At 39.5% G+C, this 72,089-nt stretch overlaps 4 protein-coding genes across 4 annotated transcripts; 3 read left to right on the top strand and 1 right to left on the bottom strand.

The window, feature by feature from the left end:
• Window positions 1–15,807: 15,807 nt before the first annotated feature.
• Window positions 15,808–23,313, bottom strand: LOC115623499 (DE-cadherin). The gene is made up of 2 exons (XM_030517880.1): window positions 21,812–23,313; window positions 15,808–20,190 (listed from the first exon to the last, which is right to left on the bottom strand). Exons 1-2 carry the CDS (start codon window positions 22,457–22,459, stop codon window positions 16,294–16,296), a joined length of 4,545 nt encoding a protein of 1,514 aa, XP_030373740.1. The 5' UTR covers window positions 22,460–23,313; the 3' UTR covers window positions 15,808–16,293.
• Window positions 23,314–23,968: 655 nt separating this feature from the next.
• On the top strand, window positions 23,969–25,618 carry LOC115633655 (selenocysteine-specific elongation factor). Its single transcript, XM_030531100.1, has 2 exons — window positions 23,969–24,263; window positions 24,320–25,618. The coding sequence occupies exons 1-2, from the start codon at window positions 23,993–23,995 to the stop codon at window positions 25,612–25,614; spliced, it is 1,566 nt and encodes a 521-aa protein (XP_030386960.1). The 5' UTR covers window positions 23,969–23,992; the 3' UTR covers window positions 25,615–25,618.
• A 232-nt stretch (window positions 25,619–25,850) lies between these two features.
• Window positions 25,851–26,865, top strand: LOC115633898 (TM2 domain-containing protein CG10795). Its single transcript, XM_030531402.1, has 2 exons — window positions 25,851–26,292; window positions 26,364–26,865. The coding sequence occupies exons 1-2, from the start codon at window positions 26,036–26,038 to the stop codon at window positions 26,638–26,640; spliced, it is 534 nt and encodes a 177-aa protein (XP_030387262.1). The 5' UTR covers window positions 25,851–26,035; the 3' UTR covers window positions 26,641–26,865.
• Window positions 26,866–35,160: 8,295 nt separating this feature from the next.
• LOC115628232 (BMP-binding endothelial regulator protein) lies at window positions 35,161–69,732 on the top strand. Its single transcript, XM_030524240.1, has 7 exons — window positions 35,161–36,528; window positions 55,602–56,084; window positions 60,485–60,570; window positions 65,789–65,885; window positions 65,977–66,159; window positions 66,721–66,933; window positions 67,016–69,732. The coding sequence occupies exons 2-7, from the start codon at window positions 55,733–55,735 to the stop codon at window positions 68,449–68,451; spliced, it is 2,367 nt and encodes a 788-aa protein (XP_030380100.1). The 5' UTR covers window positions 35,161–36,528; window positions 55,602–55,732; the 3' UTR covers window positions 68,452–69,732.
• Window positions 69,733–72,089: the final 2,357 nt, after the last annotated feature.

The following is a 72,089-nucleotide window of genomic DNA, read 5'->3' as shown; positions in this document are numbered from 1 at the left end:
ATATTTTAAAAATATTTCAATACAATTTTAAAACTATTTTCCATAATTAATAATAATAATTAATTGATTTACCATATATTTTTATTTTCCATACACTGCCGTATCCAACTGAAAACTGCATATTGAAAGGTTATCTTAAATCATAAGACATTTACTTGAATTTGTTGCATTTGCAGCAATTATATTTTAATTTTTCTCAGTTTAGTCAATAATCATATTAATAAACAAATATATAATACATGGAGTAAAGCATTTGTATTTTATAATTTTTAAATTTATCTGATTAAAAATATAAAGCTGAGATCGGAAAAGTTTGATAGCTATAAGTATACAATTTTAGTAATTGTTTGTGCGCACATATATTTGTATTTAAAATTGAGAAAATATTTTTGAATTTTCTAAAGACATTAATTAACATGTATTACCAATGATTGGTTAATCGAAATATTGTTAAATTTTTGATGAAAAGATTTGTATCAAAAATAAGATCACAGAAATGGAGGCTTTTTCAATAAATAAAATTAATATAACTAACACAAAAACAAATAGAAAAAAACAGGATAATGGAAAAATACTAATTTTTCGTAAGAGCTTAGTGATATGAGGTAAATAAATTATACAAATTTTACGAATAGCGAGAGAAAATTTAAAAAATCTGTTTTTAAACATCGCCACTAAAACCAACTGAAGAACTTGGTGGAGCCAGGAAGTCATTGGAGTCAGTGTTCCCCAAAGAGTTCAAATGCAATTCGGAGCTTGCCACTAAGTTGACGCACTGCGTCGTTTGTCGCTTGTTGCTTGGCTCAAATGGTGCGCTGTTTAAATTGCGTAAAATCCAATTAATAATACTCACCGGTGTGCCGGAGAAACGCATGACATAAAACAATTTAGTGCATAGGAGGGCGACGTCTGGGGGCTACGCGGCAGACGAAAGAGTAGCTTACAGAAAGCGCGCTGTAAAAACAATTTATGTTTCTGCTGCCGTCCCTTCAAGCATGTGGAAAGTGGCAGCGGGGCTAGGTGGTAAGCACTTTTGAGGCAAAGTTGGCGGCGCACTTCTGAGGCCTAGCCACACGGTTGCACGCATCATGGACACCACACACACACACACACACACACACATTGCATTGCATTGTCGACCCTCTCTCTCTATCTCTTGGGCTAAGTGCCTCTTACTAGAGTTACTGATGCTGCTGGCGTAAGGTTCTCAGGTAACCCGACAAAAACAAATTCCCAAATGGCTATCTAATTTGTCAAATGTTTCGCTTGCATCTCGCATTGTGGTTTATTACACAATAATGCCAAGATGCTTTCCGCCTCGCCGCTATTAAAACACCCATACTCGTACATGTGAGTGTGACTTAGTCTCTTAGAATCTCCCATGGGAATGAAATATTGGACACGAGGTAAGCACGCTGTGTGGCCAGCACTAGTGATAAGTGGCCCATAATGGCAGCTGCACTAATTGAAAGGGTCGAGTCTGAGTAAACCGCATCCACATTAACACTATAATGCTCTATAATATAAAACCCTAATACTTACTATGTAGACCACACGAAGAGTAAATCGTGTCTCTTAAGAATGCGTATTACTTATAATTTTGAAATGGAGAAATAAGCTCCACAACGTCTAACCAAAACGATGATGTTTTGGTTTTGATCGATATATAGTAAGTATATCTGGCATATCTTTTAAACAAGAGAGAACGCTACAGTCGAGCAAGCCCGACAGTGTAATACCCTGTACCCAGGTAAACTTCCGTCACTGAGTTATATGCGCCCATAGCAGCAGCAAAAAGAGGAAGAAGAAGAGCGAACTTGTTGCTGCAGTTTGTGGGGGTTGTATTGGCGAGAATTTGTTTCGCTAATAACTCAGAATTGACCGAATTGGATAAAATTTTAAACAACAGTAGACAATTATATAAAAATTATGTGTGCAAAATTTGGTTGAGGTAGCATTTGAAATGTGGACGCTATTGACGAAATTCTGTAGCGGGGGAAGGGGGGGGGAAATTTAAAAAAAATAAATAAACTCGTCCTTACTCGGATCTAGGAGAATCTGGATGCCAACTTTGGTTATTCTAGCTTTTATAGTTTCTGAGATCTTCGCGTTCATCCAGACGGATTGACGGACGGACAGACGGACGGACATGTCTAGATCGATTTCTCTCGTCATGCTGATCAAAAATATATATACTTTATGGGGTCGGAGATGCTTCCTTCTGTATGTTACATACTTTGCACAAACCTAATATACCCTTTTTACCCTACGGGTACAGGGTATAAAAATAGCAAGCCTGTTACAAATGAAGGCCTTATCTATCTATCTTTTGATCGCACTAAGTATTTAGAAAGACAGAAATTGAAAAAAGTGGCGTAAGCAGGATGAGTAATCGGAACCAAAATTAATTAATTTCAAGCACTTGTTCCCATACGATCGAAGCAAAAACATATTGTACACCAAAACCTTTAAAGTCACACTAAAATGATTCACAGACTTGTTTTGAATACGAGCCATGGCCATACAAGTATCTATAAAGAACTGTACGAATACCTGGTACTAACTTCTAAAATTTGTACGAAAGCTCAATTCAAATTATAAGAGAATATTTTAAATTTAATTGAAAATTGTAATAATCAAAACTTTTCAAAATTGTTGCTGTATAGTAAATCAGTATAACCAGTTGCAATCCAGTTCTCTGCGCATCTGGGTTTATTTAAATTTAGTAACTGTTTTTATAATTGGTTTACCCAATCAAGAACACCTTTCTTATTCTAGTTTCTGTTTCGTGTTAAAAGTGAAAATCGTATCTGATAAGCAGCGTTCCATTTCGCTTCTTTCTGGCTTTTATGCGCCTGAGCTGATTTTTATTCTATTTTGAAAAGCCTCTGTGCTCACCTTTCCAATTAGCGCTAAGCTGTCCACGAGCTCAGATCGAATTACGAGCAGAAAAGTTGTTTGAGTGTTTTTCCTTTTAATGGATTTATTTTGTTTTCCCGCCATTTATTAAAAATATTGAGAACAAGAGTTCTTTTGCCTCCACCAAATACATACTATACAAGTATATACATGTGTATATCGAATTGCAAGAGCTTTATTTATTATGTCAAGCTAGACGGTTATCGGGTAGGTTGTCGACAGACCCTTCTGGGCATGGGACGCCTTAGAAGCGTTCACCTTTGGCCACCTTATGCGATGAAAAATGAAACATTTGTGTCAATGCCTTTTTTGTTTGTTTGCTGGTATCATTTGTTGGAATTGTGTCTGTTTGAGTGGTCAGTCCACGATGTGTTGGTGCTTATGCTGGAGGGGGATGGGTTTGGGGAGAGGCGAGAGGCCAGAGGCCAGGTATTAGTTGAAGAGCGAAGGCTATATGACTGGCGTTCGCTTTTTGTGGGGCACATCGAAATGCTCCCAATGAACGTTTCTATTTGCTGACTAGTTTTGTTTTTTTTTTTTTTGTCTCACTTGGCTCAATTGTTTTTTGTTTGATTTTCGCTTTGGCCGAACGTGTGCGGTATTTGGTTTTCTTTTATTTCAATTATGCTGCAATGCTGCTGTTGTTAGCCAGAAAAACCTTCACTCAGTCATTTCTCTTGTCATTGCAATTTGAATTTTTGCCGCGTTTGCGAAACACTGAGCCCTCTATGTTGAGGTAAGAAACATTTTTTTCTTCTTTTTTTTAAATTACATATGTGGGCATATCCGCTGATGGACGAGAAGTTGTGAGTGCCGCCTGCATTTTCCAAGAAGATAAATGATTATTGGTTTTAAAATCAGCCGAAAAAGACCCAAAGTTCAATGCGCTGCTGCCTTCAATTTTAAAATACGTTTTAAAACTGGCGGGGAAAGAACAACAAACAAGAAGACAAGAGAAATGCATGTTGATGTCTTCATTAGAGAAACGCGGGCGTTTCGAGTCTGCGACTGCGTGGCCCGACAAAAACAACTTTCTAACTCGTGCCAGACATCGATCTATCCAATTCGGCTGCTACTTCATTTTCCTTCTAAATTTTATAGTTCTAGCCGGTGTTCAAGCTCTTTGCGTGCGTTCCCTCTCCTGCAATTATATTTTGTTTATTTTGCTTTTTATACCCTGTACCCAAAGGGTACAAGGGTATATTAGTTTTGTGCGAGTGCACATGGAACACACAGAAGGAGGCTTGGTAGACCCCACAAAGTATATATATTCTTGATCAGCATGACAAGCCGAGTCGATATAGCCATGTCCGTCTGTCCGTCTGTCCGTCTGTCCGTCTGTCTGTCTGTCTGTCTGTCTGTATGAACGCAAGGATCTCCGAAAGTATAAGAGCTAGAATAACCAAACTTGGTATACAGATTCTCCTGAGACCGAGAAAGGACGAGTTTGTTCATTTTTTCTGATCCACCCCCCCACTCCCCCCCTATTACCGATTTTCTATAACTCCCCGTAATTCTTGGAATTTTGAACTAAAATTTAATAGTTACATTAGATTAGTAATTATATATCCGTATACCAAGTTTCATTATGATAGAATGATCGGAAAGAAAGTTATAGCCATATAACCAGGCCCAATGCACACATACATACATATGTACTTGTACAAGTACACAAACACGCATAAGGCACGATTCTGATGTAAATGTAAATGTATGTATGTATGCATGGAATATTTTATATTTAATTAATTAATATTTAGTTAATTAATTAAATTAATGTAGTTAATTAATTTAATTAAATTAATTAATTAATTTAATTACTTTTTTGTGGGGTGGTACAGGGTATTTAAGAGTTGAGCCTGCTCGACTTTAGCATTCCTTTCTTGTTTGTTCTGAACAGCAACAACAATCCCGTATAACTGCCGATCTCATAGCATATCATTGTGCAAAAAGTTTGGCACATTTTCGTGAGAATGGGAGATATTGTATTAACCGTTGTTTAACCATAGTCACGTACATACGAGTATATAGTACTGTGCACGTAAAGCCGGCCACATGGCGGCATTTATCAAACAGATGACAAACATTTATACACATCCATGCATCATGCACTCGGGCGTCAAAATACAAATACAGACAGAGATATCTAGATAAGGGCACTCGCTTGGAATTTCAATGCGAGTATCTCCTGCTCTGCATTATTGTCAGGCACAGATAGGGCGACAATGGACATGCCTCGATATATGTATAATGCCACAAATCAACCCCCCAGCAGCAACAACAATAGGCTCTTCCTCCTATCTATATACAAGTATGATATGAACATTTCATATCACAACACACATGAAGTATTATCAGAAAATGAATAGTGAATAGCAAGCATTGCCGCGACTAGTGGGTATTAATTGGAGTTTACCTTTGGGCCAACCCTTAGGGTTGAGGTCTTTGTGCATTCAACTGCAGACAATGCTCAGCGCTTCCGTATTTCGGGTCCAGCAAACAGAGCAAGTGCCGTAACGGTGGAACAGGCAAGCAGAAGGGCAGGAGGGCAGGACAAGAGTCTGGTTGCGCATGCGCAGAGCCCAAGCGTCGGTCGATGGATGAATGTAATCCCCGCTGCCTTCGATCTGTACTCTAGTTTCATACATATATAAAAGTAGAGTATGTAGCCCCAGTGTATTGAATTGGAAATTCCTTTCCTCCACTTTCATTGTTGTTCATAAATTTTGTTCTGTTTGGCATTTTGTCGTGAAACATGCGCCGGCTGCGCTTTAACTCGCTCTCCTTTGGCGAGGGTTGCTGACTCTGTGAGTATGTACTCGTACATACATATATATATACATAAATACATACATATGTATATACAAACCTATGTATGTACGTCCGAGTCTGTGCAGCTGTGTGGGTGCGTGTGTGGGGGCGCACAAATTTGTATTAGGGTCATATTTCACTTGTAGGGTTTCCAGTGAAGTTTCATTTTAGTTTTATTATTGTCGTTGCTGTCATTGTTTCTGTTATGCTTTTCCACGATTTTTGTTGTTGCATAATTCCACCCTGCGGTTGCTATTTGTGTCCTGCCCTAAGGGTTCATAAATATTGCAAAGGCTTTACTTTATCGTCTCAACTTCCAGCATATTATTTGTTGCAAATTTTTATTACCAATAAATGCCAATATGCCAATGTGTGCCTTATAAATACTGGCAGCTGTCGTATGTGTCTGAACATTTGGAGTCATATCAGTTACCTTGTCATAGTTAATTAAAAGGAAACACTTTGATAGTGTAGATTGAGACGGTAAGATAAAAAAGAACTGGCAGTGACTTACTTTTTTAATTTAAACTATGACTAATGAATGTTTTTTCCGTTGTGTTCTAATCAACTTTTGTATTGCTGAAAAGTTTCCACCATTAGTTCGGGGACACCCCTAATTCATAGCCTATCCGTTTATTTCCGATATTAAATCAATTAGTATTGCCAAAAGGTGGGTGAGGTTTTTTATGTGAGCAAATATGTATGCTATGTTTAATAAACCTTTCATTTTTATTTTAAAATTAGTCTGCTTTTTATTACAGCCACATACAAAGGATGTTTAATATCTTAGAATTTAATTTGAAACCCATGTTATTTTCTAATTAGTTGTTAAATAGAATTAATTGTTCACCTTTATCTACTTTTTGTGTAGTTTTTTAGGTCATTAATGTCTCTGACCACATATGGCTGTGAATCGGGGCGTAGCTGGCCAATTGGCAAATAAAATTCCCCCAACGTGTCGGAGGCATTAATAGACGTCATTGTACAGCTTTGTGTTAGGCTTTCTTATCTTTTATTTTGTTTAGTTTAATTTGTTATATTAAGTTTTATAATATAATCGACAGTAGTATTGTTGATATTATGAAAAAAATAACATAAAAATAAAATAAGCAATTAAAATTTCCATAATTTTATTTCCCAATAAGAAGTAAGGGGTATTGAAAATTCTGCCACCAGCAAATATTAATTTTTAACATTCGCAAACATTCGGAGCTCAGCTCCGGAAATAGCCGCTATTACCAGTTACTGCTGCGCATCGTATTGGCCCAACAGATGACTGTTGAAAAAGGTTGAGAGAGTTTGGTGTTGGCCGAAACCGAAAAGCAATTCTAGGAATGCAAAATTCCATGTAAGTCGACATTAAAAGCGCAAGGCACAAAACAAGGTGAAAAAATTCACACTCAGCGAATGCAGCTGTGGCAGAAACACAACAGCAACAACAACGACAGCAATGGCAACACAACCAGCAACAACTGAAAGCTGAAACACTTTGAAAAATTGCAATTAAAGCAGAAAATATGGTTTTAAACTAGTTTTGCTGCCGAGCTGTTATTTTCTTTTGTTGCAAGGCGAAACGCGAAACTAACAGTTGACAAACAAAGCGCGATTGCAGACTAAACAAAAACAACTACAGCAACAACAACATCTACAGCAACATCTACAACAACAACAACTACAGCAGCAGTAGCTAAAACAATTTTCAAGCAATGTGTCGCTTGGTTTTTGCTTTCAAATGTGCAGACGCCCTTAAAAATGAAAGCAAACAAAATTTTTATAATTTGCAGAAAACTCAATGAACGATTCAGAGAAAATTAGCAAAATAGGCATAACTTTGTTTTAAGAAAATTCTGCAATTGAAGTGCCAAAAAAACAAGGTCAGTCTCTGAGAATGCCGGCCATTCTCAGAAGACCACTTATATCTCTATTGTGGATTGATTGGTATCAATATTTTGGACAGCACTGTGCCGCATACCAGTCGCGATCACCTGTACGTGAGACGCATTATTGAACAGCGTTGTAGAATCTCTTGACGGAGCACGTTCCGAGCCCACATTGTCAACAACGTCGTCCTCATCATCAACGCTTTTAAGGTAAAATGCCAAATACTCCGATTTGTTGTCCACCGTGTTTTCTTTTATTTTCTTTCTTATTCCACCATTGCAGTTAATAATTTATTAAAATTTCCCTTATGAGTGCCCGGCATTATGCATTCTGGACAGCTACTGTGGGGCTACCAACTGATGGCATGCAACAAACTAATAAAGGCCTTAATATAACAGCCACGTTTACTTCTTCATAGAGTTATTAGTGTCGCTATACAAGGCGGCTCTACACATGGAAAGACGGTCATATACTTATGTATGTATGTGTACACTGCTGCTTATTTAAAACAAATGAATATATAGTATGTACATCCAGAGTACATGGATATTAAAGTGAAAATGAAATTTAATTAATAAAGTTGGCTGGACTGGCTATAATCTTCTCCTAGATCTTTTCTCCTTCCCTTTTTATAAATTTTTGTTTGTTCATCAAAAAGGATGGGTCTTATAAAAAAGTTTAAAAAATAGTTTTTTTAGTTTTAATTTTTGCACAATTTATTATATTTTTTGGTCGACAATATTCATACAAGTATTATGAAATAACACCTAAAAAAATTATTTTTATGACAAGTTATCATAAATTAGATGATAATGATTATTAATTTAGATATAAATATTGACCGAGGCTTCACATGACAATTGGCACATGATGTTTGATCGACAGACCACCAAAATAAAGATAAAGTTAAAAAAATGACATTGCATACATACATATATATATATATATATATATATATATATATATATATATATATATATATATATATATTATTGGTATATACATATATACCAAATATATAAAGAAATTATATAAAGTGCCACCATGGAGCTTTAGGTCTCAATCGGGAATCCTGCAACAGTTTGAATTAAATCAAACTCATATATCATGATGTCAGAATACTAATGGTCTATTATAATACAATTGCATTGAATTACAATTCCTAAATAAAAATGATTATTGTTAAAAAGAATAAGGAGTATGAAAAATTTCCAATAATTCGATTTGTCTTCAGAATATTGGCGGCTATAAAGCACTTGAACCCTAAAAATCGGTTTCAAAGTCATTGCAAAGGTGGCTTCTTCAGCATGTTTTGCTCAAAGTTGTTAAAAAAAAACGATGAAAAATAATAAATTTGACATCATAACCCAGGATGCTAAAACATTTCGTGGCCTAAACATCTATTTCCCTGGAAGAAAAATGCGATTATGTATTGTGGAGATTTGTTGATCATACTTGTAGTACGTTATAAATAATCTTTACACACCCATGATTACTAAGCTTTTAATCAGTAGCCTCAATGGTTATGTCCCTAATCCAATTTGATCGACACTGCCAATTCGTATGCCAAAGCTAAAGTGTCGATCGGCCTTCCCTCGACACTTTGGCTAATGTCAGTTATTTTCAAATTCGCTCCCTTTATATGAGGCAGGGAAACTGAAAGGTGTCCGAAGGCGCTCAGGAGAGCGGTCGGTGAGCTGAAAACTATTTTTTCCCATGGCGCGTGCATTGAAGCGATAAAATAATGGTGTTTGGAGCTTTGCAACAAGCAACAAGCACTGCCATCGGCAAAACAATATTTTGTGGTACTTTGCATACAAAATACTGGAAATAAGGTAAACACCCACAAAATGGAACGGAAGAGGGCCCAACCAGCGACGATCACTTAAATAATGTGAGGGGGTAACAGCTGCACTTTTAATACTGGATCGTTTGTATGAGTATGGGTATAAAAAATTATATAGCTCGAGGTCCGCAACCAGAAGAAGTGAAAAGAAAGGCAAGCGAATGGCTTGGCTTCTTGCATAGAATTTAGCACAATGCCGAGCCATTGTTTGATACCATATGAGTACACATATAATCACACACATGTACATAGGTACATATATATGGATGTACTTACTACATTTATATACATACGTGTATGTATATGAGAGCGCGTAATTGAATCTGTGATGAATAGTCTGAACTGTGAGTGTTAATGAGCAGTTTGGAGAGGCGTAGTTAGCGTTTTCCTGGCCGCCACCATGCACGACATTCTTCAAGGGTCATTTCTTGGCAATTAATCAAGAGCGGAGGAGCTGGCCAAACAAGGGCCAACAAACAACAACTAGCTTAAGGTGTGGGTAGGCAGTAAGGCTGGAACAAAATTGCAATGGGACCAGAGAGTGCATATTGCAGTGCCTTCTTCTTCGCCTGCCTTGTCATGATCAGTCAGCATCGACAGAATCGACAGCAGCAACAACAGCAGCAGTCGCTGCAACAGCATCCTCATCAACAGGTAGTAAAACGCCAAAACGTGCTCAATGCATCAATTTACACGGCATGCGTGCGTGACATGTTCAGCTTCAAGCTGCTCAGCTCAGCAGTTGGAACGAACGCCAAGAGGCCGAAAATAAACGCTGTCCGTAGACGCAAGCTGAGGCCAAACAAAGCAAAAGCAGCAAATACACACAAATAAAACCAAAAAACTTCAAAAAAAACTTAAAGAAAATGAAAGACAAAGCCACTCAAAGTATGGCAAACTTCACTCAAGAACCCAAAAGATACGACACACACACACACACAGAGACGCATTCAACAGATACACACCGCAAAAGCGAGCGATACAAAATACTGGTTTTCTGCCATGAGGCCAAGTTCGTTACTTTTTGTTGAGCGGCAACAGCGGAGCGCGCACAACAAAGATTTGCTTTCATTTTTCAGTTAACAGCCAGAGAGACCAAGCCACGCTTCAGCGGTGTGTGAGTGTACCTGTGAGATACTTTTAACACACACACACACAGACTCGTAGAAGTGCAGCAGCTGGCGTTGGTTTCTCAAGGTGAGGCTCTGAGGCTCACCTTTGTATGGCTACAATATACAATGAGTATGTGTGTGTGTGTGAGTTCCAGGTAGCCAAGGTTTCTTTCTTAAGCTGCTTTCTTCTTACTCGACTACTCTGTTACTAGCATGTTAGACGCTCTCAGCCCACGTAGACAGACACTTATGCATATTTTTTTCAAACTTTTTTAAGGCAATTTGTTGCTGTATGAAGAACTATTATTTAGAAACATAAAGTCCTACAAGCCTCAACTTTTTAGCTCCCTCACTTTCAAGCTCCCACTCTCTGATTTATTTAAAGCATTCCATAATTCTGTTTCCTACTTGTATCTAGTATTTGAATTCTACATGTCTGCAGATATTCCCAAAAATACTATTTTTAAAATATAAGTATACTTATGACTTTATTCACATTGCGGCTGAATGACACATTCTGTCATTTGCAGAGAGAGAAGGCACATATACATACATACATACGAGTACATACATACCTACATACATAGACGGGCACACCTGAGCGAGAAGTGCCGGCAGCTGCAGCTGCGCAGAACAGAGCTGAGTTGAGCCGAGCTGAGCAAAGCAGACAGGTAGCAAAAGGTTATTTGATTATTCAACAGCCATTTTTTTCTTTTGGGTTTTCGTCTACTCTTGCTGCTGCTTCCTCTAGAGTCTAGAGCACACATCGACGACCGTTGCAAGCCCTTCAACTGACAGCATACCTGCGCCATATTCTGCCTTGTGTTTTTCCTTTTTTTTTCTTCTTTTTGTGCACTTACCTGAGGACCCGTGTGGCTGCTTGAAAGGTTCGCCTGTGGCACGTCCGGCTGTTACTCTGGCGGTTTTTCGCCTTTGCCTTTGCAGAAACGCATCTGCCGACAGATTTTATAGCCAACCTCGATTTAGGTATTTCCGCCAAGTATGCGAACATAATTCGGCTCCATACTCGTAAATTACATAATGTGCACAAAGCAATAGAACATGTAGATACTTGATATAGTTGTGGGTAAAACTTTTTACTTTTTCTCAAGCAATTTTTCTATGAATCTTTAAAATACTTGAAGAATTTTCTTTGGCAGTTTCAAGCATTTGAAAAATATTCAACACTTGACACAAAAACATAGCTTACGTATTTGTATTCATGAATAACAATTTCTACTTCAAACTGTGGCATTTATTTGTGGTTCCTTTTGAAAATATCACTTGAATTGCGGTTTGGGGTGCCAGTGAAAGCCACTTTCCATGTTGCTACAGATCTTCAGAAATGAAACATCCATGGCGAGCTTTGCTTCTGCTTTTTACTTGACGGGAACGCACAAAAAAAAACAAAAAAAAAACATACGAACATGTATGCAGCTACGTACTTAAAAGTCAATTGAAAATCAATTTCCGGAAAATTTATGACCATCTGGTCACTGCAATGCGGCGCCTGAAAACAAAAACCAGTTGAGGCTGTTGGCTGCATTATTCGATCCGACCACAAAAAAAGTGAAAAAGAAAAAATTAAACTGCCTTCTGAAAAAGAAGCGTGCTCGAGTTACAAAATGCCGGCAATCGAAGTAAAAAATAAAAATACGATATGGTATCAACAAATAAAACAAAAAGGAAACCTGCGAATTCAATTTAAAAAGGAAGTCAAACGGAAAGCTGCCGTTTGCCTTTTTCTTATAAAACGGCAGCTGCAAACGAGCATCTAATGGCAGTTCAAGGGGAACAGCAGTCGCTGTACAAGCATGTATGTATGTATATGTATGTATATCAGCCATGCGAATCTTAATTAAGTGAACAGTCAGCTGCAATTCATACATATACATACATACATACATATATAATAAGTATATACATATGCAGATGAACGATATTCAATTGAAATGCAGCCATTTGACATGCACCTGCCTACTCGCAGTTGAATACATTTGTATTTTTATGGACATTTGTAATTTTTATGTATGTACATATATACTACTTGTATGTATGTATGTATGCACTCTTATGCTGCTCACTCATTGAACTGCTCCAATTTTCATCGAGCTTTTTAATCCATAGGCACGCTCGTGCCGCAATCGATTTGTTCACACAATTCCAGCAGAGGGACGGCCTAGTTTTCGTCCAACAAGCTGATAAGATAATGACGCTTTTCCTCCAACGCGGCACAAACTACAACATAGATCCGTGGAAACAGTAGCGGGTCAGTCATTGACTCTACAAAATTCGTGAGTGGGCCCCCCTTTCTTGGATCGCTCCCGCTGGCTCGCTGTAGACGTTCCATGCCATATTTGTTTAGAATTCGTTATGCGTCTGGCAGTCCCATACATACAAGTATGTGCTTAATGAATGGATTGCCTTAGATTGCCTACACATACATATGTATATACTTGTAGACACTTGGTTATGTCTAGCTCGGGAACCTCCAAACTCTGCTTTTTGATTTTTAAAAAACATCATCTTTCATGCTGATTCTGAATTAATGACTTTTTACGGAGCTTACTATACCAGTTATGGCCACTTATCTGGAAAAATTATATAGAAACTCACATGTTCAGAGCAAAGGTGCTCAGATCTGTAATCTAAAGGTCAAACCTTGTTACTAGAAGTTCAACACACCTTGAACCGATGTTTCCTGCGCTGATGAGATGCCTATCACGAGAACGAACGAGTTTCTACGCCTATTTATGTTTAATTTTCGTGCGGAACAGATAAGGTATGTCGTATGTCTATATGTATATGAATACTGTACCTTCTTATCTCGCTACACATTTTCGTGCTCATCTAAATACTTACATAGATTCTGTGGGGTTACATTTATGGCTATGTACAAGTATATACACTGGTCGGCACAATTATTTTGACGAACTGTACTCACGACTATCGGTGCTGGTTGCTTTTAGTTTCAAGGAATAACGGTACAATTTTCATACGGGATATTGAGTTCATAGCAACAACAATATGTAGGCAAAATATTTTGTCTATTACTCTTCACACCTTTTTTCTACAAATGACAATGTGAGTTGACTGCGGATTCAGGCACGGCATAAGTATTTTGACCAAACCTTGTCGCCGTTTTCGCGTACGTTTTATCAAGTGATACTAAAATAACTTTGGTGTAACAATTTTTGTTGACCTTTTTACATTATTTTCATTAAAATTTGATTCAAAAGTAATCGATACAATGGTAAAAAAGACAGAATTAAGTTATGTTGTTAGAGCCTCAATAGTGGCGAAGTTTAATGCCGGCGTAGCACCAAAAGACATTGCAAATGAATATAATTTGTCGCGGCAAACAGTCCACTATCAAATTAACAAATATAAGACCCACAATGACGTCAAAAACTTGCCTAGATCAGGTGCTAACCGCAAAACAACACCCATTGAAGATCGAGTCCTATTGCGGGAATTTAAAAAAAATATTCATTTAAAGCCGCAAGCTGCTGCAGATCAATGGAATAAGTCGACCAAGACTCCAATCAGTGAGCGTACTGTTCGGCGACGCCTAAAAGAAGAAGATTTTAAGACATACAAAGCGAAGGACATACCTTACATATCAAAGGTGAACAAGCTCAAAAGATTGGCTTTTGCAAAGGAGCATCTGCATAAGCCAAAAGAGTTTTGGAGAAGCGTTCTATGGACAGATGAAAGCTCCTTTGAATATAATTCATCAAAAACAAAGATTTTTGTAAGGCTCCCACAGTTTCAAAGACAAAAAAATATCCCCGTATGTCAAAAAGTGAGCCATGGCGGAGGCTCAGTCATGTTCTGGGGATGCATTGCGTACAATGGGTTAGGTGATTTCGTTCCCATCACCGGCTCAATGAACCAGCAACAATATTTGAGTACCCTTAACGAAAACGCATTCCCTTCCGGTGACAGGCTGATTGGAGAATCATTTATCCTGCAACAGGATAACGCCCCATGCCACAAAAGCAAAATGATAAGAGCATTTTTAAGCGATGTTGGTGTTACTACTCTGGATTGGCCACCACAAAGTCCGGACTTAAACGTTATTGAGAATGTGTGGTCTCTTGTAAAACGTAAAAGAAATGCGTCTTTGCATAAAACCGAAGAAGAAACTATTTCCGAGGTCACTTCTCTTTGGAAAGAGATACCATTAGAGGTCCTTCAAAATTTAGTGGACTCAGTTCCAAGACGTCTTCAAAAAGTTATCGAAGCCAAAGGCGGGTATACATTTTATTAATCTACCATCAATTTCTTATGTTTTGTTTAGTATTAAGCTTTGTTTTTTTTGTTAATATCCATTGTCAAAATACTTATGCCAACCCATGAAAATTACCTTGATTTATAATTTTAAAAGTTCTTATAAAAATATATCCTTTGAATTATTTTTAAGTTTGTAATACCAATATGGAATTGAGAAAAAAAGTTTCCTTTGATATCTTAAACCAATAACCAGTTATTGACAAAAATGTATGATTTTCTTCTCGTCAAAATAATTGTGCCGACCAGTGTAATAAAAGCAATTTTCATTAAAATTTTATTATTTTTTATTCTCGCACAATTATTGTGTCACGTTTTGTTGTTTCTTTTATGTTTTGAAAATTTATTTAAACATAAATATTTGTAATCCTTCGTCGCGTTGGCATGTAAAAACTACTCTTACTATGAAAAAGACTTACAAAAATACATGTCGCATTTATTTATTAAACCTTTTCATTAATGTTGTTTCTATTGATCGACTTATAAAATGCACATATGTATGTATGTATGTATATATAGTTAGAGTTCAGCTTATTTTAATTAATTACATCGCTTAACTAAACCGTTCGATACCATTCGGTTGATCTGATGTATACGCATTCTATGTATATGACATTTACAGAGCGATAATCTAAGCACTTAGCATAATGTTTTGCATATAAATTAAGTGATTCGAGCTTGTTTATTATTTTAATTCGGAAATTTTAACGAATATCTTAGCCGCCCTAATGGAGTTAGCTTTCCCCAGCTCATCTGCTTATGTGAAAATTATAAATAAATGTTGCTCTGCGGGAGCAAAACTAAATTAATATATTATTGGAAATGTGCAAATAAAATGCACGCTAGGAATATTGAAAAATTTTGATTTTCATTTTATATATATATAGTATAAATATATATATATTTTTTTTAAATTTTCTTTAAACAAGAAGATTTTGTGTGTCATACCTACTATATATACATATATAGTATATGATATTTGTGTTTCAATCTATATTTTATCAACAAATACAGAAAACTGTTTAGTCGCAATTTGTTCGCAGTTGGTTTACTAAAATAATTTGTTGTTTTCTCTTTCATGTAAAGATCACGTTTTGCGCTTAATACAAAAACAAACAAAAAGTGCTAAATGTGTTCCTACTATGCCCTTGCAATGCTCCTCTGCAATATAATTTAATACATATGTACCCTATATCTTTGCAGTGCTTTAAGAGCGCCCCACGACGCGCCGATAAGTGTCCGGCTAGGCCGGCTTTCTATCATCTTTTCAGGCGCCTTTCCATAACTTAGTGTAAAAGTCTTTTGAATTCCATTGAGTCACAACAACCAAATGCGCGGCTCAAACTAACTAAGCTAATTGCTATCGTGTGTGTTTGTGTGTAAGAGTGTGTTTGGGATTTAATGCCTTTTACTACTGGTTTTGGAAGTCCCTCAGATGCGCCAGCCCTGATCGTCGTCCACATTGGAGTCCGTGTCGGAGGGCTCTTCGCCGTACATGTCCGCCAATTTGCGGAAACGTGGTCCGAAATTGGACAAATAGTCAAAGTTGAGATCGCCGTCGTCGGTGCAGGAGGCCAGACTGGACAAGCTGCCGTCGGAATTGCCGTCACCCTCGTAGGCATAATGCCGCACATCGTCGACTGTATAGGCGGAGACATCGCGATCACAATTCTCCTTCTTGCCGCCCAGAAAGTCGCCAATGTCAGGTATGTCATTGGGGTCGCGCAGACCCCCTTGCAGCGCATGCGGATCCTTATAGAGTTTCTCTTCATAAAAGGGTTGCGTGCGCAATACGTTCAAATCATAGTCTGTGTCGCGCTCGCCACCGCCCTCGTCCTCATAGTTGATGATCGTCTCGCGTATGTCATCAATGTCCTTCTCATGCCAGCCGTTCTTCTGTTTCTTCTGCACCACCACCGCCAGCAGGATGATCAGCAACAGGGCGATGCACGCAATTATCGCAATGAGAAAGTTGCGATTGATGCCGAAGCTAACAGCGACGGCCACCGCACTCTGGCATCCGGAGTCTATGTTGCGGGACACCGAAGGCATTCCCAGATTGTAAGTGTGCTCGTTGACGGTCAGATTGCGTATGCAGCCAAAGAAACCCTGCTGGCTGGGAATGTGCGCCCACTTCAGCTGGCGACCCAGCTGTGCGAGATCAATGGGTGTGCCACCCAGCTGCAGGGGCGCATTTACATTGAGGAACTCGTTGGGGCCCTGAATAGCGCCCAAGCTCATGCATGAGGACAGGCGACAGTTGTCCACAGTCATTTCGATGATGGTTTTTTGGAGAATGATATCTAGTTGATAGGAGCGGCCGGCCTGGAGTTGAGTTGTCTTGTGCTCGACGCGTGTGCCACCAGAGCCGTAATCCACAGTGAGCACTGGGTAGCCGTGTTCCAGTTCCAGTGCCAGGTAGTCCGAAAGTGGCAGCAGGGGGTTATAGTTCAACGGTCCCAGGTACATAACGAGACCCTGATCTGTTTGGGGAACAATATCCAGACTGATGCGCGTTGTGTCGCATGGCGAGATCGGCTCGTAAAAGGCGTAGCCACTACCATAGAATCCTACCGACACGAGCTCGCAATGGGGGCCAGTGAAGCCGTCGATGCAGTCGCAGGCATCATTCTCGCCCACTCGGGGTGTGCCTCCATTCAGGCAATAATTGCGCACCTGGGCCTCACAAACACATTGTGCCTGCACAAAGGCATTGACGCCCACAAACGATGTAGTGTTCGAGTAGATCATGTAGGGCACGGAGGATTTATGGAGCTCATTGGTGCACGAACTTTCGCACTTGTTGCGCTCGATCAGGCACTCGTCTATATTAATCATCAGCATTTGCAGATCAAGCTCGTCCTCTAGACGTTGTTGGTTCTGGGCCACCATGCCGTTTAGCTTCTCGGGCGCATAGTAGGGGGAGCCATGCGCCGAATAGCGCACGTCCAATGTATTATTCTCGTTCTGCAGCACCGTAAAAACGTCAACATTTGTCACGGACGTGTTAAAGAGCTGGGAGAGTGCATGCTGCAAGCGATCTTTCAGAGAGAACGAATCATCTGCCTGCGCATCGAGTGGCACGCTTATGAATTCCTCTTTAGTGATGTTGATAAAACGAATGCTACCACTCTTGTCTACAGCCTCCTCTGGCAGCTCGCGAGCAATGACAGTTACATCGGCATCGACGGAGTGCCGTGATATAGAGGTGGACTCCTCGATCACGGTAAACTCCAATATGTACTCGCCTTCGCTGGTGCCTTCTAGCATGGTGATCATGCCGGTGCTGGGGTTCAGGCGGAAGTTGCTATGAGGTATGCCACTCTTCCACTCAAACTGCTTGTCATCCAGATCCCAATCGTCAGCATCGTCGACAAAGACGCGTCCAATGTCTGTGTCCGGTGCCTCGCCCTTGTAATTGTAGATGAAGATGCGGGAAGAACCTTCGCTCATGGCATTGTCGTTAAGGTCGCCAATTATTAGATGCAAAATGCTCACTGAACTCTGCTTAGGCACGCCCGAGTCGCTTATGCGTATAGGTATGTAGTACTCCTTCTGCTGCTCCCGATCGAATTGGACATTGGCAAAGAGATAATCATTGTCGATACTAAACTTGGTCTTAATGTCCGGCGATGCCTCGCTGTCAATGCCATACGTGTATGGGGGACCGTTCTGCGGTTCATCGTAGTCATTCGATTGCAGTTGCACCACCTGACCCGGATTGCGATTCTCCTCCCAGATTACTGGCATTTGGTTAACAAGGAAAGGTGCATTATCGTTGATGTCCTGCAGCGTTATAATGACAGGTTCCACCAGATTAAGACCATGACCGTCTTCGTCGTGTGCTGATATTAGAACCTGCCAGCTCTTGTGTCCGTTGGGCTGATCCCGATCGAGCGGCTTAATGAGGCGTAAGCATCCGGTATTGTCAATAGTTAGAAACTTTTTGTGCTCTTCCTTAACAATCGAATATTTTATATGCTGATCGGCAGTGCGATCCTTAATATCAGGATCGTAAGCCTCTATATTAAGGATGCAATTTTCGAATATGGTCTCTTCCTGTATTGTCTTCGCGTACTTTTCCTTAAAAACCGGTGGATTATCATTGACATCGGCTATTTTGATTGTGACAGTGGTGGAGTCGTCGTATATGCCATCAAAGGCACGAATCTTGAGCACATACTCCGTAATGGCTTCGTAGTCGAGGCGCTGGTTAACCGTAATTTTGCCCGTCTTCAGGCCAATTTTGAATGCGTCGCCCACATTACCACTCTCGATTGTGTAGAGTATTTGCGAAGCATTATCCTCATCTTCGGCCTTGACCTCAATTACTTCGGTATTGGTGTTCGCGTCCTCGAGCAGTTTGTCGGCCAAATATTCGCTCTTTTGGAAATGCGGCTTATGATCGTTCTTATCACCGATAATAATGCGGAACACCTGCTGCCCACGGTTTGGCTCACCATTGTGGAACAGACTGGATGGTGAGTTGTCACTAGCAATGACCTTTACATTATAGAAGTCCCGCTCCTCCCGATCGAACGTTGTTAATGCCGTTATGTTTCCAGTGTGTGGATCAATGGCGAAGTAATCGCGATTGTCGGCCAACTCAAACGAAACGATGTTGTTCGCTGAAGTACCGTCCATGTCGAAGGCACGCACCTGCATGACGGGAGTGCCTGGAGGCTCGTTTTCCAATATCGTGCCGGATTTTACCTCCGTGAAGTAAGGTATATTGTCATTAACGTCCTCCACCTTGATCTTCAGCATGTGCTCGGTGGAAAGATCATAAGTGTTTCGTACGCTCATGGTCAGCGTATAGTCTGTAATGGCTTCGAAATCGAGATGCATGCCCAAGCTAATGGACACCTTGTTGCCAATTTGATTAAACACAAACGTATTTTTGCCATTCGTTTGCTCTGTGCGGCCTGTGATCAGCTCAAAGATAACCTCTGGCTTATCCGGCACATTCGATATGGCATGAAGTGTGGCTATGGGCTTCGAAAAGTCCATAAAGTCTTCCTTTAAATAAATGGGTTCGTCAATGGGATCGACAAATGTGGGGGGTTTGATTGAAGACTCTACAACACGTATGCGCACTTCGATTTGCGCATCTTGCGGTGGGTCTGGCACGATATTATAGGCTCGAACATTGATCGTATACTGCTGACCGGGGCGCTTGTCGATCGCGTGATTGAGGTATATAATTCCTGATTCCTTTTCGATTCTAAAATACTCATAGTCGCGCTCTCTCAGAATCTCGTACTCAATGATGCTGTTGTTCCGATCGTCAAAGTCACTGGCACTGATTGTCATTACAACCGCGTCGGGCTGCAAGTAAAAAATCAAAGTAAAACCACAAAATAATGGAGATTTTTTAATAAAGTTCGCTAAGGAACCAACATGAGGATAACTATCTTCTACAAACTATCCTAAAACTTTCCTGTAGATTTTCCCAAAACAAAAATATACACATTGTAATATTATTTCCGTATACTTTACATCCGAGTGACCATTTCGAAATAGCAACGCGAACTGAAACCTTTAATGCTAAAATGGCGCATTTAAATACGCCAGTCGCTTTGCTAACACAACATACTTGTAATACATGACGTAAAGGGGGAAGTGTAAAAAGGATAGGCCGATAGAAAAGTAGATTTCATTAGGTTTACGTTTTCGTTCCATAATCGAAAAATTGGCTACAAAGAGTCTGACAACTATTTACCTTTATTCTTTACGTAGAGAGACATAGGAATACTGTAAATCGAATGCTTTTCAAGAATCGAAATACGAAATTTGCTCATTAAGAAATTAAACTACTATATACTATACTAATAGGAACAATTTTTTTCACAAGCTTGTAAGAGCACATAGAAAGACATTTCTTTATAAACCAATAATTGAAAATTTATAATATATAATAACTGTAGACTAGTAATGGAGTTAGGGTATAGAAAAACTTTTGCATGCAGCAGGGGTTTAAAATATTTGAAAGTTTCAATTTTCTGTACAACCCTCTTTAAAAGTATCATTTATAAAAGCTAAAAACGGCCTGAGGCCAAGTGCGATCTTCGATTTGGCTGCTATTTTTGAGCTCACTGTGGTTTTAGGGTATGACCGATAGGTTCTAAACATAATGCAAATGTGAGAATTAGCTTTGGACATGGTGCAAATGGGTTTCAAGGTTTTCACCATTCGACTTATCGAACAAAGCGTCCATTGAACTCGACACAGTCGACGAGTCGATTGCGGACCTTAGAGCTAAAAGAAGACGAAGCACGGCCACTGGCAGTTGCCTCCGCTTTTTGTTTTCCCTCCACCTACGCCATGTCTTTGTTGTGTTTCAGAAAAACGTGTTTCTTGGCTAACATCGGCATGCCGGGCCTGGTCAACAAAGCCGAAGACGAATAAAAAGTAGCAAGCATGGGCAGAAAAGTAGAGAAGATTTTGTCACCAAATAACAAATAGCACATACTACCAATGTAGGTATATGCTCGTACATATGTATATACATAGATGCCTAAGTATGTAGTATATAGTTGCTAAATAATGCTGAGCTGTGAAGTTAAGTGTCGCCGTTGCTGTAAACTCTTGTTGTCATTGTTTACTTAGCAGTTGGGACTTTGCTTAATTGCAGGTGCAAAACCCAGCGTCAGACATAAAAATATACGGTCAGAATAGCAACTAGACACAATGGGGACTGTGGCACTGGCCTATTAATTGCCATTAAGCCAATTAAATTGTGCTCAGCCGAAATGACATCACTCGGAAATACGGTCTGACCGGACATACTATGTAGAGGTACGTATGAGGCTGACTGAACAAAATTAGAAGTAGTTGGTTCTTGGGGCGAGACACAATCCATGGGCAGGCCAAACCGCAGTAATCCAGGGTCCGCGTATTTGGCCGCTCCAGGCTTGTGTCCGCCGGCAATGCTGGAACCCATACTAACCGCAGTATTCTCCGACATGGACTCGTCGTAGCGCGCCTTATTGAACACGGGGGGATTATCGTTGATGTCCTCGATGGTCACATTGAATGTGCAGACATCGTCCAGGGGCGGCAGACCATTGTCCGTCGCCTGCACCGTCACAAATACGAACTTTTCGCGTATGGGCTCGTCCCGGTCAAAGGTGTGCGCCGTGGTGATGACTCCGGTGCTGGGATTTATATTAAATTTGTGGCGTTCGAATTTCGATTGCAACAGACTGTAGCGTATATCCTGATTTGGATCAGGGTCCTTCGCTTCGACCATTATTACAAACGTGTTCTCCGGCTGTTCCTCCTTAACAGAGGGCGCATAGCCGGCGCAGTTCCGGAAGGCGGGTTTACGATTATCGCCCGAAAAATTCTCTTCCATCAGCAGCGGTAACGACCGGTGGGTATTGGTAAAAGCCCGGACAAACCGGGGAGGTGTACTGTGTACGGCAATGATAAGCGCCAGCAGCATTGTGAGTGGGCAGGTGAAGGCTGAGGAGAGTAGCGTGTGGGTGCGACATTTTCGTTTGTGTTGCTGATGTGGCTGTTGTTGGGCTGGATTTTTGTTGTTATTGTTATTGTCGTTGTGAGGTTCTAATCGCGTTTGCTGGCGTGGAGACATTTTATTGCATTACTTGCTGCTGCTGTGTACATTGGCCAGGGGCTTGATTACAATTCTTTCACTTTTGAACACTTAACGGTTATTTAGGTGGCAGCCGAAATCACAATCACAGAATTTCCGTAGTATTTATTTTTCTTACATTTCACGATCGTTACCGGTAAAAACTTTTTGGCGTTGTGTTCTCATTGGAATTTTGTGGATATGTTTGTGTGTATGCGTGCGTATGTTCCCTTCTTGCTAGTGCTGGCGTCGACGCCACCAAAGCTTTGTTGTTTGTTTAGACGTCAGCAGCGACTGCATTTTCATGGCAACCACACAAAAATCGAACAAATTGAAAACGAAAACAGAATGTACAGTGCACACGTTTTAATTATTACACAAACAAAAGAAGTTGTTGCGTTGCTATTTCCGATTGTTTAGCATTGGCCAGCACCACCGTGTGTAATATCGTTCAGTTTATCTCAAAATGGAAAAATGGCTTTGGACTTTATTACCGTGTTGCTTTGCACTCTTATTCCGAAAGCAGGTAAAAATAGTGGCACACACACACAGGCCAGGCGATGTTTACTTGCCCGCACAAGTATGGGTTGGTTTGTGTGTCTGGCTCTGTGTTAAGGTATTGCATTCGTGTGTGTTACCAACTCGGCGATGTTCATGTATTCGTAAAGCTAACAGCAGTTAAGAGAAAAGGCACTTTATTTGCTTTACTTCGATTTTCTTTCACAATTTTCTTTTAAAATTTAGTTGTTGTTGCGGTTTATGTTAAGCTTGATTGCAATTATATTTTGTTTGTTTGTTTTGCTCTCGATATTCCTTTACCGATCGTATTTGACGCCAGCAAAAACAAGAAGAACGCGAGCGCCGAACATCCGCTGACACAACCAACAAGTTCAAAATCTCTCTCAGACTGAGCGCGCGACGACGCTAGAGCTGCCCTTTCATCGCGTTGAATATCATCGATATACACGGATAGTCTTATCGACCATTGTCAACAAGTGGTCAGCACCATTTTTAGAACTAAAGCCACCGGAAGTGGCAGTTAACCCAGTATTTTCAACGAATAATAATTGCATAGATTATTTGACAATCTATACAATCCTAAGATATTTAAACATTTATATTATGTACTGCATCTGTAAGATGCTGAAATAAACAGATGTATTTTGTAAATTGTAGCAAATAGGTGCAATTTTGATAAATTGTTCTTGCCTCAGCCGAAATATTTACCAATTATTTTAAATAACAAAGTTGTATTCAAGCCGCAAGATAGAGCTTTTGGCTCATCGCCCAATTGCTCTTGAATTCCTGGAATGTTATGATTGCACATTTGGAAACTACACCAACACAAATTAGACCAAATCGCCCATCTCTAACAAAACGGTTCAGATATAATTTTCGACTGTTTCAATTTCACCGCGACTTTTCCGAATTTATCAACACTACTTGCAACATGACAACATTTATAACTATTTCCCTAAGCCAAGCAATGTTTGTGTGTTACGAAAAGTAAACAAAAACGTAAATGGCCCTAACATGTTGGTGAATTTCAATATTGGTTTGCTTGGCCATGTCGATTCAGGCAAAACGACTCTGGCACGTTCGCTTAGTGCCATTCCCAGCACTGCGGCGTTTGATAAAAATCCGCAATCACAACAGCGAGGGATAACATTGGATTTGGGATTCAGTGGACTTGTTGTTGAAGCACCACCACAGCTCAAAGATGCTATGCCTCAAGTGGAACAATTGCAATTCACTTTCGTTGACTGTCCTGGGCATGCGAGTCTAATTCGCACGATCATTGGAGGTGAGTTTGAAGTAACCAAGACCCGACATATACTTAACCAGTATTTTAATCTGCAGGCGCACAGATCATAGATCTTATGCTGTTAGTGGTGGACGCACAAAAAGGAATGCAAACCCAAACGGCGGAATGCATTGTCATTGGCGAAATACTGCAAAAGAAGCTTATTGTAGTAATAAACAAAATAGATTCCTTGCCTGTAGAGGACCGAGCCTCCAAGCTTGAGAAGTTGTGCAACCGGTTGCGTAAAACGCTGGCAGGTACGGCATTCGGCGAGGACGTTTCGATATATTGTGTATCTGCGCTAGATGGAACTCACATTGCTGAGCTGCGCGATGGACTCAGTACGGCTTACTATCTGCCTGAACGATCGGTAGACAAACCACTCCTTATGTACGTAGACCACTGCTTCTCTATTAAAGGTCACGGCACCGTTTGCACGGGTACTTTGCTACAAGGACGCGTTTCGGTGAATGAAATAATAAAGCTACCGGCTCTGGGTGAGCAGCGTAAAGTGAAGTCGATACAAATGTTCAAGCGCCCCGTCGATGCAGCAGCCATGGGCGATCGTATTGGACTGTGCGTCACCCAATTCAACGCCAAGTTGTTGGAGCGCGGAATCATAGCAAAACCGGGCTACTTAAAGCCTATACATGCGGTTTGTGTGCAGATGCAGTTCATACGGTACTACAGAAACGCCATCAAGTCCAAGAGCAAGCTGCACATCAGTGTAGGTCACGAAACTGTAATGGCTGTCGCAACACTATTTCGCGATGACCAAGGGACCAGTGCTCCGAATCAGTTTGATTGTACCAAAGAGTACGAGTACGTAGAGGAGTTTTCACCTGGCACTGAAGCAGATCGTATTTTTGTCTTATTGCGGTTTGAAACGCCTGTGCTGACGACACTGGGCGCCACACTGATTGCCTCAAAGCTTGACGTTGATATGCACAGTAGCAGTTGCCGTCTAGCATTCTGGGGAACCATTAGTTGGCTCACACACAATAGCGATTATGCACATCAGGAGCTGCCTAAGTGGCGTGTGTTCAAACGGAAGCAGAAAGAAGGCACCATACAACGAGTGATTAATGCCAATGAGGTAATTGTACAGAATCTCTTCAAGAAGGAGTCCAACCGCGATATGTACGTGGGAAAATGTGTGCAGCTTTCCACCGGAGAATTGGGATTCATTGAGCGCACCTTTGGTCAGACTTCAAAGGTGTGCATTGTGTTTCGTGACGGTCTGGCCTTGGATACCATGGACAAGCTCAAGTCCGACCAAGCTAAGGAAGTGCGTCTTATACTGCAGTGCAAGAAAAATGTGTTTAATAAACAAGCAGGGGTATTTCAATGACATATACCACAAGCATTTATTGTTTTAAACGGTAGGAAATAAATGTTGCGAACCTATAAGAATGTTCCATGAACAAATTCATTTGTTGCTGTAGTTTTTGAAAAGACCGTTTCAATTTCACTGTTCCATCGCGGCCCGCTGCAAATCTTTTTATAACAGTGTGGCAGCACTATTTGGTTTTCAAATATCGAAACAATCGATATGCTTTTGCAGCCCTAGTGAATAATGAGATTCTAAAAATTAGCGCATTAAGTAAAACGAATAAGAAATTAATATAATGCAAGCAATATAAATATTCTAAACCAACGTCAATAGCTCCAAACACTCGTGCCTAAGCAATACGAACTATAACGAAAGTGTCAAAGCCTTCTCACCGCCCCGCACCAAACAACGAAAGCAAACGACAACGTAAACAATACAAATGTTCTGGCCTGTGCTGCTCCTGCCATTATTCTATGCGGTCGAATCACATCAAGTAATCGTCGACTGCAATAAGCTGCTGATGGGCCAGTTCATGTGCCCTGATCCTGCCAAGAACCATATCGACCCCAAAACACAGCAACTGCGTGGCTGCACCCCAGAGAATCGTGCCCGAGTCTGGTGCATAGCCGCTCAAGACATTAATTGCACCGAAACCGGCAACTCCACCTTCACACGCGAACTCCCCTGCAAGTGGACGTAAGTGTAGGCAATCAAAAAGCATATATTACGCTTGCTTAATCTAACTCCCACTGTTTCCTAATTACCAGCAATGGGTATCATTTGGACACGACCCTACTGTTGTCCGTTTTCCTGGGCATGTTTGGTGTGGACCGTTTCTACCTCGGCTATCCCGGCATTGGGCTGCTCAAGTTCTGCACGCTGGGCGGAATGTTTCTCGGGCAGCTTATTGATGTGGTGCTGATCGCCATGCAGGTGGTGGGCCCAGCCGATGGGTCCGCCTACGTGATACCTTACTATGGAGCGGGCATTCACATTGTGCGCAGCGACAACACAACATATCGACTGCCACGCGACGATTGGTGATGGTTAAAGAAGCACAACGTTTGGTGTACAGTAGATCATGTTAAGTCATTGTTATATTTTAAATTTGGCTTATGACACTAAGCAACGACTGCTAACTCAGATTAGTTATTATCGTAGTTGTAGTATGTAAGTATAAAGAATTGTTGCAGATTTCATTAAGCCTAAGTTGCATTGTTTAGTATTAATTATATACACGCCTATATATGAAGAATTTTATTGTATAAATGATATATAAACATAGTGAAATTGTTTGCCAATACAAATAACGATTTTAACTAGCCTCTAGACAGTGGTCTCGCATTTGATTTTATGACTCAATTTTTTTCAAACTGACGCCCCCTGCCAAGTGGCCTGTGGCTGGGGGAAAATCCAAAAATGAACTGCAAGTATTTTTATGCCTCGGAGAGCTTTAAGAGAAAATAGCCGCATACGTCTATAATAAGTATAAAGAAATTTCGTCTCCCAGGCAGTAAAAGAACAAAAATCAGCAGGTGATCGGCTATCAGAACGTCTGCCAGACGATAGCAAGCAAAATAATTGGACATGTTTGTACTATGAGCATACAAACATGTTCATCGTGACATGGCCAGCCTTTGGTCAGTTGTGACGCAGTCGACCGGCAACGACGATACCTCATGTTGTTGAGCCACTTGCAAAATGCTCAGACAGTAATCAACGTGTTGTTTGTTCGGAGGGGGGTCGGGTAATAGGGACAGTGTCTGCTTTACTTAAGCCCTTTCATCTGATTGGTATTTCCGAAATAATCAGCATCTGCTCGTCGACATCGCTATGCGTTGTTCGATTTTAATTGCATTGCTCATGCTGAGGTCACATGTAATCCAATGCGGTTTAATTGGCTGCTCAATTGTGGCAGCTTAAATTTGTTCAAATACTCGTACCGAGCTGAAGAAGCTGCGGTGCAACTCAAACTGTGAACAGTTTGACAGTCACTGTCACAATGCGTATACGCCTGGTTAACGGACAGAAAGCAGCAATAATTAAAAAAAATAAAGGTTCATGCTCATGTTTTAAGCAGATTTTCTAGTTAGTCTTGCTAATACGGACTGTGCCACGCCCCTAACTCATACTCACTCGCACACTCAATACGCCCTCCTTTGTTATGAGCAATTAGCCACTATACGACAATACGTTCCCTTTGTGCCTACCACTTGCATGATTGTTGTTTCTGTTGTTATTGTCGCTGCTGTCGCCGTCGCCGTCACCGTCACCGTCGCTGTTGCCGTCGTTGTCGTCGTCGTCGTCGTTGGCAACATGTAAACGCCCCAGTCGCCAATCTCCCTGCTGTCCCGCACACACCTAATTACAGTGTGAGAGCTTCGCCGCCTGTGTAAACAACAACCGCTTGATCTTTGTCTACTACAGCACTATGGATGTTGTTGTTGTAGCTTTTGTTGTTGTCACTGTAGCAAGTGCCACAGCGGTGTCGTTTACAGTTTGCAGCATTGGCATTCGACAGTAAATGAACTCTGTAAGTCGCCAGCCAGCCATTAGGAATTTGAGCAGCTTGTTTGTGGGTTGTTTGGTTTTTTTTTTAGGAGCACGTGGAAAACTCACGAAAATGCCAAGAAACTGTTGTTGACACACTCTGAAGTTGACATTGCATGAAGCTCCAATGTTACCAATACCTTGCTACTATGCAATATAAATATCAAATAATTCTGAAACATATATTTCACTATATTTATTTATTTTTTAATGGAGAGTGGGATGTTTTATTGTACACTTTATTAGGTGCAATGAAGAAGTACTTTCATTAGTTAGTAATTCCAATATCGATATCATTTTAGTAGCATGTACTATATTCAAGTTCAACAATAAAAACAAAAAAACTATTAAATATATTTATACCCTTCACTGCAAATATGCAAGTGTATATTATTTCTGGTGCGTTAGACAGTGTTACTCCCAAATCAGAACAATCAAAACAGGAATCATATGTTGAGATGAACTTTTTGTCTGAAGCATTGGGACTAGTTTAAGTTGAATTGTGTTATTCTATAAGTTGAATGAAAAGTATAGTGCGCATCAAAAAAAGGGCATTGGAAAAATTATATGTCGAAAGTATCCATGAAATGAGAAAAATGAAGTGGATCTTAAGACTAACTCTTCATATATTTGGAAAGACAAAGTGCTAAAAAATATGGGATTATCAATTTAAGCTAAAAATTATTGAAATTTTAATAGACCTGTATCTATGCTGAGTGATTCTGGAAACTGATAACATTGTTAAAAACCTTATCGTTACAATCAAAAGAAAAAGAAAAGAAAATTTTTTTATAATTGTTTTAATGAAAAAAAAAGGTAAATTATTGCATAAAAAAGTTTGAATCTGAACACAAATTTTAAAATTGTGTTTCCATAATCTTCGATTAACATATTGATGGGTTTAGGCCTCAAAAATAGCATTAAACTAGCTATAATGTGAGTGATGGTTAAATATATGTATATCGGTCGTGTAAAACAAGGAACTCTACTTTCGAAATTCTTATATAACACTAACAGTTTGACAAATAGGTAATTCTAAATCCAAATCAAAATGAACGTTAATAATATCCAGTTCTTAGGGACCTGAAAAGTCTGTTGCATTGTGTAGCTAGCTAGCTTTTATTTCAAAATACACATAACATTGATTATATTTGCTGTGGCTTAGAGTTCGGGCTCACCTGGTTCGCCATTCCAAAAATAAACCGAGCAGACGGCACAAATTGCTGGGGCAAATACTTGGAGTTGCAAAAATGTTGGCAGTAAATATTTGCCAATATTAAAATAGCATCGGCGCAATCGGCCCACCTACTTATAGTCTGGGCTGGGACGTAATCGCCGTTCCAGCCCCCAGTGCGAGATCGGGTCTCGATCTCTCGGTGTCTTTGGGCCAGAACGTGCTGGCAAGTAGGAAGGGGCTACTTTTGTTATTTGTACGAGGCTTATAAGCTCATCGACTAATTACGTTGGAGTGGAGTGGCGTAGCGTGGAAAATTGCTAGCTCGGGAGAAGAAGCACGCCCCCAAGCGCCGTCCCCTCATTGCCAATGACGTATGAGCTAAATTAGCAATAAAGTTGTTTATTTATTTTTACAATTGTGGCGCAACAATAACGAGCGGGCAGATAGCAAAAGAATGCTATATAAATACCAATAATTAGGCGCAATTATTTAATTTTGCGTAAATCACATACTGCGTCATTTTCCCATGTGTCTGCTGTTGCGGCCTTTGCAAATTTTCCGGCCAAGCAACGTTGGTAGCTCATAAATAATGGCAACGTCGTCAGCGAGGTCTTGTGACAAAATGCGCACGGTTGCTTGCGCCTGGGAAACCGAAAGAAAAGAAACAAGAAGACCGCAATCTTCGGCCAATCTTCCCCCCACAATGGTATACTCTTACTTTAATTTGTAATGCAGTTATAGTTCCGATATCCATAGGTGAGTCAGATATAGTTGCTTAGCATTTTATTAATTGCAAAACATGACTGCTGATGATTCGATTTGTGAGTTTAAATTATATTTCCATTTGAATTATAAGTGCCACGAAAGGCTTTCTTCTAAGTGTGCGTTACGAACATCAGAGCTTAGCTGTAATACCCCGTCGATGGCGTACTCATGTTTGTAATAAAAACGCAGCCGCGTTCGCGCCTGCGCAATGCCATCGAAAAAGCCAAGTAACAAGCAAAAAGCGAACCAACGAACCAACCGACAAACTGGCAGGCTGGCAAATATCGTGATAACTGCAATTTTCCATGAGGCCGCCTGGCTTATGCATACAATGAGTGCATAAATCATCTATGCCAGTACAAAAACAAAATAACAACAACAACAACCGCTTTGGTGTCGACTGAAGCTAGCATTTCCATGGCATTTCATACCCACAACAATTTTCCAACTCCAACTCATCTGCGAAGCCGACTCTCTGACTCGCTATGAGAATAAATGTCAAATGCTTACCAATTTGATTTGGTGGGGGGGCTAAGTACGTATACGAGTATGAATTATCCCAGGCCGGAGCGCATTCGTTTCGATATGATTGGGTATGGAAGCTTAAATTGCGCACAAGTCAGCGATTTAAAAGCTTAAGTGTTATTATCGCTTTTAAAACAAATGCCACAAAACATCTGTGCTGAAATATGCGCCTAAGTGCTAGTTGCTGTTTCCCATAAGTATTGTAAATGCTATAAATCTGTTGTTTTAATGGATGTGCCAGTTGCTGCTTGTTAGATGCACACTTAATAACTCAGAGCTGAAATTACAATGCGATTCCAAATGTCCATATGAATGGTCTAAACGTGTAATCCCCATCTGCGGCCAAGACGTCCCCCAAAAGCCAATTCACAATACGAATATTTAAATATTGACAAATACCCCGGAATCGTAATTGTAATTATACTTAGTAAAAATAGTAATTAGTTGGAAAATAAGTTGTTAGAACTTTACGATTTCTCCTTACCCGATAACCGCTACGATTTATTGCATGCGAACCCAACTCCTAAAACCCTGTTTTGACTTCCCAACAAAAAGACCTTCTGAGGTTTTCTTATTTACTCATATATTATAATCAAATTTTCGCGCCTCCAGCCATTGAATAAAAGAATATATTTGATTTGTTGGAATGCATGTCGCACCTAGATATATATATATATATATATATATATATATATATATATATATATGTATATATTCTCAGTATGAAGTTGGATACGCTGATATGTTCGGCAGAACGTCTCTCTGAATCAAGGATCTTACAAAGTCAAAGTAACAAATCTCTCCAAGGTCTGAGAGAGGACCAGTTAATGTTTCTTTTTAAAGAAAGGAAACTTAATACTAATTAGTAGTTTATTTATTTACTACATAAAAGGAACAGTAGTATTCGTTTTTTAATAGACTGACATATTATTTTTTTGAAGTTTTAAAGCTCAAGTTTGAAAGGTAATGCGGCACTATTGAGAATGCAGTCATCGAGAAAGGAAATTAGAGTTTTGATATTTCAACAACCATCGATTTATACAGAAATTACTTAAAAATTTATGATTGCGATTACTCTGGTTGCTTCGATTACGATTGCTGTTTTCATCTTTTTTGTGAACTCAACTTAAATATAGTATTACACGCGACTGTGGAATTTTATCAAAAATTCGAAAACGACAGAATTCTTAACAAACGTATATCATAACCATTTACCAGAGACTAATCTTCAATTCTAATCGAAACAACGTGGAAAATGCGCCCATTTTTAAAGGACTGCGATGGTGATAGGGACTTCTGGGTCCGAGGTTGCTAAGAGTATAGTATGTAGCTATATTTATGCACACGTTTATTTATATAGCCTAGAGTGGAATCAATTGTCAAGATCTTTATAATATATTATAATATTTTATAATAAATTATTTATAAGAACATTAATTCAAGTGGAATGTTGTTTAAGATCTGCCATTAAAGAATCAAAAATGGTTCTAGTACGATCAACAGCCTACTGTTTTTGAAAATGATCCCAAGTTAATATCAGGTTCTTTAGAAATCTTCGTAATTATCATAAATATTGCTGAGGGCTTATTCTGAGCTACACTGCCCATTATATTCCCAAGCAGTCTAAATTTGATATATTTTCTAAAGCTGCTCATAAAGTGAGAGTAGAACTTTATAATGAGTCCATCTAGAGCTGAATAATTGGGTTTGGAGAGTGTTGAACAATTTCTACAAAGATTGTTTCTTTTGTTTTATTATAAAATATACAAAAACCCATAAAATACGGAATGTGGATTAAAAGTAAAAACACAAACAGTCATTGTATTAAGATTTGTTGAATTGAATAATATTATTTGCATTCATTTTGAATTTAAGTTCTAAGACGTTGTTGCATTCTTATCTCAACAGAGTAATTAAATTGACCAATGTTTAACGTTAAATTGAATCAAGGAGTCGACAATCTGGTAGCAATTTGAATTCTCGATCTCGCTTTTAATTTAAAGAATTCTTTTGAAAAAATAATCATAAAGCTATTATAAATGCAAGCTGCGATTCCTTAGTCCAGATTCAAATTTCTGTCAATAATAACGCTTTTTAAATTAGTTAATCAATGAGGGGGAATCTTCTAAGTCCCGAAAAGTTTAGTATAACTCTTACGAATCTACGATCCCCAATAGGTATTGATATTGGCACTTGCGCACATTTCGAAACTTTGCAATTAAAACACAGCACGATGACAAGGCGCATTCCAAATATGTGGCTCCGACAAGTTCGCATATAGCTGCCACTTGGCAAACCCCATACCTTACCCGTATACCAAAAACAACAAATTTGACGTTTATTAAAATTCTCGTATCTGTTAACAGATACTCATTTGCACTGAGAATTCCGGGAATTGGCGGAATGTGACAAGAAATTGATAACATTATTGGCATGTTCCAAAACATATGCAGAGCCGTTTCGCTGCCATTTAATGCACGGCCCCGTGCACGATGGGATCTGCGACTAGGGGAGGACTGGTGCTCGGAAGGAATTGTGCCACTTGTTAACAAGGTGTTCATTTCGTTCTGGAATGCGCGCAGCTGTATAAATTCAATTTCTGATTGCAGCAATGGGCTCGGTTTACTGGCAATTCGAGAACGCTTGGGCATTGCCCTCAGCGATCTCCAGGCATTTCAGACAGGTTGGCAGAAGCATACCAAGGAAAGTGTAATATATCATTAATAACAAAGTCTATATTACGTGTTTGTAAGTCTGCCAGAAATTAAACTTCTTTATTGTATATAAATTCCTTAAGTATTTCTGTCATTCACCTTTCACAAACAGATTTGTTGGTTTTATTTTAGTTTTTAATACGGGAATAGAGTGATTGATGTGTAGTAGTAGATCTGATGGTATAAACACATCCATTAACAATCAGCACATTAGGACAAACACCTGTCCGTTTATCTGCTTCAATCGCTAATAACTCCACGGCTGAAACTTTGCACCGAAGTTTGTTTATTGGTGCACGCATATGATCTAACTACAAGTATGTCCAACTGATCACTGATATATTTTAAAAAGCGGCTTTGCATAAACAATTATTGTTAGAACAGACGTAGAAGGACCAAGTTGTTGCAATAAATACAGATTGGATTGGAAATTATGGATATAAATGGATTTTTTATTTGTTTTTTAACAGAAACTTTATGTAACTGATATTATTCCTTATATTATTTACAAATGTATACACATTTAAATTTTCAGTTTGGTTTATAATAAGGACACCAAATATTAATAGCATTATAACGCAAAGAAAAAGTGGATAAAATACTTGTTGGTTATTTATTCTAGTAACATACATTCTTGATTTCAACCTTATTATTATATAAATATTTATTTGTGTTTTAGTGATGCATATAGTATATTATTATTACTATTTTTTTCGTTGTATTCTTTATTTAAGATCTGTCCCGGGTCGAACAATCATAAAATTTTATGAGAGGAATGATATTTGCAGAGATGTTCGAACACAGAGTGCCTGCTCTGGAACAAAATAAAAAGGGAATATAATTGTTCGGAAATTAAACAAAAGCCTTTTAGACTTTCTCTAAGGTATGTACTTGTATAGTACATAAAAGTGAGAAATGTTTGAAAGTAAATTATTTGTAAAGCTTTTTATTGGAAATAACAATTTCCAAAATTTCGGTATAGAGAGGCAGACAAGTGTCACATTTAAGACGATATTTTGCCAAATCGATGCAATTTTGTCTGCATGTTCTACAAGAGTGCTTTTATCAACCACAAAGGGAAGCGCATTGCAACACACACACACACATGCCCGCTCACATGCTAAAATAGTATTCTGGGTCTATTAACCTGGTGATAAGACGCCACAAGAACTATTATTGCAGAGCCGCCGATTGAGAAACTACTCTTTAAGTGCGGCGTAGCTTGCTTTTGGGGTAGCAGATAAAAAGAAATACCACAAGCACCACCAGCACCACCCAATAAATCCCTTGACCCCGTTGATTGTGTGTGTGCAGCATGCGAGCCCCCAAAAGAAAAACCAAAACGCAGCTCTGCCGCCAACACTGAAGCGCTGTGCGTGGCGGCAGCGCAGTCGCAGCGCTGCAACTTCGCAGCAGCACTCGCGGTCGGCAGTTCGTGTCGGTTTGTAAAACCGCTACAGTCGGCAAGCGCTCGTGTTCGTGTTCAGTTCTCGTTCAACCGCGCCGGCGAACGGTTCGATAAGTGGAAAAGCGCTGGCTGCCAGAAGCAGCAGTTGGAAAACACACACTTAAGGAAAATCGCGCGCGCTCGTTTGCCTTTTTCCTTAGCCTTTGTTAATTCTGGTCTCTGTCTTTGTCGTTGCCGTCGTTGTGGTTGTCGTCATTAATATTTTCATTGTCGTGTCGATCGCGGCTACATTGTATTAATAAAAGAAAACTAAATGCCATAAAAACTTACAACACACGCAAAGTAATAATATTAATTATAATATAAGTTACTAGTAACAACACAACAATATCAGGCACAGCGTTTTAGCATCAAAAGTGAAAAAAGTTGTTATCGCGCGCGCGTATTTAAATACAAGTTTTGTGTTTAGCTTTTATTAAACTCACAGCATCTTCATTATTGTTGTTGATGTTGTTTTCGCAACTACAACAAAATTAAAAATCACAAATTGTTGTGATACTTATACACACACTTTGTACCAACGCTACGATTTGTGTTGTCGGAAAAGCGACTTGTAAGCACAAATTGGCGCGCAATTTCATTTGCCTTTGTTGTCACTGGTGGAAAATAAAACGATTTACATAAATTGCATTGAATTTAGTTCATATGCAAATAGACAGCAGCAGCAGTAGCAGCTATAACAAAAAATAACAATAACAAAAAACAATAACAGCGCTAACAAGCGCCCTTAGTCCAACTTGCTTTGTACAACGTGGCGTATGCGTAATCTGTAGCTTCTGTGTTCGAGCATCCTGCGGAAGCAAGCAACGCCTCTGTTTCTGAGAGTGTGTGAGAAAGTGTGTGTATGTTGTTTGGCGCGTGGCCGCAGTAGAAAGTAAATAAATACTAGATTAATTATTGTACTGCTGTTCTACAATATAAACTAACGGCCTTTAAAAGCGTGTAAACAGCCTGTAAAACATAAGTATATACATACATACTTATAAGCGAGCGAGCCGAGACGAGCTGAGCCGAAACGAGAAGAGTGGAGTGGAGTTGAGTGGAGGCGCGAAAATTGCAATTGAAATAAAAGAAGCGCGCGCGCGATCGAGTGACTTGCTTTAAATAAATTATGCCTTAGTGAGTGTGCGTGTGTAGGTCTGTTGGTGCCTAGGTGAGCCAGTGTGTGAGTGCGTGTGTGTGTGTGTAAAAACATACAAATTACAGTTCACATTCACGCAAATAGACAGGCAGAGACATCTACGGTCTGGACACACAGACAGACAGATAGACAGATATATAGACAGGCAGGCAGGCAGGCCCAACAACAACAACAAACAGCTACAACAAGCAGCAGTAGAACAAAGCAATTGAAAATGCGATTCATATCGACAATAACAACAACAACAACAACAACAACAACAAGAAACATAGCAACAGCAGCACTGAAGAATTCTACAACTACTAGGCGACTCCTCCGGCCGGCTGGCAAGCAGGCAACATGTCAAGCATAATTAATTTTCGATTCTGTTTCTGCTGCCGCTGTCGATTTCAAACCGCCGCCAACACCACCGCCTTCGTCGCTGCCAACAACAACATCGCTGCCGCCACAGGCGTCGCCGCTTCGTCTGTCTCTGCGTCTCTGCAATTGTGCGCTTTCGCATTGAATTGCTGAAAGTACCGCCCCAACGATCAGACCGCCCGCCCAACAGCCCAGCCCGACTGACAGATCCAGCCGAGAAGTGTAATTACTGGTAAACTTTGCATCTTTATTTTCCTTTGCAATTAATCTGTTTTACGCATTGCCATTGTTGTTACGCGATTTCGTTTTATTATTATTATTATGAACACATACGAGTACATACGGGTATAAACATTTCGCTATCTGCGATTGTTGTTTCAACAGTTCGCCAAAAAAAAGTTTAATTGTTTGAATATTATTATCACTTTTTCTACACGAGTATGTGCAATACTTGTACATATGTACCCGTATGAACATACATACATACATGTATATGTATGTATATGTATGTATGTATGTGTATTTGCTAGTGCCCCGTACGGCTCAAATGTTTAGCAAATCAAGACAAACGTCCATATATTTGCGAAAAGCCGATTCCGGACGAGATATACTATACGTATGTACATACATACATACAGATGTACGTAATACTATACGAGTACATTCAAAAACCACGAATGTTTGCCATTTCTACTGCGTGCGGAGGCATTCGAATGACTATTTAAAGCGAAACAAAATTATGCAAACATATGTTTGCATTTAACAAAAAAAAACATAAAATAATAATAAATATAAAATCTGCATAGTATTTTGTACTGAACCATATAAGGTAGATCATTTACAGTAATTATAATACTTGGATTTAGTTTTACGAATCTCAAATGAGGCATTAGTGATTAAGATAGAAATACATAAATACATATTATAGCGGCAGAAATATTTCCTATTCACATAGAAAATAAAAAAGCAGCATATACAAAACTGCAGGATTTTATTTTATTCTGCACAGATTAAATATTTTATCGAAATGCAAAAGGAAAAGAAATAACTATTTCGCCAATAATTTTGCCTAACATCGGGTAACTTGAATATAGCCGAAAATTACAAATAGATTTCGTGTGAAAAATACTCCTAAAACTGTGTTTCACATCAGTTTTAGAGCCAAGAAGTATATAAAAGAAAAGAAATTATAAAATTTCAAATTATATCTTTCACTTTTTGAATATAGTATAAAGAAGTTTTTCTAAGTCTATTTCAAAATTTTCTTAATAAAATCTACCTTCATACGAATATCGCTAAGAAACTTTTACATTAAATTAAAAGAGATGCTGGTCTTCGCACAATTTGCCGAAAATTTTCTCTTGTTGTGAAATAGTAGTTACAAGTATTTTCGCAATGATTTGCAATGCACACAATTATGTACTTAATACTTTTATCAGCATTAAATAGCTGTTGGAGCGAATTACTTGTAGTTTGATTGCGTTATCGCTTCTCATGTGAAATTGATTTGCAAACTTCTCGACATGCTTGACTACCAAGTCATGGCGATCTCTCTAAAACAAAAATGGCAAGAAATCCACACAGCCGTGTGACTGTTTAATGTAATTGCCTACGATTTCCTGTATTATTATCTGCCATAATAACAATAATAATAATAAAAAAATTTTAAAAAAAGTCGCTCTAAAACGGCATATTACAATACACATTCATTAAAGACAACAAAGTAAACGGCAAATGACAAAACTGCACAAAAAATTACAACCGACGGCAATGAAGACAAACAAACAAACAAACGCACATACATACAGAGCCACAAACATTCATTCGCAGTCGTATGAAAAACATAAAAAGAAAGAAATGTTGTTGGTAATAACTACTTTACTATCTGGATATGTGCGAGTGCGTGTGCGTAGCAGAGACAGGACGAGACAGTAGTACCTACATCTATAGTACATCTACATCCACTCGTACATCGGTTAATATGAATGTACACATTTGTTGTTACGCTGGTATGCCTGAAATGTGCATGGCAGAAAAAAAGAATCGAAATAAAATAAAAGAGAGTCATATAGGAGCCGACGACTGGACGGACTGTGCGACAGTAGGCTGAGGCTGGATGACAGTCACTAGCAGTCTCTAGACGACATCTGGGCAGGCGGACGACATAGGTGTCGCTTTTTTGCTGTCGCTGTTGTTGTTGCTGTTGTTGTTATTGTTGCTGCTGCCGCTTTATAAAAATGCAACCATACCAGTTTTGCCAACACGCGGCCAACTCGTTTCCTACAACAGCAAACGGCAACAGCAGCAGCAGCAGCAACAGTCGCAACAGCCCCCAAACTGCAGCAACAACAGTTGCAGTTGCAGTTGGCCTCAGTGCCGCTCCAACTGCATCCACACACACACACACACACACACACACCTAAGCACAGACACTTAAGTAAAATAGCAGCCATTTGAATAGGTTAACCAGCCATCGAATCAATTGATTTTAGTTTTCTTTGATGTGCGATTAGTCAGTTTATAATAAATTCAAATCCGATCGCCTTTTCTGCAACTTTTGGTCGAACTCCTTTTAAGTAACTCATTTTATTACCATCCTGCTTATGGGCAACTATGAGTAGCCAGCCTCTGATTCACGTTTTCCATTCAGGTTCGTGTTTATTTGTTTAGATGCCAAACTAATAAATATAAAATAAAACAAATGGAGCCTAAAATTATCATTAAAAGAACAAACAAAAATCAACTTTGGCAACCCGGATAGAAAAATGAACGCAAAATTAAAACAATTCTTGCGGCTCTTAATTTTGAATTTTTATAATGTCCAAAGTGCGGAATATTTAGGTCTTAATACCTAGAACTGACACAAATAAAGAAATTAATACAATAATAACTTTGTTCATACCTACGTGCTATGTATTTGAAAGTAACATAAAACAGAGCTAAGCCATCATTATGAATTAATAAGTACTTCATAACTATTAGAAATATTTACGTTACATAAACTGAAGTTATTTTAAAGTTATGATTTCATTGTAGCGGCAGCAGTGCCTAAAAAAGCAATAATCTCCTAACCAAAGCAACAACATTCAATTATTGGAAAAATAAATACAAACCAACCTGCTCGTATAAATTTGCTTTAGTTTTAAACTCATACTAATAATATGGAATGTTAAGCAGCAGAAATGGTTTTCAATTTTTTGCAATATTACCTTAATCCTGCTATGTAATTGCAATCAGTAATGCTTTGGATGGGGATCTTGAAGGGCCAATAAATTGTACAAAATATAATTTTAGCAACTAACACACTTGCAGACTACAACAATGCCTGCCATTATTTTGGACTGAAATAAAGCCTTAGAACGCCTTAAGTTCAAGTAAGCTTTATGGGTAGGAGGCGTGGTGTACCTATTGAAGTGACTGCCACTGTATGGGCATAATCTGCAACTCTGTGTGTTGGTCACTTACGCACGCACCTGTCCAAGCAAACTGCCGCCGCCTCAGACTGCCGGGCGTTCGGAAAATGCATTGCAGGTGTTTTGTTTTTGCTTGCATGTTTGTATGTTGTGTTTGTTTGTTTGTCCGGCCGTCTGACCGCCTCTGTCTGTTTGGTGTGTTTTGGTCTGAGTCTGTGTCTGTGTCTCTGTCTGTGCTCTGACCATGGCGCTTGTCTGGCCGGGCCGGCCCAAAACGTGGCTATACTCGTATGTCCTAGCCGCGAACCGGGAGTTGGGAGCTAGGAACCTGCAGTTGGTCAGCATTCAGCGCCCGGCCTGACAGTTGAAGTTGATTTTGCTGTGCAGTGGCATGCCGCATAATAATAATCCGGCAATTAAAATATGATCGCATAATAACTCGACACTCGTGCGTCTTCTATGATTTATGGCACAGCTTTGCGGAGCTTATTTATAGCTCCCACCGGACTGTAGACTGTAGACTGGGCTGTTGCTGATGTTGTTGTTGTTGTTGTTGTTGTTGCTACAACAACTTTTGTGACTACTTTTTTTACGCATACTTTTGCATTCGTTTAAAGGTAAATTGCTGTCGCCAAGCAGCGACGTTGACATCGCTGTCTTCGTCGTCGTCGTCGTCGTTGTCGTCGTCGTTGTTGTCCACGTCGTCGGCGCCGGGGCTTTCGTTGCCTCTGTTGCCGTTCTAAACGCGTTCGTTGTCTAGCTCTTTTTGGCTGTCTGGGCCGGCTTGGCCCGTTTGTTTGGTATTCTTGGCAAAACCCAAAACGAACAAAACTGAAAAACAAACAACAACATTGGAATGAAAAAAAGAATGCCAAAATACTGAAAACGAACCAAACATTTGATACGCGCCCGCCTCGTTTTTGCCGCCACTGCATGTCTCTTCATGTCCGCTGGGCAACACGACGAGGTCTGGCCGCTAATAAATAATTTTAAATGCCGCATACAAAATGAAACGAATGACCAGCCGGCGCAAGTTAAACTGTAACCCAATAGCTCTGCCACTGCTGTCTCTGCTGTCTCTGCTGGCGGTGGCTACTGGGAGCGCTTGATCTTAATTGGGTGCGTGGGCCGCTTCGCTTCGGTCTGCACAGCTGTGCAAAGCTAAGTACCGACAACTGGGCCAAGTGGCTCTGACTGGTGTTGGCGTTTGGCCTTTGAACGGACTTAAACGGAAAGCTTGTCCATGCCTTTGCCTATGCCGATGCCGATGCCGATGCCCATGCGTATGTCTATGCGTATGGGGGTTGCTTTTTGCCAGTCATTGACGCTCCACCCTGCCGGCATGACGTCAGCATGACAGCACTTTGCAGTACAAGATAAGCAACAAACACACGTATAGTACATTCATACGTGGGGTGTATGACAAAACAGCCCTTTTACTTTTCCAAAGTTCAACTACTTTAATACTAAACATTCAGCAAGATTGCTGTTTTATTTTTAAAATAAAGATGCACTTTTCCTAAGCAGGTGGTTTTAAAAAAAATTAACATAAATTCAAAAAAAGAAGGAAAATTTACAATTTTCATGTGTTCCGATTTCGAAAAATGAAGAATTACTATTAGTTAACATTTAGGAACTTTTTGCCCCTAGTAGTTGTACAGATATACAGAAGCAATGGGTACGAAAAATGTTTGTTAATACAATATTTATAAGCAGCTTCAAAGCAGCGGTAGCTCGGAAATAAGAACATATGTATACATAATATACATATACAAATGTACATAATATACTAGTAGCGAATTCATTTAAATTAGCCAATTTTATTTTATGCATTGCTAATTTATTTTGCAAAGCATTTTATAGCATTTTGCCCGACTGTTATCACCAAAATATTAGCTAATTAATTTTTATTAATTTCAATGCTCTATGAAATTCATCTTCAGGGGCATTTTATTAAAATTGTTTTTATTGCATTTTAGAGGAGTTTATCCCAAGCCTACAGAGTCCGATGTTTTACTTGTATGTATTTAATATTCTGTATTTAATTTAGACAAGGAGTTTTGGTAAGCTACTTGCACCAAATTCGTAACTTTCCATTTTCAGTTCCTTCTTTTTTTCTTTCCACTCATTTATGCCAAGTAGTTAGCTTTATGAACTTCTTTGACAATTACTTCAAGGATCATTTTTACGGCAATCTTTTTGCTTGTCATACAGCATTCATTTGCAAGTAGTAGTGGCTTGTCACCATCGTCACATACGATTAAACGGTTGTGTACTGATATTGGCCGTAATCGTAGCTGAACTTTAGACGCAGACAAAGACCATGCGTCATCGTCATCGTGCAGGTTGCTGCGCGTGTGGCAGCTGCAATTTCACCATTCAAAGGCACACACAGACACACACACACACACACACACGCACACAGACATACATAGACACACATTTGCATGAGTACATGAATACGAGCACCACTTGAGATAATTTCGCCACGGCACGCAAAAAGCGCGACGCCGTCAATTTACTTTTCATAGTATTTGCGCAATCAAGCCAAGTAATTAATATTTGCCAAACAATACAAAAGTTCCCACTGCTGCTCTCTCTCTCTCCCTCTCTCGCTGTCGCCCTCTCCTTTTCTCTGATCTCTCTCTCTCTCTCGCTTACACACGCTCTCTCTCTCTCTGATAAGTGTAAAAATAGCAGTAGCAGACTGTGTGGCGTTTCTGTGCCGTGGCGCTCTTGCTGGAGCAGAGGGTCTGTGATATTACTGATATTACTTATACGCCATGTGTACGCATACTCCCAAGCACTACAAATTGCGGCTCTTATTTATGGTTAAACAAACCCCTTGCCATAATTTGCGCACTTTACGCTCCACTTGCAAATAGAAAAAGTTTCTGGCAGACTTTTTGTCACCGCTGCAGCAAAATGGCGACGTCATCGCGCTCACACACTCACACACACACACACACACACACACTCACACAAAGGCAACACAAGCGCAAATATGCTCGCATAAACAAACAAGAGAACGCGCGCCTGAATGCATTTGTGCGTGCCATTTAACTTGACAAACTGTTGTTTTGCAATTTGTTGTTGCTGCTACAACAGTTGCTGTTGTTGTTGCTTAGCACAATTAAACAGATGCTACTGCCTGTCATACTACACGAGCGAGCGATCAACTTAATAGCTAGCTACGGGTATATCAACCCATAAGAGTCCTTGATACAAATACTTACAGCCTTGAGCACAAGAAACAATGTTAGTTTTTGAAAACAAGTACAATTTTAACAAACAAATAACCGAGTTCATTTCTAGTTCAGTGAATGCATTTTTGTCATTTAAAGTGACATAATATTTCGAGGATGCTTTTCAAGTAATAGCAGCCTGTCAAGGAATACAATTTTCAGTTATTAGGAATAAATAATGTATCTTTAAGGTAGTTTTCTCATGGATGCCATTTTCAGAACTGGACCATTCGGGAAGCTACAGCTTTCAAATGGAAAAACAATCATCCAAATCAGTCCACCCAGTCGATTGTGCTGCGGCAACAAACATAAAAAAATAAAAAATACATACTCGGTTAAAAAAGAGTTTAAGCATTTGATATAATAACTATTGTATAACTTCTTACCCTTTGAGGACAGGGTCTAAAAAGTACGCCACTAAATCACATAAAATCATTTGACAAAGAATTGGGGAGGCTGGAGCTATTTTGAACACATTTCTATGCTCGTGTTACTTCAACTCCCCGTAAATCAAAAACTATTTTGAAAATTGTTGTTATAATTATAACTATGAGATTTTAAAGAATTGTAAGTTATAAAGAGAACTAGGCTTCGCAAATAAAATGGAAAGCTAAAAACTTCATTTGGGCAAAGTTCTTCTGCTCAAATTTGAAGCCCTTTTATGATAAAGCAAGCCACTATAAAAACTCTAAATTTCCTTCCCGCTCTTCCTGATTATATTTTATCGCATATTTTATTTGGTAAGCCCTATTCGATTGCTTTAGCAGTCTCGTGGCATGCATATTCTCAAAATGTAATCTAACATAAGTAACTATGGCAATTTAGTTTACGATTCTAACGAGAGTTGCAGTATAAAATTGTTTGCATGCTAAGGTATTTATTTTTTTAACTGTTTGCCTCGTGCTTTTTATGTCTTTATGTCATCACAAAAGAAACAATCATTCCAGCAGTGCTTTGTCGTCGCAATCACAGGAATGTAGTGTTTGATATACAAAACGTTTGTGGCTTTGATAAGCAGAGTCTAGCAACTCAGCCCCGACACGCTATAAGTTTCGGCAATAGACCGAAGTCCAACAAATGTACATACATATGTACATATGTGTCTGCGTAGTTGTCGCAATTATTGAAATTGAAGAAATTATTCAAAGGGAATTAAAACTATCTGCAGCCAGACGGCTGATCGATGTGCCAAAGCCAAAGTTCAGGCTGACTCATCGGAGAACAAATGCCCAACAAAAAATAAATTGCCAACATACATACATACATATTTGCTCAACTATTTATTACTATAAGGCTTAAGTCGGACAGCAGCAGCTTAGTAGCTTATGCATAGTATATGGCGTCCACAAATTATGAGAGCATATGTTGATGTTGCTGATGATATGCCGTCTGCTGCTCTTGGCCAGCAGCAACTGTTGTTGTCTCTGACAACTGTCAACTGGCGCGTATTTATATGTAAATGTATTAATGTGCATTTATGTATATTTTATGCAAAATGTATGAAACTTATAAGAATGCTATAAAAATGGAAGCAAATTTTGTGATAATCATATGTTAATTTCAAATCAACGCGCTGCCAGCTAGTGCCAGTATACTTCATCAGTGGATGTGTGTCTCTGTGTGTCTCTGTGTGTGTGTTTTTGTGTGTGTGACTCGTAAACACACCAAATCATTTCTCTAGATGTGAGTATGTAAATATGTACCAAGAAATATAAACTCCTTTTCTTGCGTATTTATTGCTGCATGTACATATGTAAATCCCAAATCAAAATGCTTGCTTGTATGACAGAAATCTCAAAACACATACTATTAACAGATAGTTTGAAATGTGGCTGAAAGCATTTTATAACTTAATACGAAAAGCATCAAGATTGTGCGAAGAGATTAAGCAGCAAAAATAAATTGGAATGAAAGAGTGAAGTGGAGTCAATTATGGAAGCAGCAGCAGTAAACTGAAGTTAAATATGTTAACAGAGCCCACAGGCTTTTTATTGTTTATGTTTATAGCCATTTGATATGTCATGCAGAAAACTATGTTAAGCTTTGTATACTTGTATGTATAATGGTTTTTAATAAAACTTGTGAGTCAAAAGCTAGGACGCCTCGTGAGGAGTATAATGATTATAAAAGTAGCAAAAACAAAGAATTCTCTGGACATTTCTTGATACTTTTTAGATACTTTCCCAAGAATTCAGCAAACACCTAAGCATGAACAGAACGATTTAAAAGATAATACTTATTCTATCTTTTAGTGAATTTAACAGCGGCTCACAAATTCACAATTTCAACAGAAAAACGTGCTGCTAGAAGAATTGGAGACAAATATCGGAAATATTTTAAATGTGCTACAAAGCGCCTTTCCCTCAACCTTTATGGATGTTTGTACTATATATAAGAAGAATACTAAATCACTTTATTATATGTAGGAATGATTGCGTTTCTGCCTTTTCCGTTCAACGAGTTCGACATGCAACTGAAATTGGAGCATGGCATGCTGTGGATTGTTGGCATTGTTGCTGTAATTTAATTAACACAAATGTACGATAAAATTTAAGCCGGCAACGGCCTAGTGCCAATGCTCCAAAACCAAGATAGCTTTGGTGCTGTCGATGGCATCATTGCCCATGGAGTTGCAGCTGTTGGCCCCTTGTTGCAACTCGCTGGGAGTCGAGAACGCTGCGCATGCGCATGCGCGGGCTGTCTTGGGCTGGGCTGTGGACAATTGCAACAACAACAACAACAACAACAACAACAACCGCAACAAGAGTAACAGCATCGACGGCAACACGTTTTTCACGAAAGCAGCAATAGCAGCAGTTGTCAAAGGCAGACACACAAATACCAACGCACTTGTCTCGCTAGTCGCATGTCGAACATGAAATCGTAGCGCAAGATATATGTGCACATCAATGTGAATTAACAGACACATTAAGCGATACCGATCTCGAGTTAAACTAAACACGAGACCACGATCGTTTCGACGACACGACGGCAACGTCTGCGACATCAAGAACAACGAAAGACTCTGGCCACGAACCTGCCTATGTATTGACATACTCGTACAGCCATACATACATATATATACATAGATATTTGAGCTGATGACGGTGTGGGCTTTGTGGTGCATACAGTATACAGGAAAAGAATAGCAACGAACCTTAAATATAAAATAGCTTTCGGAAAGCTGTGGGATCTGTTTTAAGCAGAATATATGACTTCAAAGAAATATTAATAAAGTTTATATTAGAGTGTCTTCAGATTTCCGAGATCTCTTTAGATAACGATTTCACAATATCATTCATTTACAATAATGACTCAACTAGTTCGTATTTTTGTCTATTTTTTATACTTTCAAACAAAAGATTTCTTGGTAAGGCAAAATGTGTTCAGTTATTTTTTTTAACGTTTTTATTTTCATTTGCAAAATCAATTCCAAGAAACCGGTGCTTGTTTCTGTCTACAGACTTATACCACCGAGTGTGCGCACATTCCCAAATTTTGAAGTTATTCGTGTGTGTGTGAGTGTGTGGAGTGCACTTTGAACCCACTGCCAACCTACTAACGGTTAAAGCCGCTAACAGAATTCGCCAAACGGAAGTGAGGAACTGAATCATGACACTGGAATGTGTTGTGTCTTTATGGCTTTTAATAATAAGTTTTATGGCATATCCAATTTCAAGAATAACGAAATGCAAAAAATATACTATATAGTATAAATAAAAACTGAACCATAGAACCGACTTAGCTTATACATACATACAAATATGTGTGTGTGTGTGTGCGATCGTGTCTATCGGTGAAGCGACGCACAAATATGCAAACAATTCGCATTTGCGTGTTAATCAATAAATTTGTTTGTGAAAACCATTTTGATTGTTGAATAATAAATGTCGACGTCATACGAAGTTTTGGCTTAGGCCGGCTTTGGCGCCTGGGTGTTGTTGTTATTGTTGATATTATTGTTGTTGTTGTTGTTGTTGTTGTTTGAAAGCAAAATCCATACTTAAATAGTTAAATGCAAACATGTTTTGCTCTTTTTTCTTCTTCTGGCCTAAAACGATTGTTGTTGGTGGTGCTGCTAGTGCTGTTGGTGATGCTGGTGCTGGGCGCTCCAGCACAATGCCAAATATATACAATATGGGTAGTAAATTGCTTGAAACAGATTTTCTATGGAAATGCGCTGCCTTGCACGGCACATTTGTGCATAATTTATAAAAGCAGTTGCGGCCTTTGCTGGCTGTGGCCATTTTTATTATACAAACAAATAAATACATACATACATATATACTTCTTCTCCATATGTACATATGTACAAGTATATGTGTATGTATTTATATTTATTTATTTGATTATTTGCTTTGTGCATTGTCATTAAACAAATGTGCCAAGAGCTCATGAACAACACAAATTTCGGGTTTGGCACCACGTCACACACTGGAATTCCCATATATCGTCTAAATTGTTGTTGTTGTGTCTTTCATTTTATCTTTCTAAAAAAAATTGTTTACAGCATCGACTGCGCCGGGGCTGGCGCTGTTCATCTTCCATCAATAAATCCGGTTTTTGAAATGTTTTATACGGTTTTTTGATTAACTTTCGCCTAACTAATTGCACAATAAAAATTGTTTAAATATTTTTGTCAACGGCTCCATTGTCCCATGTGGCGTCTTTGTCATGTTGGCGCCGTGTTGTGACAGCTGTGCAGCAACGGCCGTTTCCAAATGGCCCCAATTTGGGGTTTGTACGAGTATTTGCACCCTGCCTTCGACATCGCATTTGCGTGGCTTCCTCATGAATTCCGGCTCATTGTTGCCACTCGACCATCACCCAACAACTTCTATAACTTATCGCCAACCTACAAGCAGTACACATGCATACTACATACTTGTATATGTACGCTTATATGTTTATTTGTGTGTTGCTGTTCCATGGAAAATAATTGCTGCATATGTGTGTGTGTGCCAATTAATTGTTTTGCGCTATTTTTAGATTTTTCCTTTTATTTGCGGCAGAATTGCTAATAATAATAATACTCGTATTTCAACAGAGTGGCTCTCATGTGCAGAGCTTATTAATAGTTTTCAAAAATCGAAATACAACCATTTTTGGAATTGCGGGGGAGTAGGAATGTCACGATTCGCCGATACATCATCTCTGAAGCTTAGCTGCCGAAACAATTTTAATTATCGCCGCAATAATAGTTAGTAATAGTTAGTATGAAAGCTAAACCAAAGAATATGACTTTAAATATCAAACTACAAAACTAAACTATTAAATATATTCGAAGAAATGTTAGTCTTTAAATAGGCGACTGTTATTGTATCTTCTAACCTGCTTATGGAAAATGGTGCTTGTTTGCTTCAAGAAATGCAAAATGTAATACAAATATGTAATAAGTATATAATACTTACTTATATATATTGATTTTTAGCAAATAAGCACAGATTTGGGGACAAAAATTAGAGAATTACAAGAGCTATTACAAAACAGGATGCTAAACTAGTTACAAGTTGTACGAACTATTATTCAAAAAATACAAATATTATTATTATTATTAATTTTAAATGTGAATGAAGAATGAAGCGAACGATATATTGATTTGAAATATCTGATATTTTCTGTAAATTCCACAAACAACTGGATTAAACATATATACTTGTAGGAACACAGATTCGTATACTCCCAATTTTTAGTTATTTAGTTTTAAATATCTGATATTTTCTGAAAGTTCCTTAAACAACAGGATTAGATATAGGAACACATATTCGTATACTGGCAATTTTTAGTCATTTAGTTTTAAATATCTGATATTTTCTGAAAGTGCCTTAAACAACAGGATTAGATATAGGAACACATATTCGTATACTGCCAATTTTTAGTTATTTAGTTTTAAATATCAGATATTTTCTGAAAGTTCCTTAAACAACTGGATTATATTTAGGAACACAGATTCGTACACTGGCAATTTTTAGTCAAAGTGCCGTGTCTGCTTCTGTCTGAGTGTTTTGTCAAGAGTTATGTTTATTTATATGGGCATCGTGTCTAGTTGAATTCGCAGCCGTCATGCCACATTCAAGCCATATTTTCTTTAACGACACGAACATAAATGCAAAAATGATTGGCAAATCTTACGAGCTTGGCTGTTACATAACAAGCAATATTCGAGTATGGAGCATTAACTGAAGTGCCAGTGCTCCAGTCAATTATGAAGTGTGATTTTTATTGTGTAGTTATTTTGACACATTTGAACAAACTCGAAACGAGCGAAATTAAAATGCACTTAAATAACAAAACGCGCTTATAATGGCCGCCTTAGACCTCAGCTTTTTGCGTTGAATGTGGGCAATATTTAGGAGGGATTCACGTACATATACAAAACCAATTAAAGTTGGTTAAATCAATGCAGGCAAGACGCTACAACTTGGTCATGACGTAGCCGCAATGGAGGAGAGACATCGGGCGAGGCCCGACAGACGAAGGATCAAGGGTTTGGTCTACAGACGACAACTGCAACAGCAAAGACAAAGACGACAAAGACGTTGACGGCTAATGGCTTAGTTAGTTTTGTGGCTTTATTATGGCTGCTCCACGATTGCAACTGTGACGGGCTGTATTTCCAATGCACGAATATAAAACCCAGCCGGAGGGAGTTAGTGTGTGTGTGTGTGGTAAAGGGGACCCTTTTCTTAACCAATAACTGACATTTATTGCTTCGAGCATAAATTTTGTTAACAGTTGTTGTGGCCCATTGTCTTTTGCAGTGGTTGGGTAATCGCAAATATCGTCAACATTGTCGTCGTTTTATTCAACATCAACATCATTATCATCATCACCAACATTGAAAGCTGTCGCCTATCCCCCAGCCCTATCCAATCCAATTCAACCCAATCCGCAGCCGAACTTGTAATCGCTGTTGTCATATTCAAAACTGTGGGTACCAACAACATTATCCGTGCCTTATCCAACGCTCGCATTTTGACAAATGTGCGTCGCGATTGTTATTGTAGATGTGGTGGTTGTTGTTGCTATTGTTATAGCCAACTGCCTTCAATATGCAAATACATTGAGATTAGTTGCCAATCTGGCAGCGTGCGATCGAAGCAACACGTCGCCGACGCCGACACCGAGACCGAGACCGTCACCGTCGCTGGGCTGGAAAGATCGTGCTCAGGTCGTTCGATTCCATGTCAGAGCTTTTGTCTTATTTTTGCTCAAGGAATTTGCATGATTTGCCAATCTGGCCAATGCGCACTGGCGCCATTTGTTCATTATCGGCGCTTACAGCTAGCTGGATTAAGAATGATCTTGACTTAATGGTAATGGGTTTTTGTAGACAGAAAATTCCGCCGTTAATTGAATTAAGGCATCAGCGACAAGTCACTAAAATAACCAAACCCATCAGCCCAGACGAGCACCCCAGCATGCCGACAGACGCATAATTGGCAAGCGCCAAAGATGACGCACAGTGTGACACATTAAGGGAAATTAGGGAAATTTGCTAATCGACAAATAATTAGCAAAGTCAAGCAGACTACAAATTTGGCTTCAATTGTCAACATTCCAATAAATCATTGGCAAATATTTAATTACAAATCACTAAAATGATCTCTTTAAACATGATGCTATAAGCTGAAAATATTAGTTACTATACTATCTAAAGAATGGTTTCTTAAAACACGGTACTATAAATATGCTCAAAATATTGGTTACTACGAGAATAGTATATCTGGGATACAGCTTCGAAAAGAGCAACATTGGTGATTTATATTTATTATATTTATATTTATATTTATATTTTCTATTTAATTGGCGTAACTTTTATTAATTAAGCAATAAGTTTATGGCAAAAGGCCTTCAACCGGATGGGGAAATTTAGATTTAGCGAAGATAAAGCCTTTTCTGCAAACAACAACTGAATAGTTTACTAACTGATTATAAAGCTATGCCCTTACTACATCGAAGTCAATATTTTTTTCACTCATGCCTAAATTATATTTGGATCAACTATAGTTGTCAATTAGTTATTTTAAAAGCATATTCCACAATTGACTCAAAGAAGTCTAAGACATGAAGAAACTAAAATTACTTCTGAGATATTGAACGGATTATTTAAAATCAACTCGAAATTTTTACAATGATTCCAGCAAAGATTAGAAGATGCCACCTTTAAACTAAAAATCGATGTTAGTCCCAACGCTAATTTCTATTGCGTACGATCTGAACAAATTGCTTTTAGCGAGAGTGTGAATAGGCATACACCATTGTATTAGTATACCTTTCAAATTGTATATAATTTATCAAAATGGCTTAGCAGCTAAAGGAACCCATAGAAAAGGATAATAATGTTAAGCAGGTGGCTTTTCGTTTTGTTGCCTATTCTTGAACGTATTCCTATGCATATAAATGCATACATATGGTGTTATACACTGTGCGGCAGCAGTGACGTGCCTGCCAAGTTGCCGCTCTTAATGGCCAAGTTTTAAGTGGAATTTGAGTTGTGCTGATTGAAGGTGTGATATGCGGGCACGCAGCCTTCTTCGCTGGCCGACCCACCACGCATCATTAGACTGGTCTAGACACAGTCTGCGTCACGTTACAGCCCATTGCCCATCGGCCACTACCACAGCCCATAAACGCAATTGTTAACCCCTTCAGAGCTGCCACTGCGGCAATTTGCAGTTGCACTTGCACTTGCACTTGCAGTTGTAGCCCCCTAGGGGCACGAAATGCACGCCTACTGTGCGCGACCTCTGGGCTGGACATGTAGCCCATACTTGGGGACTGGGGCGCTTAACTTAATTGATGCTGTTGACGCCATGTCGGCTTTGGCGTTAGAAACCAAAGCGGCGTTCCGTCCAGGTCCGGTCATATGAAACGTATAATCAGTGACCGGCGGCCGGCGACCGGCGACAGGTCGGTGGCATTTAGCCTCAGGCGCTTTTAATTGGCACGACTAAGTCGGCGCCAACGCCAACGTCAACGTTAACGTCGACATCGACGTCGACGCAGGGGTAAGCGCAAGCGTAATGCCGTTGGCTTGCCAATTAAGGCCAAACGTACGAGCATGCGAGTATAGTATAGGAACTTGATTCAAATTAAAATTACTACTAATTTTACTCTCAAATTGCTCCCATGTGTTTAGTGGCTATTTTTAGCCTAAACCTTCTCTAGGGCCGCCCACTTGCCGATCGCGTCAAGTGCGACGCGCACTCAGCACTTGCCGCTCGAGTGCAGATCGAGCTTACTTGCTCGCCTGTTTATCGAAACGCCACTCAAACGTTCAACAACCTCCATTTTTGGCCGCTTGCCGAATTCGAAATTGTGGATGAGGGCCCGCACATGGGGCACGACCATGGCTTTCCGTCCGATAAGCGCTCAAGACGCAAGTATTAAGTGCGTACTCTAACAATCAGTGCCATCGTCGACTGACTCTTCAATGGCAGCCCTTGAAAATGTGCGTAGTTAAAATTAATACTATACTCGTATTTATGCTTGTCCAAGCTTATTATTATTATTTATAGCACAATCATAAATGCTGGGACTCAGCACTACATTTGAGACTCTTGTACTCGCATGTGTACTTGAATTTAAGTAAAAATTAAAAGATTCCGAATGCTGCCACTCATGACTAAAATAGTTACTAATGTTGAGTTTATTTATAGGATTGAAGCTCATAATGAGCTGAGCTTAAAAGGAGATAAATACACTTTGCACTTGTGTATTCTTCTGAGTCGAAAAACGCTTTGAAAATCGAGAAAACAAAGACTAGAACTCAATCCCATAGAGAATCTGAGAAAATATTAGTTTACAAGTGAAATTAAATTTTATGGAAAAATCAAACATTAAATAAATTAAAATAACAGCAAGAAAGTATGTTTGTTCTGCAGTTCAATATGAAAGATATATAACAATTAAATTGTTTTTCATTTAATTTATTTAATAAATTTAGTGAGCTGAGCTTAAAAGGAGATAAATACACTTTGCACTTGTGTATTCTTCTGAGTCGAAAAACGCTTTGAAAATCGAGAAAACAAAGACTAGAACTCAATCCCATAGAGAATCTGAGAAAATATTAGTTTACAAGTGAAATTAAATTTTATGGAAAAATCAAACATTAAATAAATTAAAATAACAGCAAGAAAGTATGTTTGTTCTGCAGTTCAATATGAAAGATATATAACAATTTAATTGTTTTTCATTTAATTTATTTAATAAATTTAGTGAGCTGAGCTTAAAAGGAGATAAATACACTTTGCACTTGAGTATTCTGCTTAGTCGAAATACACTTTGAAAATCGAGAAAACAAAGACTAGAACTGAATCCCATAGAGAATCTGAGAAAATATTAGTTTACAAGTGAAATTAAATTTTATGGAAAAATCAAACATTAAATAAATTAAAATAACAGCAAGAAAGTATGTTTGTTCTGCAGTTCAATATAAAAAATATATAACAATTAAATGTTTTTAATTTAGTTTATTTAATAAATTTAATGAGCTGAGCTTAAAAGGAGATAAATACACTTTGCACTTGAGTATTCTACTGAGTCTAAATACACTTTGAAAATCGACAAAAGGTGGCCTTTGTAAGGAAAAATCTAGAACTCAATCCCATAGAGAATCTGAGAAAATATTAGTTTACAGCTCAAATGTTATTGGAAATAAAAAAGTTAAGTAAATTAAAATAACATCGACAGAGTATGTTTGTTCTGCAGTTCAATTTAAACTCCAGATAGAAACGATACAATTTGATTATTTTCTTTGTAAATCAATGCAGATTGCTTAATTTCTGAAAAATGCAATATCAGAAAATTAAGCTGCATTAAGTTTGAAATAAATAAATATCACTATAAATAAAAGTCATCGCTCAAATTTGCTATCTTTTCGATAATTTAGAAGATAATCCAACAGGCTAGCTCAGATTTTAAAGTCATCTAAAGATTTGGCTTGTTAGGCATTCCTTTACTTTAAAATGATCAACAAAAATGCACATTTTCAATTGAAGTGGCATGTGTTTTAGTTATTTGTAGAGTATTTTTATTAATCTACACACAATTAGTCGACGGATCTGTGTACTGTCCTTGTCAACTGACTAATTGAAGCTAATCAGTACATTTGCAATACAAATTCGCATTGCGCGCTGTCACGTATTTCACCGGCTTATATTTCCACATATACTCGCAAATACATACATACAAGTACATACATATAAGTCGTATACATACATACATACATATGTCTATGTATATTTTTGTGTCTCTTATCAATTGCAGAAGTTTATATATACCTCATGCATTCAAATATATACAAGTACATATGTATACTATACATGCCAATCTATGTACAGCTTGTTATCATGAAATGCGACACTTTTTGTTTTTATTATAATTGGGTGTTAATTATATGTATGTAGAAATCTTAGGTCAAGCACCGATTTGGGTTACTACTCGTATACTCTCCATCTCTCCATGCAAATGCAAATGCAAAAGCAGCAATTGGGCGCGGTTATACATATTTCGTACATAATTAAAGCTGATTCATCCGAGCTATGTATGCATCCGTGTTGTGATTTTTTGTTCGTTTGATTTTAACATGAATTCGGAGAACTTTGGCGCCACTTTGATGCAAGAAATCAATAAACTTTGGCAAATTTGATTTGGTTTTTTATTTTCTTCTTCTCGAACCGCTCAACAAGACAAATAATAAAAATTATGAGAGCTATATACGCACACACACACACACACACACATACACATCTTCTGTAGGCAAAATGCCTTTTTTGTACAAAAAAATGAAATTAATTATAACTCAAACAAACATTACAATATTGGCTGGCGCCAGTCAAAAATCATTAATATTTTTATGACCACCCGGCATACAAGAAAGAACACCACACATAGTGTTCATATCTGTCAGTCGTCAGCTCGTCCGACTTCAGAGTTGGGCGGGCACACAGGTACGCAGACAAACACACTCATAAATCGCAACTAATAATGTCCAAGTTGCCTAACACCTAACACCGAAAACTAGACAAATAGACATATGCGACTATACTGAAGCACCTTTCGGGTGGTTGGGGTAGGTATAGTCGCAGATAAGGCAGCGAATTTCAATCTCTCTAGGGTGTACGTGCGAAATCGATGATGCTGACCGACACCGGCACCGACACCGGCACCGCCACCGTGCCGACACGAGCTCGTCCAGACGTGATTCGTAGAATTCTGTGAAAGAACTAAAATAGCTATACAAATATCCCGTACAGATTTATCTTGATACGCACCGTCATAAAACTCGAAAACAAATGAGTTACTGCGCCTTTATGGTCGCAGGCCAAAACATTTGGCGGCAAGTGCAAAAGATGCTCAAAGCCAATGCTAATAGCTCTTGCCCAGATTTACTTCAGATAGCGCCCCATAGAGTCAAAGTACACACATATGTATGTATGTATGTATGTATGTACATGTGCTACACCTCCTTACTGACAGACTGACTCTTATTCATCGCACCCGCCAATTTCAAATTGATCTCAGGCCCAAAAATAGCAAACAAAGTCAAACAAACACCTGCAATATCTCTAAACAAATTTATAGTTTGGCGCACACCGTGTGTATTTTTAACTAATCAGCATGATGTTTCTCATATTTTTCAGCATTATTTCAAGAGCAAACGTACCAACAACAACAACAACAACAACACCATAGTATACCTATAAATATATAAGGAGAGCCGTTGTCAAAACTTGTGCATATTGCTGTGGAACTGTGCCATCGAATTGTGAAAATGTGTTGCAAATCAGGCGGTAAGTGGCAATGTTGTATGTCTTCAAGTGGCCAGCAACAGCAACGACAACGGCAACAACAGCAGCAGCAGCAGCAGCAACAACCACCATTGACGACAGCAGCAACTACAACAAAAACAATAATAAAAACAACAACAGCAAAAACAAAAACAAAAGCACCAGCACCAGCAGTCAAGTTCCTGATCCATGAAACAACTCATACTAAAGTGCAAAACTTTCGCCTTCAAAGTCATGGCCATAGCCGCCACTTGTTAGCCACAATTATTACACTGATCGTGTTGGCCACGATTCAAATGCAGCTGGAATTGGTTACAGCTGGCGAGAGCCTATTAGGTGAGCATTCATTATCCGGAATCTATAATTTTTATTAATCACATCAAACAGAATAAAATTAGCAGTGATTGTGGTACTTAAGAGATTAAATTTATGCGATCGTCCGTATCATTTCTATTTTAGGCATATGCGTTGTATGTATTATGAAAAGATTGTGATACACATAGAAATATTGGATACAATAGTCTAAATATATTCATGATAAGTAGCGCCAAATTTGTATAATTCGAGGCATTATAAAGAACTGATATGCTCCTTATTGTAAATATAGAAAGTTATTCTACTAACAAGGATTTTTCAGCACTCGGCTTTTCATTATTATTATTATAAATTAATTATAATATTTTATCTTCTTCACATATTTAGGTATATTTTTTCTTAATTATAAGGTGGAGATTTCTAATTAATGATTGAATTTCGTTTCTGCTTTCCAGTTTATTTATATGTTTTTTCTTCATAGTTAATTTCTGATTACGTGCATCTAAATGAAAAACTTATTAAAAAACAGAACCAAAGTTCTGTAATCAATTTATAAGCCAATAGATTTTAATTGCCGCGTCTCTAAGCCATCGGACAAAGAGACTTACTGTATGCGTTATGCGATCTTAACGCGTTTTTGTTTTTGACAATCTGAGTCTGCCTCGCCCACACACAACCATGAACTTGTTGAGACTTTACCTCAGTGTTCCTGACATTAGTTTTGCATTTGGATTTAAAGCGGTTGTTCGGTTCTGTTCGGTTCTGTTCTGTTCTGTTGTCAGGCGCCGTGCGCCGCATTCCTCCGCACACGTGCCTCGCTGGCGCTTAATCTGTATCTGTGATTAATCAGCGTCGTCGATGTCTATGTCTACTATATGTCGATGTCGCCACTGTCACCTTCAGGTTCAGAGTCAGAGTCGGAATTACCGTCTCCGACGCCAACGGCGTCGCTGCCTTTTTGAATGGCTCCCAAGCTACTGGCTGAGTTTTTTTTGTTGTCATCGGTTTTTTGTTTTCTAAACGTATTGAGTGGATTTTTATGGTTTCGAGTGTTAAATTAAATAAAATAAAATAAAAAATAAAATAAAAATCCGTGTGTCGTGCATAAATTAGAAACATTGCAATTTCGATATCGGGTTACTTGAACTTTGTTCATTAACTATCAAATAGTCGAGACAAAAGAGAATGGGAACCAAGAACAAACACACACACACACACACACACATAAAATCCTACATAAACACATACTTGTATATGTAGTATACCTGTAGAATGTAGAAAGTGTGGGAGAACTAAAACTCGCTTGGCGGTCACTTAAAAATTTCCACTTAATTAGGCATGAGAAACATGCGCCCCGTTTTGTTTCTGAATAAAGGTGGTCTGCGAGGCAGCTACCATATCGGTTGCATCTTAACTTCAAAAAAACACAGCAGGACACTTTCGCATAACAGGAAACACGACAAGCTGCGCCCCAAACCCAAAAGAGTCGGCAGCAGGAGCTGCAACAACAAAGCGAGCAACATCATCATCATCATCAAAGGGAAGCGAACGAACAAGCAAACAAACATACTTATACTTGTACAAACAAGCGATCAAATTATGTTGAAAAGTAGTTGGCCAACAGGCACTTGAGGCAAAAGATACAGATACAACATTGATAATGTGAAGTGGTGGCGTAAACGTAACCCTCAAGCCGCCCACAGATGATTCACAAAAAAAAAAAGACAAAAAGGTAGCCCAGCATTCTTCTGGAGAGCCGAGAGGCGTTCTCAAGACAATTTTGGTGCATTCTACAAGAATGAGGCAGCGCTTATCTGTCTGTCTGTCTCTCTGTCTGTGTGTGTGTGTGTCTGTCTATGTGTGTGTGACTATCTGTGTGTTTATGGGTAGCGCCGGCGTCTGCATTTATCAGCGAACACAGAGTCATTCGTTTTGTGTGTTTATCAGCACATTGCAGGTGGTCCTTTCTGCCGCTGCTATTGTTGTTCTTATTGTTGGTAGCGCCGGGTCTGTGACTGCGACAACACTTGAAGAAACTAGTGGTTAAGAATCTTAAAAATGATTGCTGACATGCCAGTCCTTTCTAATTCACAGCCAATAAGTAAACACCCTCGAAACTAGAGCCGCTTCTACTGTAAAAGAACAGTGTAGTTGCATAAAAAATACATCTACATAAAAAATATAAGTAAATATATAGTATATATATATATATATAGTACTACCTTAGCATCGTAATAGCGGCTTAGACTTGACATAGAACAGTCTTTAAAAATTTCGAATAGGTTTTCCAAACGATCAGTTTAAAAGGAAAACAAATATAATAAAATATTCTAATTGTTTTAATAAATACTCACGAAAGTATGCTGCTTATTGTTATAATCAAACCATCGATGTACATCAAAAATATTGTGAAAAAAATGCTATCGCCTTTATAAGAAATCAATTTCATTTTGTAAGGCCCTGTTAAATCTTTATTGGAAAATCAAATCGAATTCCTTATCAAAACATGAATATTATTTAATTGGATGTACGGAAAATGCTGAGGATAGAAATTAAAAGGCATGAAGGGCTCAAATGTTATGGATTAACAACAATCGACCTTTTTAGTATTATACTTGAATATATAAATTTAGATTTATAAAATAGCGTAGCAACTTTTAACTATGTATATAGAAGATACTGCAGACACAGGACCATTCCAAAACATGAATAGAAAAAGTATTTCTATTGAATATATTTAAAATTCATTTAAGAGGAACTTCTTTAGCGTTTGATAAAGATAAACTGTTAACAAATTTATTTATTTTCGAGTTGTTCATACCTATTCTGTATTTTGATTTCAGCAGATTTCATTTTCTTTTCATTAACTTTTTAACTATTCAAATCTAAATCAAGAAATTAAACAGTTTACCGATTTTTAAAAAAGGCCAAGATCATAAATAAATCTTATATAGTTGCACGGAATTTGGGAGTTTTAGGATATACTTTAATTTCATTTATTTAGTCAGCAATTTTGTTTATGTTTTTAAAATATTTGGTATACTACTTACGCTTAATACTATATGTGGGAATTGAAAACTCGATTCTTGTTCAAGTGTATATTACTGGGACTGGGCCGGACTCGCTCTGGGTCTCGGGAACTGCCATTCAGGTCGCATCGCCGCTATGGCGTTTCCGTTCGTATCGTCCGTTGCTTTGTTGTTCTGGGCATGTTTAACATGCTGCGCTCGCTTCTTTGACTTAGCGCCACTTCTGGCCAGGCAGCGAGGGCAAAAGCAATCAAAAGGTAAACCAAACAATGAACTCGACTACAAAATCAAACCCAAAGAAAGAGACACACAACGGCGCTTTGGAGCGCCAAGAGCCAAGGGGGCAGGCAAGAAATGGTTGCTTTATGATCTTGCCATGCCATGTTGTTCTTTGCTTCTACACACACTGATAAAACTGCCTAATCTGTGTATATAAGTACATACATATGTGCTGGTTTAATATGGCCCGACCTGAGCAGCTTGTTGGATTATGCGGTCCTCATTTGCTGTGCACTCCCCACTTGATTGTGGATAACATCTCAGTCATTGAGCATTTCCGGCTGCTCATTATTTGCGCTTAAAAATGGTTATAAAAATGAAATATTTGTTATTTATTTTATTACTAAGTCATAAGCACATAGCCACTAATTGTTTGAAGTTCTATTACTATCCGGGAAACACTTTTGTGATAAGCCTTCACCTATACAATGCAGACCAATTTACTTTATTATTTTTTCAATTTTATTAATTGAATCGTTAATTTTTATTAACGACAACCAAAATGCACGAAACTAAACTAAATCTTGATAGATTACTTTATTGGATTCTGCTTATATACATATATTGGTGGCAGCAGTGGGTTCCCAAACTGACAGCTTATCCTTAGTCCAGTCCAGTCAGTCAAAGAATGGGGTTATTAAATAAAATATGTATTATGCAAAAGGCAGAAGTAGGCATAACTGATCGTTCATATCTACATATTGTATATATGTCGACAACTAATGGACTAGAAAACGAACTTGGAAGCAACATTTCTTTGTTAACCAATTTTGTTATCAAGAGAATAACTGTGGATTCTTTTACAAAATGTTTAAATATTTTGTATATTTTCACACCAGTATCATTATCAAATATTTGCTTCAAAGCTGGTGAAAACAGAGATTAAGATAATCACTATTAGAACCAACCATTATGTTCTCCAATAACGTTTTTGGGGCCTGGTCACTTATATAAAAAAGTTAAACTGTTCTGTAATGGTCAAAACTGCAGATGCGCGATTTTAATCTCTAAACACAAACATAATAGTATAACTGATTAGATACGTTTTAACGAAATTTCTAGGAAGTATGTTTTCTACGATACTCATTATTCTTATTTCCTTTTCTCTTCCAGGCGATATGCAATCCTGTGCCAATGAAGGCGAAGAGGTGCAAATACAAGGCATTAAGAACTCAAAGTGTTTCAAATGCACATGCCTGGTAAGATAATCTATGACTAAAATTACTTGTAACTTAGGGGCACCCCACTGGGTCCGCACACTCCACTCCCCTTTCAAAATTCACACCCCTATGACTACAAAAATTGCGTAAATGCTTTGTGCCAAAAAAAATAACTAGAAAAAGAAATGGCTAGCTGGCAAAGCTTGGCAACTATGCGCGAGAGCCTGGTCAGCTATTGACCCGAATACAGCCAAAAACTGGAGGAAAAAATGTATAAAACAAATGAATGGAAATATATCTCATTTATGTATCCGAGTTGCCTGTGTCTGGTGCTGAGGCTGGCGCTGCAGGCACGTCGCCACTGTCCAGACACGTCCATGGATATGCAGAAGGATGTGCGCAGCGAGTGGGCTGTCAAACATTTCACTACGCCTGCCAAAAATGCAAAGGCAACAACAAAATAAATAAATATCACCCGTGGCTGCGACGCTGGCCCAATATTTCAGGCCCTGACAACAAGTGCAAATATTTCAAATATTTATATTAGAGACGCACTCCATGGGCTCCGGAGCTGGACCGCTGGCGTGTGGAGGCATTAAAATTTGCGAGGGTCCACAGCTATCTACACATACACGTACATATTTATGTATGCATGTATTTTTAGGAAATGCGTGAAATGTTTGCGCCTCAACGTAGTACCGTTAAGGCATCCAAGCTTATGGCCCTCTCTCCCGCCCCCCTGTCGTTCTACAGCTCTGTAGAGGCTCCGAGCAAGTTCAAAATGTTTGTTAGCATTTGTTTGCTTTGGTTTCGACCGTCGCGTCGCTTTGTACACATCTATTTAAAAGTTTTTATGATCCAAGGTCGTCAAACGGGTTTTCTGCGTTTTTGTTGGTTTTGTGGCGGCGACGGCGACGGCAGCGGCGTCCACGTCGAAGTCAACTTGACAATCTTAACCACAATGTAGCGATCATTTGACAAACACTTGGCGCCGTGTTTTTCGTCGCCGTCGACCGGCTACCGACGGCTAGCCTAAGCCAAAGCTCATTGCTGATCGCTCGACCGCACCAACCAGCAGCAAAGTCAGCGGCCATGTCGTCATTAGGTATTCGCCATAGCCCTGCCCCCGTCCTGCACCAACCACCGACGGTGGACTGCCTCGTGCCCTGTTTATTTGTTGTTGTTGTTGTTGTATTAATATTTTGTGGCTGCTGTTGCCACTACCGTTTGAGTTTGGGCTCGAGTTTGTCGTGAACTGAGCGCACTTGTTACTAATTTTCGCGCTAAGCGCTGCTAAACGACGCTGCTCCCATTTGGCCGACAAGCCATGGCGTCCTATGATGCTCATGACGGCGCCGATCGGTTGATCGGTTGATCGGTCCGTCGATCGTTTGATCGAAGCAGCAGCACGAGCGCCCCAAGCTACACTTTGCCATTGCTGGGTGCTGATGATGCTCCTGTTGTTGTTGTTGTTTTGTTGTTGTTTTTCTTGTCATCAAGTGGGCTGCGTCTGCGCACAACCGATTTGTGCGAAGTCATTAAAAGTTCATGAAATCGATCGAACTTCATAATTTCAAACGAATATTCAGAGAATGCCGATATTCTCTCTTAGCGCTTGTGCTCTTCAAATGCACTTAAGGGTCGACAAGAGAGTGGGCGCAAAGAATGTGCAAATAAATATTTATGTCAAAACATATTTTTATAGAAATAAATATAGATATATTCCTAGTAAATGGTTATGCATTATTTAACTTTATTGGCACATAAAAACATCGATTTACATATACTCTAGGAATTCTAGAATTTGCGAACTCTGCTGCAGACTGGTGGTTGAAAATGTTATTGGTTCAGGCTTATGAATTCAAATATTATATCGAATATCATACACACGATGTATGTACATACATACAAGTATATATATAGTATACATATGTGTGTTTATGTAATTTGACTTATGCATGTATGTATGTCAGTATGTTCGCTGAGTCGTGCTCCAAGGACAATCAAACAAATTGTCTGTCGTCTGTCTAGAGCGTTTAGCCATTTCCAGCTTTTATGTGAAATTTATGCTGAATACGCATTGCTCTTAATGGTTTATGATTTAAGCGTTTTTCGCTTGTTCGCGCATTGCGCGGGATGATTTAGTTTGGGATTTTTATGTCATACTTTATGTTCGACTTGTGAAAATTAAATTTTCCCCTCGCCCGATAGAAGCGAATAACGCGAAATAAAGCCGTTATGCAAATAAGTCTAGAGCTATATAATCCATATACATACATATGTATATGTCGTTAGGCAGTTCTGGCTATTAGAAAGATGTCGTATTGGGAGACGCACAGTGTGCTCTAAAGGGGTACGAGGTGAGAAAGGAATATTGAAATTATGATAGCAAATAGAAATTTAAACTCACAAAGAATAAAACACTGAACTCTACTTACTTGGGTGGGTCAATAATAGATCTTCAAAGCAAGAAGCCACTTTATTTCCTTAGAAGACATCTAATTCCCCTTGCTAGTCTACTATGCAAGTGACAAAATGCGCCCATTAATTCATGTTTTTGTCTACCAATATATTCCATAGCTATTATACTCTGTGCATACCAAAAACACGCTCTAGACTTAGCCAATTTAGCCCAGCACTCAGCCAAGTTTCAACTCTAGACGACAGCCGGTCGAACACACGGCCAAGCGACCAAGCGGCCAAACGACCAATCGGTGTTAAATCTGATCATGTTTTGTCAAACGCAAGGTCGTTGGAGGCCGTTTGCAAATGTGGTTCTGCCACTGTGGCACACAAACACGCACACATTCATATGTTTAGCAGATACATAGATACATACATATAGAAACAACAAAAACAGCTAGCCGGCGGCATATAATTCTACTTACTCTTACTACCAGTAACTTAACCGGGCGGTCGCCATCGTGGCGTGCTTTTTCTTCATTTTATTAAATGGCAACCTTTAGAAGCGGCTATTCAGACAACGCCGTAGATGAAGATGAAGGCGAGCACGAAGACGACTAGATACGTAGACAACATGGGCGCAAAAATTCTTTAACTTTCATGCTGAAATTTTTCTACAACGATACCGGTTTTAGATTAGAAAGAAAGAATTTTAGATAGAAGTGTTTCGAGGAAGGAGTACCGTGTGACGAGCTGGTTGCTGCTGGCGTTGTTGCTACAATTCAAGAGCATTTGAACTTTGGCCAAGTTTTATTGAGAGTTCATGCATGTGTACATATGTATGTATGTATGTATGTACATACTATCATTATAAAACAGAGCTGCGATGCCATACTAAAGCCCCATTAAAATTCCAACTAACAACTGCCATTAAAACTAATACACAGATAAACATCTCAGCACCGTCGTCGCACTCGAGACATTTTCATAACAATTGCAAATTTTGCACGAGCGCCCCATCCAAATTGAGATCCAATCTGGTTTTCCAAGCCATGTGCTGTTCGTTGCACTAAATTATACGCTCACATGCATACACGCTTACCTACACACACACACACACACACTCATTCACACACATAGCCACACTCACTATTGCAATCACAAGTCGCAAGGCGGTGCGACATTGCCAACCCGCCATCCCGTCAACCCTCCCAGTACCGTACCGCCCATTCGGAGCTGCCACTCTGTCCGGTAAAGCTGCATACAAATTAGTGAAATATTTTGCCTGTTTTTGGTCGACATCTATCTAGATTTATAGATACATTTACAATTAGCCGCAGCCAGACGCTCGCAATTGCAGTGCACCGCCTGCCCCCATGCCAGCCTGCTTGCCATTACGAGTATTGTTGGCATTTTTAACCTGTCACATGCAAATTGCACGCGTCAGCTGCACACAAGGGTTAAAGGCACTGCCCGACTCGTTCGATAATGGTTGCATAAGCAATGCAAAGCGCCGAAACGCCTTGCCACATTTTGACTTATGATCGACATCAATTCTAATGCGGAGCTTGCCGCTGTCAACATGTCGTTAACAGTGCGCCACAACAACAACAATTTCTAAAGTACGAGGCCGTAAAGTTAACTAAAAACAAAAAAATATATTAAAGCAAAAAACAAATAAATAACTTGTGCAAAAACGGTTTGCATTTTAGTCAGCTAGTGCTCCAAATACGCTTGCCGCATATGGACAGGCCTTGATACAGCAACGACTTAGATTGGGAAGCCTTAGAGGCTTAGGGAGCTTTGCGAAACAAATACTGTATCTATCTCTGCATGTTATACAATCTGTACGATTAAAGCGCTGGTAAAAAGTTTTTGGGCTCGCCGAATTATTTGTCACTTAAAAAAATGTAAAACAACGCTTAACTTAACTTAGCCTTAAATCAAATCATTTTTGTGGTAGTTATGTATCTACATAGATGTGGGGAGATCATGATGCTGATATTCAAGAATTCTTCTATTTGTTTTCAAGGATATATTTGAATACTCAAATACCTTTGCAAAAGTTTTTCCAAACAGTTTGTTTATTCCCTCATCTACTGTATATTTATAATAATATAAAAGTCAAAGACGAAAGTGTGGCTACCATGCCACCACTATCTACCTAGTAGAACTGATAGCTCTTTTTAACTGGACAATCAATAATATTCCCCTTAGGTGGTAGAGAGTGTTGTGCATGGTAATATTGTTTGTAAATTCGCAAAATAAAAGCCGACAAATGGCCACACCCTTTTATTGTGTATCCAGCCTATACCCTCTTTGAATCGTTTGCAATGTTCGAATAGATCATTTCTGAAGGTCAAAGTTAACAGCAATAACAAAATAAAGGGCAGCAATTGCTATTTGTGCCACCAATAAATCTTGGTAATCGCCACAGAATCGAATCCACATCTCCTACGGCACACAGGTGCGCTCAGAGCCCATTATGCGCCAATCTGTGGTGGACTGTCGGTTTGACCAAGATGGATGTGGGGGAGTGGGGTGGGAGCGGTGTGCCTGCGGTTGGCTGACTTATGCGCACATGTGCACATTCAGAGTCACAAATCATTTGGTCAAAGCTTTGACAGCAATCTCTCAAATGATTAAGCGCATTTGCGGTTCTAAACATGAGCGAATTGCGCATACGCCGCGTGGTCAATCAACTTAATGGCTCATTGGCTCACCTTTTACAGGGCCATTTGCAGCCTGACAACTAACAAGGTCTTACGAAAACAATAATATAAACATAAGTAACTCCAATGTATTATTCCCTGGAAAACCTTTAACTCATACCGCAACCCATCATCTTTTACAGAATGGCTTTGTGAAGTGCGACAAGAGCTGTCCATCTATCGATGACTGCTACCTACTCGATTCCAAGTCCAATGACACCTGTTGTCGCAAATGCAAAGGTAAATACGAGTACATGATCCACCAGATATGGGCTATATGTTGACGGCACGGGGTGTGCGCCTTATTTCTTTTTTGTTTTGTGATTCGCAGGTTGCATGTACAATGGCGTGGCGTATGCCAGTGGCGCCGAATGGACAGACCCTGATGATCCCTGCAAGACGTACAAGTGCATCGCCAGTGTTGTCACCGAGACAACAATGAAGTGTTATTCACAGTGCGACGATCACCAGCTGACAGCCCCACGTCCCGGCGAGTGCTGTCCAACATGTCAGGGTGAGCAACCGCAACAACCTGTCGCAGATCATTTGCCGAAATTAGCGTGCGACTGGTAGCCTAAGTTGCTCTGATGGCAGACTAATGCCTCATAATCACCCCGCATCGGCATCACCATCAACATCAACATCAGCATCAGCTCCGGTTTATGCGATGCTCGCATTCCACAGCAAAAAAAAAAAAAACAAAACAAAAAAAACAATAGACAGACAGACAGACAACGACAGTCATCGGACAGCGGACGGCGACAGCTCTCGAGCAGATGGTCAATATTTAGGGGCATTTTTATGATTGCGTCTGTATGATTTGCTTATTTATGAGCTTTAAATTGTCTATTAAGTCGACAATGTCGCATTGCGTTCATTAAAAATAGCCAGAGCGACAAATTACGCCAGATTGTGGCCATAACGCCGAGCCCGAACCCCTCATCAAATGCAAATGACGTGACTTTGACACACGGCACAGAAAACTTGTTTCGAACACATCGTTTGGTGAAAATCTTCGTGACTGGCACGCGCCCAACATTTGTGGCTCGTAAATAACTTTTCTGTTTCGTTACAGGTTGCAAGATCAATGGCCAGTATGTTGCCGAAGGCCAAGAGGTCGTCGCCTCGATCGACGATCGTTGTTTGGTCTGTCAGTGCAGCGATAATAGGCTGAGCTGTACCAAGAAGACTTGCCCCATTCTGCAGTGCCCCAAATCGAAGCAGAAGCAGCATCCCAACGAGTGCTGTCCTCGCTGCACAGAACAGCGCGAATTCGTGCCCATGACTGGTGAGTCGAGGGACCATCCCATGCTACCAACAACCACACCAGCAACTGACTCTAATTGTCTATTTCATAATCCCTCTTGCAGGTAAATGTTTCTTCAGCAATAAGCTGCATTATGATAAGATCAGGTTTACGCCTGACCGCTGCACCAACTGCACTTGCTTGAATGGCACCTCGGTCTGCCAGCGAGCCACATGCCCCATTTTGGAGTGTGCGCCCGAGTTTCAGGAGGATGACGGCTGCTGTCCACGCTGCATATCGGCCGAAGTGCGCAGCGAGTGCACCTATAATGAGACTAGCTATATGAACAACGAGACCTGGAACATGGGACCCTGTCGTAGTTGTCGCTGCACAGCCGGTAACATCCGTTGCTCCGAAATGCGCTGTCCGGCTGTAAAGTGTCGCGCCAACGAGGAATTGAAAGTTCTGCCTGGGGAATGCTGTGCCAAGTGCATCGAGACTGCTGGCACTTGCACCGTCTTTGGCGATCCACACTTCAAGACCTTCGACGGCAAGTTCTTCAGTTTTCAAGGCTCCTGCAAGTATCTGCTGGCTGCCGATTGCTTTGCCCACACCTTTTCGATACGGCTGACCAACGATGGACGCGGCACGCGACGCTCTTCTTGGGCCAAAACGGTGACCCTCAAAATGCGTGGTGTGCGCGTTAATCTCGGCCAGAAGATGCGCGTCAAGGTGAATGGCACCCGCATTACGTTGCCCTACTCAGGCGCCGCTCACAGCCCCATTGTAAGCATTGAGCGCCTAACGGAGGGCGCTATTATGCTCAAGACCGAGTTGGGCCTTAGCATAGAATGGGATGGCAGCAACTTTGTCCAGGTGTCCGTGCCTTCCAATTACAAGCGTCGCCTGTGCGGGCTGTGCGGCAATTACAATGGCAGTGGGCGAGACGACATCACGGGGCGCGATGGGACGCGGCACAACGACGATGAAGTCTGGCACTTTGCCAACTCCTGGAAGGTGGGCGGTCCAAAATCCTGTTCGCGCAGCAAGGAAAACATGGCGGCAGTGCCGACGTGCAGCAAACGCAAGCCGAATTTCTACTGCCGCCCCCTGCGCGCCTCCGAAGTATTCGGTAACTGTGATAATAGACTTAATCCCATCAACTACATTGAGTCCTGCAGAATGGACGTGTGCGAGTGTCCGTCCGGCATGTGTCACTGCGACAGTTTCGCGGCGTACGCACACGAGTGCCAGCGCCTTGGCGTGCGCCTGCCCGATTGGAGAGCGGCCACCAACTGCCCCGCAGGCAGCTTTCGGCGCAACGCCACCTTAGCCTCCTTTGCCGGCAATCCCTACTATGGCGATGCGAGCTTTCTCGAATTTAATGGGCGCGGTGGTCCCACATTCAAGGGACGCCGGCGCAAACAGCAACAGCAGCAGCTGCGACGCCAGCAGAACCAGCAGAGCCAGCTGCTCGACAATGACTTCCTGAAGAAGCATGTGCCTCCCAACATATTGCGGCCGCGTGCGCCGGATCGCACACCGCCGCCCTTACATTAAGCTGAGCACTGGCTGAGCACAGGCTGAACACAGGCTAGCACGATCTGTACATTTTAAGTTACATACATACATACATACATCTATGAGTTAAACAAACACACACACACACACGCAGAACACAGAAGAAATCATTGCATACTTTAAGCGACTATGAGTAGTTCAAAGCAACCAGAAAGTTCCATAACACACATACTATACTATATGCATAAACATTTTAAACATAGCTCTAGCATGACGCATATACTACACAATACATACATACATACATACATACATACATTGAGTTCCCCTCGTCCACATCAAATGCTCCTCCCACACAGTCCAGAGTCCGCCAACCCCACGCCAGTATTAGACTCAACTGAAGCAGCAAAGTTTTTGTTGTTGTTGTCAGGCCAAGGCGCAAGTTCAACTCCAACCACTTTTTATGCTCTGGTGCTATGCTCCTTATCTGTATGGCCTGCTCCCACCCGCTCCACCACCCCCCCCACCCACTCCATGATTCGCACGCCTGTTGGCTCCTCCGGTCTTGCCAGCCGCTCGGGAGAGCGTCGCCTCATTTAAACGTGTAGTTAGTTATTCATGCGTTTCATTCGTTGTCGCCATTTTTAGTTGTTAAGTTTTATTTATTCTAGCTGCTAGTTATTGAAATTGAATTTTAGCACCGGCGCATGTACGTGTACGTGTACGTGTATGTTTATATCTGTTTATGTATTTTTCTAGGAATACTCGTATGTGTGCGTGCAGCATTCAGACGCTTCCATTTTCGCTTCGAAAGCTCTACTACTTACACATGTAGGAGTATCTGTAACTCGCTAGCGCTAAGTGTACTTATAAAACTAAATGCATAGTGTTAATTAAACATACTTAAGTTGGCTAAAGTGTAAGCTTTATTCTTAAGCATACATACTATATACATATATGCATATATGGAAATTCGCACAAACAGTATTTTTGCTTAAAAGTAATCCTAAGCTGAGCATTACTATACAATTAAAATACTACAAATAAAAATAATGAACAAATGGAGCATCTATTAGAGTGCCTGCTCCTTCTCTCTTAATATATACATCTGTACTTATATAAATCCTTCTCTATTCCTCTCTACTTTGAAAAGCTGAGTCCTATAGCTCAAGAAATCTCGAACATAAACTATTCCACTTCCTGAAAGAATTACTTAAAATTAAATAAACTGTGTTAATATCTATTATTATTTGCCATTTTCTAAAATACTTACTATATACATTAATCAAGTTTAATACAAGTGTTTGAGTGAAGCTGTAAATGTATGACAAAAAACAAAAAATGAAACAATGCAAATATTTAATATGCAAGAAATAAATTAAATAAAAATTTTAAATGCGTTTTTCAATCAATTTAGAATATTAAGTATATTATTTCTTCTAGATAATCTGATTCTGGTTATAATGGGATTAAAAATTGAATCATCATTAGTTACATATATAAAACATTGATTTCCAAAGTTGATGTAAACGACGACACCCAAGACTAAATCTCAAAACTCAGCACAACTTTAAAGGAACTCCCAAAGAGTGCGACGATGCTATTAGTTGGTAGTTGCCCTTCATTGGGTTTAAGGCGTTTATTTTAATGTTTGAGTGTCTGCAGTGCTACGGCACCAGGCACGAACACAAACATTTGCCGACGACGTCACGTCTGTGAAGACTCAGCCTCTATTTCTGTCCCTGAGTCAGCTTTGCAAGTGCAAGTTTGCTGGGGCGGAAGGAAGTGAGCAGCGTGTGGGGCTCATTGATGTTGATGGCCAGCTATATGTCCCGTCGCATTGAATTACTAGCACTGCACACACACACACACACACACACACACACACACACACACACACACACTCGCAAACTCTTCAATTTATGCATGTTTGCATTGCTATAATTGTCAAAGTGTCTAGGGTTTGTTTGGTCTTGGCTGCGCCACCAACGCCGTTCCATCCGCGTCTGCTGCCATCAACAAATGAAACAACTTTGTCTGTAATTTGAAGAAACGACCACAAACGGAACAATAATTTGCTTAGGCGTTTTCTTGGAACAAGACGCACAGGGACTGGCAAAGTCTGAAGGCAGCAGGCTGAAGGCAAGAGGCACACACAATAAGCTCGTAAATTCAACGGCCGTCGATTGCTGGCGATTTAGAAAGAAATTCAAGCTGAAATTACAGTCCCAGGCGCAGTGTCGCCGATGCCGGGCCGATGAACACCATTGAGAAAAACAAGCCATCTACACAACTGGCACGTGCAGCGCATGCGCAAAGAGCTGATGGCGGCAACAGCAACAGCGGCAGCTCCTCGGGCGATTGCAGCAATTTTTCCAACGACTGTGGTTCGAATTGCTACAAATTTCATTATTTTTATAAGCAATTAAAGTTTTTAAATGTTGCTGGAGTAGGAGCGGACACTTGGTGTTTCCCAAAATTCAAATTTCAACTCTATGGAGTATAATTTGTAATTTGAACCAATCATATATTTATTTTTACATAACAAACTATATGCTGATAATAATTTAAGGCCAATATAGAAAAGTAAACATTCTTCTTACTTTTTTCGATTACTGTATATTATTTGTTAGCTAGTTTTAATAAATCTACATAAAAACAGCAATTCTAACTGGTTTCGATAATGCTAGCAAGTGCAGAAGATGCAGATCCACTTTCTAGAATTCGAGTTTGGAAATTAAATCTTTGCTTAAGTCTAAAAAATATAAGAAAGGAGGACTCACTGCGGGTGCACCTACAAAGTGCTAAGGTTTTATTAAATTAAAATTAGGGAAGGGAATATTATGATTAAATAAAAATGCACCGCTGTTAAATTCGAAATGTCTATTAAGTGGTTAATTGTGTGTGATAACGTTTTTGACTTGGAATTAATTATCAAAATAAATGCTAATAATATACTGGTAATGCAGCTTCTTCAACTATTGTGCATTTATCTTAATAAGAGAATCGCATTTTTCTAGCAGTGTATTTTGTTATTTTATATAGAATATTAAAAGCAGAAAAAGAAAATGTAGATAATTTCAAGCCATTATCTTCGAATTGAACCAAAAGTAGCTCGAAAGAACTGCCATTTAAAATGGAATGAAAACAGATATTTCTAAAGCAACACATTTGCATTGTCTTTGCTCTGAAACTTTATACATTTTTCGATTCAATTTATTTAAATTTTCTTATATACATAGGTGTATTTTAATTGTCAGCTTGCATTCTTGATCTTACGTGCTTGGGGTTCCGCAGAATGTGACACCGCGTACAAAATGTGGCTGCAATCAAAATATTTACGTTCCCATTTCGACTAGTTTTTTGTGTTTTTGCTCCACTGTGCGTTGTTGCTGTCCGGCGCTGTGTTGGGCTTGTTAGGCGGCGCACTGATTGACGCACTGATCGATGCACGTCGACTCTCTACTTAGAATCGAACTAATGGCTGACATCTGTTTTGCGCGTGCGTGCCAGCGTTGTCGTCGTTTATGTCTTCGTGCTTCCGCGTGTGTCGGCGCTGGTGGCGCTCGCCTGGAGACAAAGACTCGTGCCAATTGCGTCTGGGTTGGCACCATACCATACCTGGCCTTATCAGGCGCTAACTTGTCCATATCGGTACAAATGCCAGCCAATATTGT

The sequence above is a fragment of the Scaptodrosophila lebanonensis genome, unplaced genomic scaffold (assembly GCF_003285725.1).
Source record: "Scaptodrosophila lebanonensis strain 11010-0011.00,11010-0021.00 unplaced genomic scaffold, SlebRS2 tig00000001-arrow-pilon, whole genome shotgun sequence".
In the NCBI taxonomy this organism is placed as follows: domain Eukaryota; kingdom Metazoa; phylum Arthropoda; class Insecta; order Diptera; family Drosophilidae; genus Scaptodrosophila; species Scaptodrosophila lebanonensis.
This window is presented reverse-complemented; position numbering and strand designations above follow the sequence as displayed.

Coding starts and splice junctions, on each gene's coding strand:
- LOC115623499 (XM_030517880.1), bottom strand. CDS start 22,459: ATGTCTCCACGCCAGCAAACGCGATTAGAACCTCACAACGACAATAAC. Junction 20,191..21,811: donor CCATGTCGGAGAATACTGCG/GTTAGTATGGGT, acceptor TTTTACTTGCAG/CCCGACGCGGTTGTAATGAC.
- LOC115628232 (XM_030524240.1), top strand. CDS start 55,733: ATGTGTTGCAAATCAGGCGGTAAGTGGCAATGTTGTATGTCTTCAAGT. Junction 66,160..66,720: donor GTGCTGTCCAACATGTCAGG/GTGAGCAACCGC, acceptor GTTTCGTTACAG/GTTGCAAGATCAATGGCCAG. Junction 66,934..67,015: donor CGAATTCGTGCCCATGACTG/GTGAGTCGAGGG, acceptor TCCCTCTTGCAG/GTAAATGTTTCTTCAGCAAT.
- LOC115633655 (XM_030531100.1), top strand. CDS start 23,993: ATGTTGGTGAATTTCAATATTGGTTTGCTTGGCCATGTCGATTCAGGC. Junction 24,264..24,319: donor AATTCGCACGATCATTGGAG/GTGAGTTTGAAG, acceptor TTTAATCTGCAG/GCGCACAGATCATAGATCTT.
- LOC115633898 (XM_030531402.1), top strand. CDS start 26,036: ATGTTCTGGCCTGTGCTGCTCCTGCCATTATTCTATGCGGTCGAATCA. Junction 26,293..26,363: donor GAACTCCCCTGCAAGTGGAC/GTAAGTGTAGGC, acceptor CCTAATTACCAG/CAATGGGTATCATTTGGACA.